The following is a 67,558-nucleotide window of genomic DNA, read 5'->3' as shown; positions in this document are numbered from 1 at the left end:
GTTCGGACTCGTTAAGTTACACCAAAGTGGACATAAGGAGATTTTTAAAACGTCGAGCTCCAAATGACACTAATAGTCAGTCGTTGGGATCTAAGAATACAACACAAACAACAGTAACCGATGATGACGATATGCAAACGGACACTGCTGAAAAATTGGAGGGAACACCGAGCAGCTCTGGAGCAGTAACCGTTAGCAGTCCTGACGTTCACTCCACGGCCACAGATGCGCTAGCTGCAGGTAACACCAACAACGACGATGATCTTGGAGAAAAACACAGCTGTCCCAAGCAACCTGCTCTGCCCCAATTCCCCTCAAAATATTTTGGAAGTACAAAACGATCATTTTCCACTTACTTCTACAAGAATTACCCTTGGCTTGAGTATTCTGTTAGAAATGATTCTGTCTACTGTTTTGCTTGTCGCCATTTTCAGACTGAAAGCTGCATTGAGGACACATTTAGAAAGGGCATGAGTGACTGGGAAAAACTGAGCAGTAAACTAGAGAAACATGGGAAAAGCCAGGCCCATCTTTGTATGATTAAGTGGAATAACTTCCAAGTAGCCAGCTCATCCTCAAATGGATCTATTGCAGCTAAACTTTCTGAAAGCCATAAAACTACAGTTGAAAAGAACAGAGGTTATTTATGCAAAGTAGTTGATATTGTGAGGCTACTGTCAAAACTTGGATTGCCCTTTCGTGGACACAAGGAGGGAGAAGAGTCAGAATCGTGTGGCAATTTCCTCGAGGTTTGCAGTTTTTTCTCGAAATATGACGCTGATTTTGAAAAAATGCAATCCAATTATTTTAATGCCACAAGCCCAGATTTTCAAAACGAAATAATTGACATCTGTGCACACATGCTTTACAACAACATTGCTGAAAAGGTGCAGGAAACTGGATTTTTCTCCATAATTGCGGACGAGGCTAGGTCCTCCAAAACTGAGCAGCTGTCAGTGTGCATTCGTTATACCGAGGAATTGGAAATCAAGGAGCGTTTTTTGTGTTTCATGGACTGTTCTGCATCTCGCAATGCGGCTGGGATTGTGGAGGCCATCTACAAAGGGCTTGATATGTGTGGTGTTAAAAACATCCCAATTGTGGCACAGAGTTATGACGGTGCGTCCGTCATGTCAGGTCATGTGTCTGGTGTGCAGCAGCGCATCAAAGAGACTCACCCATACGCTGCCTACATACACTGCTTAGCGCACAAATTAAATCTAGTGCTTGTGGAGTGCTGTTCCGTGAACCGATGTGTGAAATCATTCCTGAACATTATTGACAATGTGTATTCTCTGGTTTCGGAACCGTCAAACCACCAGAGATTTATTGAACTCCAAAAATCCTTGAACGTGAAAGTAACTGAAGTAGTTCAGCCCGGTGACACGAGATGGGCATGCAAGTGGAGATGTGTGAAATCAGTGAAAAGTCACTACTCTGCGATTATGGAGTGTTTGAGAGAAATTAGTGAAGAGGGAGATAAGTGGTCAGCGCAAGCCAGTGGTATCCATGACTTTATGTCAAAAATGTCATTCATTACAAGCCTTGTTGTGTTTGAGGAGCTACTGCGTGTGATCCACGTTACGCACAAGGCACTACAGTCATCCAACTGCACACTGTCCGAAGCTGCAGCCCTTACTGACGGCCTGAAAGCACACTTCGTGTCTAAAAGGCAGGCAGACTGGAGCGATGTGTGGAAGTCAGTCAAACAGTTCTGCCTGGACAACAACATTGCCGTGCCCGAAGAAAACACTGATCGCCAGATTCACGTCTCCGAAGGCCCCGCCGCACCCAAAATTAAACGCGTTTCAAATCCGCCCACCTCCCTTGATGGTTTCTTGATTAACAGTACTTTAGGGCAAAGGGAAACAACCCACGAAGAAACAGCAGAGAGTCCTGGCTATCAGCAGAAACTATATTTCCCTGTGCTGGACACTCTCATCAATGAGCTGGAAAGGAGGTTCTCCGGAGAGTCCATGGAGCTTGCACGCGCGTGTGCCGCAGTTTTGACATGCGACGAAAATGGAATTGATCCACTAATAAAAAAATACACTCCTCTGGCACTAAAAGTTAACCCCCTTCTTGTTGCAGCCGAGATGAAGCTTGTCAAAGCCTCTGCTAACGGACCAATTTCAATTGAGCATCTTAAAAAAACGGTAAAAAAAAACGACCTACCCAAATCTCTATAAACTTGTACAGTTGTCGCTCACTCTGCCGATTGGATCATCTACCTCTGAGAGAAGCTTCTCTGCGATGAGGAGGATAAGGAACTGGCTGCGGTTGACGATGGGAGCATCCAGGTTTTCGTCACCTGCGATCCTTCATATTGAAAGCGACATTACGGCAAAGCTCTCACCTGAGACCATTATCGAAGCATATGCATTACGCAAAAAACGAAAATTACTTTTGCACTAGTCTGGACAATGTGTAGGTTAGTAAGTTTTATTTCTCTCCAAATAACTGCTTAAGCTGGAGAAACTCAACACACTGCTTTCAATATGTTTCAAAGTAGAGAGTATTGCGTGACTGTTCATTTTTTCCGTTTCTCAAAGTATTTTAAATGTTTCATGAAAAACAATAAAATGCAAAATAGAACTCGTTTTTAATCGCTCTCATTGCCACAATGTGTTTTAAATGTGGAGAGGCTATATTGTGTGACTGTTCATTCTTCCCGTGTCTTAATGTTTCATGAAGTGTAAATACGAAATATAACTTGTTTTTTAATCACTCTCATTGCCACAATGTGTTTTGAAAAAAAAAGTGTGAAGATAATATTAACAGTGCAAAAGTGGTCCACATTCCGAACGAAGATGCGATGCTAAGTCAAGTGTTTAGGCCTACAAGCAGTTTACAATAAAATAAAGGCAATCAAATATGATTGTATTTTTGTACTGTTTTTTTATTGGGATAAAAATAAATATGTGTTTATATAGCATGTTTGTTTGTCCATATGTGCTAGTGCTGAGTCCCCCAATTGATAGGGCCTAGTTGCTACAATAATTTTTTTTTTTTGCCCCCCCCCCCCCCCTGGCTCGAATGTCAAACTCCGCCTATGAATCTAGACCACTTCAAGTTCTGAAAATGACTCGGCTTAGGTTAAATCAAGGATGGTTTAATAGCCTAAGCAATAGCCTAACATTAAAAACATATTTTAAAATTGACGTAAATTCCTGACCGTATCAGATAATGTTAGATGCGGTAGTTATATGCGGTAAATAATTAAATAGTGTTGTTTTGCACAGAGGATTCTTTAATATACCAAAACGAAAATATTTAGTTGTCATGAAAATCATTCTTTACATATATGTATTTTAAACATGCAACCGCTGACATAGAAGCGCAATATAGCTATGCAGTGGCGGTTCTACTTTGAATTACACCCAGGGCGATCCCCTTCGAGCCCAACCCAACAATAAAATCACATTCCGTTCATTTGAAAAACACTGTTAATAGAATCCAGTTATTTTGCTAGATTAATCTAACTTTAAAGGGAGGAAGTAACCATTAGCGCATTGGTTATTGCCTTGAATTATATGCATGGCACACTTTTAGTTATGACTTTTTAAACTATAATTTTGTCACGAAATGGAGTTTTTAAAAGTCATAGAGATACTTGCCTATTTAGTAAAACATAGTTTATCTCTTAAATAATTTTGAACAGCTCTCATATTAACTATCCAAACTGTCATAGACCTAAAATGGCTTTTGTAGCCCTATGTCACTCTTAAAATGTCTTAAAAAGAGAAAAGGACAGAATCAGAGATTATTTAGAAAATAGAAAATTGTACTTTGCATATTATAGGTTATACTGTAAAAACACGTATAAAGTTGATCATTATATAAATTATTTTCATTTCATGAATATAGTGACCAACATGATCACATACACAGAATCTTGTTCAAAAAGCCTAATACACAATGAAATCAATTCATTAAGTTAATAACATTAAAGATTTGTTTTAAGGAGTGTCTTTTATCTAAACTTAAAAAATAACACAAAAAAGAGTTTTAAAAAAATTTAAACCTCATATTTCAGCATTCAATCATCTCTATAAAAAGAATGAGTCAATAAAGATACATTCCTGACATTTATAATGCACAGTAGCTTATATTTTATTATTAATAGTAAAATTCGGTCCGATTTTCCCATGGCTGCGTCGGACTGGACAAAAGCGAAGCAAAATGAGACGGAGCATTTCAGTGCGCGCGAGAGAGACCGAGCTACATAGTAATATATAATAACTATATAAGAGGCATGGAAGTTCAATTTATGGACAACAATTATCAGTACAAACATCTTGTTTTTAATTAATTTAAATAACTCGAGCAGATAAACTTTCATAAGGAGGATTACATAAGATTGAATTTATGTACTGTAGTAAGATTTCATAACTAATCATTGTAATTTGTACCATAACCAGATTTTTCGTTTCTTGGGCGCCAAATAAAACAACAATGACTCTGAATTTTATTCACCAAAATCGGGATGCTGTCTGTGCAAGTTGTTACCACGAGAGCATCTGGATAGGATAATGGCATCTGTGAGAAAGATGGTTAAATCTGCAAAGACTGCCTTTGAAGAGAATGCAGCAAAATATCTAACTGGCCTGACTGGTATACAGTAGCTACAGGAAATGTTAAAGTGTTTTTTTTTTCAGTTAGATATTTTGCTGCATGAAAAAGTTTATGAAAGTTTATCTGCTTGAATTATTTATCTTAATTAAACACTAGTTAAAAACAATACGTTTGTACTGATTATTGTTGTCCAAAAATATAACTTCCATGCCTCTTATATAGTAATTTACTATGTAGCAATTAATTAGGCTACTAATGCCCGCACACACTTGGGGCCTGTATAAACGTTGCGTACGCACAAAATGGGCATAGAAATATGCGTACGCATTTTTCCACGCACATATCGGAATTTATAAAAAATAAACTTGGCGTAAATAAGTGCGCACCGTAAGGATGCTCTTGCCCGTGCGTACGCGCTCTTTTAGAAGAGGCTTGCTGCGTCCCAATTCGCATACTATCCGTCCTAAATAGTATTCGAAAATAGAATTAGTACGTCCCAAATCAGATAGTATGTTGAAATGAGTGTTTCAAAGATACCCGGATGGTCTACTTTTTCCGGTCAGAATCCGAAGTGTAGATCGATGCACACCATAGACATATACACTAGACCTCACCTGGGGGTTCTAAGCATGCGTCAAAACCGCCGCCATCTTGGAACAGGGTCTGTCATAGGAACGCTGCTATCTCTGCCTTTTCTTCGAATTCATTGATGGTGGCGGACTTTTGTGCAGCGTATGATGTTCACGGATGAAATCTGAACTAGAAAGAATGTTTAAAAAAAAAAAAAAAACTTTCTGGAATCAATGATAAATACATGTATGACCGTTGGAACAAACCAAAAAAACAAGAAAAATCGCATTCATGATGATTTATGGTGATTTTATTTGCGTTAGACCTGTCTACTACATTGACGCTGATGCATTAAAGTGGAGGGGCTCCCCTGTTTCAAGATGGCGGCTCTATTGACGCATTCGTTCCAATGAACTGCCGTATCCAAGGTGAGGTCTAGTGTATGGATGCACACTCTAACGGCTGATATTGCCCACAAACCATTGCGCGTTGGACGAGGATTCGGTTAGAACTACAAACACATGTAAAAAGTGTTAAAAACTACAGACACGTAGTCGATACGGAGGACGCGCGAGTCCCCGCGGTTGTGTAGAGAGGTTTAGATTAAGAGCTTTGAGTGATTAATTATCAGTATCTAACCTGACAAAAATGAATTTATTCAATGTTGTCCACATTATATTGCATTTGCAGCAGCATTGTGAACTTTTGTAAAGACACGTTTAGCCATTAGCTACATTTTAAATGCATCATTATTCAAATTGCAAACACGAGGAGAGCATGAAAGACCCACAACTGGCAGATGAACGTGCTCTCCGAAACGGTAGGAAATAAAATTAGATAGAATGGAGGATTTTAACTGTGACAAGATGATTGACAGGGCAGTTTATGGTGACAGGATCATAGGGACAGGATCAGGATGCACGCAGCACACGACAGAGCTGTCCGTTAAAGATGACGTGATAGTCCCAAAGCTTGCCTACTCTTTTGCTACACACTCAAAATTATGTACTTTTTCCTCACAAAAAGAGTACATACTTTTAGGGCGTAGTATAAGTAAGCGAATTGGGATGCAGCATATGAGTTTTGGCGACACCGATGATGAGCTGGAGTTCAATGTCTTTTTGCTCACTATTAGACAGAGAATCTAAAGAAAATTATACATCTACAGAAATATAATTCAAATCTAATTTCACAAACCTATCATTGAAGCAAACATCCATCCCTTCTTAAAGAGCCCCTATTAAAATGACTGTTCATAGGTGTGGAATATAGCTCGAAGGGAATGAAAACATCCTGCAAAGATTTATATCTGAAAGTGCACCGTATATAAAGTTATTGTCTTTCAAAAGTGAGAGTCGACTCTGAGTCTATGAAATGAACTGTTTTTGAATTATATGGCTATATAGCCATATAATTCTCTCACATCTTTGATCGCCATTGATCAGACCGTTTGTTTGTTTGTATGTGTGTGTGTATATATATATATATACATACATATATATATATATATATATAATTAATATTACCTTGATTTAATAGCACTTTATATATCAATATAACTATATATATGATATTGTGCACAATCTGTCACACCCACTGGAGCCTCATCAATAGAGTTGCATGCGTTGAACACCTCTCTGAAATAAACTAACCCTGGAACAGATCCTGCTCCGGAGCAGTTATGTTCAGAGAGTAAGTTGCTATGGCTCCTCACATACCCTCAAAGTTACCTCTGTTTTTGGAACCAAAAGTTTAGGTTATTCTCTTACTTACCCTTACACATACCCGGGCATTTCACATAACCTGCTTTCTGGAATGCCCTAGCTCACAACATTTAACACAATATACACACTATTATAATAGTTATAAAAGTTACCTCAGTTTTTGGAACCAAAAGTTGCGGTTAAAAATAAATAATCAATTTAATTTAGTTAATTTTGAGATCATACAGGTTTACAAGCAGGTAGTTATAAAAAATGTATACCAAAAGTTTCTTACAGATGCTAATTTTTTTTAGGTACATGCATTCCTTGGTATATTATAACAAAGTAAGGTAAATACTATTCTCCTGTGTCAGGCAGGACAGATATATGAGAGCAACATGTCGATTTCATTAGCAATGATAACAGGACCTGGATGAATATTTTCAGGTAAATAGTGACAGGACGTCATCTGCCAGACATCGAAGTAGATTACTCCATTGATATCTCGGAACATCTCATGCATCACTGCATTCAGCTGCATTGTATACCAATCACTTTGAAAAATATCCTGTAACAACAAAGATCAGTGACAGAAATAAGTATTCATATTAACTTGGTTAGACAAACTGCATTGTTTGAATTCTTCAGAAACAGTGCTGAGTAGGTTACTTAAATTGTCCATTATAAGCCTATACTAGGCGGAAAATACGGAGCACCCCTAGTCCCACTTTGTCAAAATAAATAATAATAATAATATTAATAATTATTATTATAGGGGCCACAAGTTACTATCTTAAGGCCACAAGATGGATATAATTCTTTCTTTCTTTCTTTTTTTCTTTCTTTTTTTTGACAAAGTCAGATTAGGCTCCATAGGGAAACAAATTCCTGATATTATTGATGTTAATAATAATAATAATAATAAAAGATGAATTAATCTACGTTTCCTCATGTTTTATGCTGAGCTCTATACTGGTCTCTATTATTGAACAATAAAAGCTATTTATAGGAGAATGTCCTGCAAACGGTGACCATTTTTTCATGGGAAAAAAAGAGTTACATTTCATTCTGTTTCTCTCACAGAACTATCAAATGCCTTCTGAAACATGGAATAGTGCTTGAGTCATATGAACTACTTTGCTTGTACTCAGATACCCATCCACTTTCATAGTAAAAAAGAAACAAAACAAACATAGACATTCTGCAAAACCACGGAGGACAATCATACAGGTTTGAAATGACAGGATATGACTGAATTGCACTTTTAAGGGATGGAATTTTGCACGAATTGAAAAATGAAAATGTCATCTAAGCACATGCATATTTGCGTTTCTAGACTTTAAATATAAAGACAAAGGGACAAATGTTCCATATTACAAATACAAGACATACATATTATTTAAAATGGAGTAGGATTTGAAAATGAACAGTTGTACCTTTAATCCTGCAGTGTTTCCAGACTTGATGATGACGGTAGTCTCTGGTGCACGACTCAGCAGTGCAACAACAGATTGACGGATTTTGGCCACTTCATGCACGTAAAATGTTAATGGATGACAAACCAAGTGGGCAAATATTGTAAAGACAACGACTGCATGAGGACCACCAGCTATTTCATCAATATCATTGCTGATATAATGCAAGTCAGTAATGAGCATTTTAATAAATCGCAAAGGAACACCGTGTGGCCCCCAGTGAACAATGATATTATTTTTTAACTCTACAGCCATCAGGGGTCCACCAGTACGAGGAGTGTGGAGGTCCATTCTTTTGAGGTCTAAATAAAAAAAGTAAAACTGAAATTAGACTCATTGCTTTATCTGTTTCTTAAACAACTTTCCAAAGCCATCAATGTCATTTATGCACAACTTGCCTGGCACTTTTTGTTCTAAATACTCAAACCACTGCCTTGTGGTGGAGTCTCCCATCAAGTAGACAATCTTGTTTTTAAGACAATTTCCCATTTGTATGGAATTGAACTGTTGGGTGTTGCACACAAAAGACTTCCAGACATCTTTCAGATAAAACCCTGCAGGAACTGGTGTCGTCATGCCAGATCTGCATCTCTCCATTGTGCCTAAAGCAAAGAAACCTTTACCTGAAGAGATTGTGCCATAATTATGCAAATTCTTAAATCTCTGTCAACTAACTACAATTTATTTTAGATTATATAAGTCCTGATATATGAACATACCGTTGCCTGTAGTGTTGGGAAGGACATTTATGATTTGTGTGTCTCCAGTAATAGCAACATTTGTTAATTTCCTGAGAAGAAAAAAACAAAACATCATCTCTAGTTTTTCTAGTTTTACAATTCCTCTGTAATTAATTTTGAATGCTTTCCCACTTACTTTGTGAAAATTTGCTTCTCAAAAGGATTTAATGGGCTTTCCAAACCACCTCTTGCGTGATGAACCAGTTTGTCACAAGAAAGTTTCTTCGGTATCTCACACTGCCACACCGTCCCTGTTTTTATATCCTTATACTCACAGCAGCAGTCGCCTTTACTCCAACTTCCAGCTGCACCCCACTTAAGATTACATTGTACTACTTCACTGATCCTGGTTTTATTGGGTCCTGACCCTTCAAAGATGCCATTATAGTGGCTGCGTGGAAATGAAGACTCCCTGTATTTTTTAAGAATCTTCACAACCTCACTGGAGTGCTCTAGACGCACATAAACTTGTGCCTGACCTTCCCAAGGCAGAAGAAGAGCAACAGAGTAAGTCCCATTACAGTGATCCACAACCTCCCCGTACACACTCGCCTTCAAGAAGAATAGAGAAGGTTAAGTGTAATGCAGAAAACTAATGTCTGTTGGTATATCCAATTTTAAAGTATATAAAACTTTAATTGAAGGGTTCAGATGCAAAAGCCTCTAAATGCCATTTGAAATTTTCTTCTAGAATGAGAGGCAGGGCCGGATTGGGACTCATTTTCAGCCCTGGAGTTTCATGCCTTAGACCGGCCCACTTTAGTTCCCGACTGACTATATTAAAATAATGTAAATAAAACCTCAGTATATAAGCAATAGTGTTCTGTACAGCCTTGTATTTCATTGTATTTTTCAAAAATATTATTTTCTATTCAGTGCAATAGCCGGGTATGCTCCCCCGGGATTTTTTTTTTTTCCCGAAAGTTTTGAAGTTTTGTGCAAAGAAATATAAAATAAAAGTAGGTCTAGCAAAGTCTTATATTTCTGCAAGTCACACAGAATAAACACAAATATTCTGGTTGAATAGATTGCTAGCTGAGAAACACTGCTTTAATAATTGTATTTATAATGACTTTGTGAAATGTTAACTAAACAGCATGAGCCTCTTCAGCTGGCCAGTAAGGTTATTTGGCAAATTTCATTTTGTAGGCTAACATACAGATCTGTATAATGCTATTGTTTTTGATAGTGTTATAGCCTACATTTCTTACAGAAAATCACGATGATCATTGCGATCATTTTTTAACGCTGACAGTAAAGTGTTGCCAGATATTGCTGCGAAAAACAAGCAAAACAAAACAAAATAATAATAATAATAATCCGAAATTAGTTAATAGCTTGTGTTTTGGAAATAAGATGAATATCACTAACCCCAACATGCAAGTTTCCACTTTGTTTTCGCAAGTTTCACGCTGTTCACTCCGCTAGCTTCTCACAGCAACATGAATGGAAACACTCATGTGAGGTGGTTTAAACATGCCTAATTAATCATTCAAAGAGCATGAAATTTTATTTTTGAATCTAAAAAAATGACCGAGGTCCGAACCCCGGTGACCTCACATCTGTGTTAAATAGGAATCCATTGTAATAAAGTTATTCAAAACTAAAGTTATTTAAAACTTCTTTCGTAAAACAGCTGTATAGTTTAGCCACTTGCATCTTATTATCTTGGGAAGCGTCGCGTTGGGATTCGTGGTGCGTGGCTCGCGCTTCTGTGGAAATAAATCCTGCTTTGATCGGTCATCTCAAATATTTTGCCATTGCCGACGACCGGCGTTTGAGTGCTGATCTGGTGCTGATGATGAGGTCTGTTCTCATTGCGATATGGTGGTGGGTACGGCCCTGACTCGTAAGCGCTACTATTGTCCATGTTTCGTATCTCTTATTTTTTTGTTCGCACATCTCTAGCAACTGACTTTTTTTTTGTGGGGCTGCGAGAAAATAATAATAAAAATAGTGGGGCTGCGCTGTGACTGGAGCCTATTAGGGAAAACATTCACCCAGTGCCGTGACAACGCCGGCCCTCATAGCCAATAAAACAGACCGGCCCACCGGGAATTCTCCCGGTGCTCCCGATTAGCCAATCCGGGCCTGATGAGAGGCTTTTGCATCTGAACTCTTCAATTTATAAAATGTTGTAAATCAACCATTAACAGGCAAATGAAACTCAGCTAATCAAAGTAAATGTCTTAATTCACCTTTGGCTAAGCCACGCCCTAAAATGTAGATTGACCAATCAGCTAAGAACGAGCTCCCACAGAGGTCGGACACTTTTTCACAGCGCTCTATGGGCTATATGCATGCATAAGTTCCGCATTTGACGCAAGGATGCTTGCTCGTCCATTTCCGGTTGTGGAGATTTAAGCGGAGGAGAACCGAGGAAAATGGGATTATGGCAGAGTCTTCAAAATTTACTGTCCTCCCGTCTTTGAAACGAAACGTACATACGTTTAGATGTAATTTTATATATAGTTATGTTTATTTAATATAATTTTAAAAAGAAGCATAAACACAACGAGGGGTGTCTGTTTTATCTGTTTTTGTGACTAACGTTTCTTTATTATAACCATGGAGCATAAAATCCAATATAAATTCTCGGTATTGCATTGGACTCTACGATCGGCGGAAGTTATCGAGCATCCTTAATCCTTCACCGGAAATACCGCCGTGCATAGAGCCCATTGACTTTCAACACAGGCGTCTCATATTTTTGGTCTCGGCAGGCTATTACCGTCGTAGTTTTATCAAAAATATGGTTAAACGTTGTGCCTCGGACATTTGTATGGATTAAACTGTATGGACGTCCTCAGTCAGCTAAACCCTGCAAAGATCAGCAACAAGCACATCTTTTTTTTACTTCTAACCTTACTGTGAGTGTGAAGTTATACTAGTTAGACCATTTTATAATGTTTTAGGTTATGATTTCGGTTCTCATACCGGTTGTTGACACGCTAGCACACGCTGCTAATAAATACAAGGTTATACCATAGGGGTTATACTCGTGTAGTCCGTTTGCTTTGTAATAACGATTATAGAAGTGAATAGAGACCTACCCAGTGTCACAATCTGTCGTCTGCACCAGTCTGTCTTGTCATCAGCACTACACTACCCAGGATCCTCTTGTCTCCTCTCCTGAACTCACTCCCTCATTAGCCACCTGTCCGTCGTCTCGTTCATCAGAATCACCTGTTTTCACCCCATTATGTTTGATTCCTCTGTGTATTTAGTTCCCTTTGTTCCAGTCATTCATTGTTGGTTGTTGTTCCTGTTAAGATGTGTGTTTTTGTTACAAGTGTTTGAGAGATTTCCTGTCTGTTCCGGTTCCATTGGATGTTTAATGTTTAAGTAAAGTTTTGCATTGGAGCTTTGCCTCTTCATCCTCCTTATTCTTCTACCTACACTCCACCAGCACCGTGACAGAATGACCGACACAAAGTAAAGTATAATGGACCTTCCAGCGGTAGCCCTCCTCTGCCTGGAACAGGAAGACCGCTCCCTGGAGTCCCACACCAGGGATTTTCTGGAGTTGGCGTGCCTCACCCACTATTCTGACCGCTCGCTGTGTGTATTCCACATCGCCAGCCTCAGCGAGCGGTCCCGGGCACGCCTCCCAGGGAGCGGTCCCGAAGAAAATTTGGCCGCCTGTGTGGAGTGGGTGCTGGTGTGCTGTGAATCTCCATTCACCGTGGAGGAAGTCACCAGCACCACTCCAAAGCCAGAACCCTCCTCATCGCTGGTCCCGTCCAGCCCTGCCGAGCCTTGCTCACCTCCAGCCCTCCCGAGTCTGAACCCCCCTCATCGCTGGCCCCATCCAGCCCTTCTGAGCCTGAACTCCCCTCATCGCTGGTCCCGTCCAGCCCTTCCGAGCCTGAACTCCCCTCATCGCTGGTCCCGTCCAGCCCTTCCGAGCCTGAACTCCCCTCATCGCTGGTCCCGTCCAGCCCTTCCGAGCCTGAACTCCCTTCACCGCTGGTTCCGTCCAGCCCTCCCGAGCCTGAACTCCCCTCACCGCTGGTTCCGTCCAGCCCTTCCGAGCCTGACCTCTCCTCACCGCTGGTTCCGTCCAGCTCGCCCGAGTCTGAACTCTCCTCCCCGCTGGTGCCGTCCGGCCCTTCCGAGCCTGAACTCCCCGCACTGCTGGTTCCGCCCAGCCCCATCCAGCCAGCGCCAGAGACCGTCCAGCCAGCGCCAGAGTCCGTCCAGCCAGCGCCAGAGTCCGTCCAGCCAGCGCCAGAGACCGTCCAGCCAGCGCCAGAGACCGTCCAGCCAGCGCCAGAGACCGCCCGAGACCGTCCACTCCCCATCCGGCCCTGATCCGGGGACTCTGCCCAAATATTTTTTTGGGGGGGGCCCAGTGTCCCAGCCACGGCCGCCTGAAGGGTCCTCACCGCCGTGGCCGCCCGAAGGGTACTCACCGCCGCGGCCGCCCGAGGGGTCCTCACCGCCGCGGCCGCCCGAGGGGTCCTCACCGCCGCGGCCGCCCGAGGGGTCCTCACCACCGCGGCCGCCCGAGGGGTCCTCACCGCCACGGTCGCCGGAGGGGTCCTCACAGCCTGCTCCGCCAGAGACCGTCCGAGACCGTCCACTCCCCATCCGGCCCTGATCCGGGGACTCTGGGGGCTCCCTCTTCCTGACCCCGCCCTCCACAGCCTCCAGGGCGCCCACCCCCCCTCCCCATTAATGTTACGGCGTGAGGTCATGCCTACCGGGAGGGGGGGGGGTGATGTCAAAATCTGTCGTCTGCACCAGTCTGTCTTGTCATCAGCACTACACTACCCAGGATCCTCTTGTCTCCTCTCCTGAACTCACTCCCTCATTAGCCACCTGTCCGTCGTCTCGTTCATCAGAATCACCTGTTTTCACCCCATTATGTTTGATTCCTCTGTGTATTTAGTTCCCTTTGTTCCAGTCATTCATTGTCAGTCGTTGTTCCTGTTAAGATGTGTGTTTGAGTGTTTGAGAGATTTCCTGTCTGTTCCGGTTCCATTGGATGTTTAATGTTTAAGTAAAGTTTTGCATTGGAGCTTTGCCTCTTTATCCTCCTTATTCTTCTACCTACACTCCACCAGCACCGTGACACCCAGCTAGAGAGAATGAAGGGCGGCAAGTGTCACTTTGAGTGATTTATTGCCCCCCATAAAAATAAGCCCCGCCCCTTTTTTACCCCTCCCGCTCACTTCCGGTCTGACCGTGTGACCGTGGGAAATTCCCACGGTCTCCCCTCCTCTTACCACCCACCAACACCCCTCACCACCACCACCTCTTCTGGACTGGTCACGTGATCGTGGGAAAATTTTCCCACGATACGGAACCCCATCTGATCCGGTACCAGACTGTACACCTGTTACACCTGTCTTGTTCAATGTAAAAATGTTCAAAATGATGGAAAAACAATACATTTTCAAACTTTAATGATGACAGAAAACAGATATAGGTTATGTTTTTTATTATTTATTAAACAATGGTCCTTTTACACTCATTGTTTAAAACCATTTAGTCAATTTATATCATTAAAACATAGTACAGGTCTTTTCCTTTACACGTTATTTAGTAAATTACTCCATTTTTAAATAAAACATCTGTTTTAAAAAGTTTTCATTCACAAAAATAACATTTTGGAGCAAAAGTTGTACTTTTACACAATTACACATCGTTTAAAAGTATTAAATAATATTGATTATAACAATAATTATCGATGTTCAAACACTAAAATGTTAAATTGTATAGACGTAAAAATAAATAATTAATAAATGTTATCAAAATGTGTATTAAAACAGCGTGTATTTAAATTACATCAAACAATTATTAAAGGATATCAAAACTTAAAAACATAAAAACTGACTTACGTTCTGTTTTGTTGGTGAAAGAAGAACAAAATTATCCCGTTTAAAGATTAATCACCTCCAAAGATATATCCAACAGCAGCGGTTATCCAAAAGGTATATCCGGCTGCAACGCTTTATCCAAAAGGTATATATCCAAAACTTTAGATAATTCCAAAAGTTATCCGGTTCAAAGTTGTGTAAATGTAATCCCGGGGAGCCCAACGAAACACGTCCGAACACTCCTGAAGCAACCCAAGAATGACATCTCGAACCTCTGTACTGTGACCAGACTCAAGCTCCGCCTCTTAGATCCCTCCCACAACACGTGATGAAGATGGGCGTGGAAATAGAAAGTTCCCACGCCTCTTCACGCAGGATTAGAGGAGGAGCGTCCTTGTAGCTCCTCCCAATTCTACAACCATTAATACCAAAAAATGTACAAAATGGTGGAAAAACAATACATTTTCAATCTTTAAGGACGACATAAAACAAATAGGTTTAGTGATTTTTTATTAAAAGAAAAATCTTTTACACAGACTTGGAGTTGTACAAACAATATTTAAAACTATAACAAATATTACAAGTTTCAAATACAATAACGTTGTAATATCTTTTAGTGTTCTATTAAAAAAGTTTTCTAAAATACATTTGTTATATTAGTAATATCTTTTAGTGTTTCATTAAAAATACGCGGCTTCATATATATTTTATGTTAAAAACCTTTAAAACAGTTTAAAAATGCATTAAAAAGTCAAAGATCGGCCATTTTACAGAAAAAAGTCAAACAAGTGGGTTTTTCATTAAAGAAAACTGTTTTCCTAAACCATTATTTTTTAAAAGACTTACGTTTTACAATACAGTGTTTAAAACTATAACAAATATTACAAGTTTCAAATACAATAACGTTGTAATATCTTTTAGTGTTCTATTAAAAAAGTTTTCTAAAATACATTTGTTATATTAGTAATATCTTTTAGTGTTTCATTAAAAATACGCGGCTTCATATATATTTTATGTTAAAAACCTTTAAAACAGTTTAAAAATGCATTAAAAAGTCAAAGATCGGCCATTTTACAGAAAAAAGTCAAACAAGTGGGTTTTTCATTAAAGAAAACTGTTTTCCTAAACCATTATTTTTTAAAAGACTTACGTTTTACAATACAGTGTTTAAACAAATATTACAAGTTTCAAATACAATAACGTTGTAATATCTTTTAGTGTTCTATTAAAAAAGTTTTCTAAAATACATTTGTTATATTAGTAATATCTTTTAGTGTTTCATTAAAAATACACGGCTTCATATATATTTTATGTTAAAAACCTTTAAAACAGTTTAAAAATGCATTAAAAAGTCAAAGATCGGCCATTTTACAGAAAAAAGTCAAACAAGTGGGTTTTTTCATTAAAGAAAACTGTTTTCCTAAACCATTATTTTTTAAAAAGACTTACGTTTTACAAAACAGTGTTTAAAACTATAACAAATATTACAAGTTTCAAATACAATAACGTTGTAATATCTTTTAGTGTTCTATTAAAAAAGTTTTCTAAAATACATTTGTTATAATATCTTTTAGTGTTTCATTAAAAATACACGGGTTCATATATATTTTATGTTAAAAACCTTTAAAACAGTTTTTAAAAATGCATTCATATGTGAAAAAAGTCAAAGACCGGTCATTTTACAGAAAAAGTCAAACAAATGGGGTTTTCATTACAGACTTAGGCCTACGTTTACAAAAATTATCCTGTTTTAAAGATCCATGCAGCAACGCTTTATCCAAAACTTTAGAGATATTCCAAAAGACCTCATGAGGAGCCCCAACGAAACACCTCCGTTCGGGTCAGCGGAAGAAAACGATAGTGGTTTTTTGAATGTGTGAGCGGGGCCACACGCAGACTCCTCCCACGACACTCCCACATCACGTGACCCTCTGTGCATGCGGTATCCATACGTACAACACGTCCACCCCCAACGTCATACGGCGGACTGTTTTAAAAAACGTCCGTTCAGGACAGAGTATGAACTTAAATGAGTGAATTAATGCCTTGCAATGAGGCGCGCTAACCACGCCTCCTCACACGCCCCGTAGAAGACGCATGCACGACGCATTGGTCCGCGGTCTATTCACGCCCCTGAACGTTCGACAGATTGGACCACACATACACACACACACGTAAACTCCTCCCATACCTCGGCAGCGGCCGTTCAAACCAGAGCCGTTCAAACTAGCCACAAACGCGACGTGCCCTCATTTGGATTTTACGTTACTGCAGACCCCCAAAGACTCTCGAGAGATGTATTGATGAAGCTGATGGATTTAACTTTTTAGCTCCGCAAAAATGACGAGCGTGATTAGTGTGTTTTCTTCACGAACCGGAACATATATGGATTATATTTTTCATTTGATTGATCATTGTGGATATAAGATTTAACTGTAGTTACATGGAATACGACGGAGCACCCACGATTTGGTTTTCACAGAGCTTCTCTTTTCTTAAAGGAGACTTGGATTAACAAGTGGATTAACAAACGGGAAATATATTTTTCATTTGACTGATCGCAGTGGATATAAGATTTAACGTTACATGGAATATACGGCGGAGCACCCACGATTTACACACCAACCTATTTATTTAGTCACTCTAGTGATTTCAATGTTCTATCTACACTCTTGTAAAGCCATTGGATTAACTTTAAAACATAATCTTTATACAGAAATCACTAAGAAAAGCGTTGTTTATAAGAAATACACGAAAGTTTGCAAATAGTCATCTTGCTCAGATAGCAGATGGCGCCGTTCACATCCTGTTTTCTCGGATTGTACGTGTTTTAGGTGAAGACTTACAACAACAATACAAATTGTTTAAGTTGACATAAACAAAACACCCCTCTGATCATCCCATAAGTTATAGTAAACATTTACAATGTGTATTTCTGTTTGAGAATCTTCTATGATGCTGAATCACACAAACTATTAACACAAAAAGTAAGTGTTTTTACATTACCACAGAATCACTCCTGACTATTGCACTGTGAGATGTACCCATTTAAAGCTTGAGTTAAAACTAACGCATCTTCATACCTGTTGTGCAAACATAATCTCTGATTTTTATCCATATCCTTTACAAGGACAGATAAAATGCTTAAACTCATTTTAAACGAATTTCGGCACGGATTACGCATAATTCTAATCATCCCCACAGGTCTCCTATTTATAATGGGGGATATCCCCACAATCGTAATGCACACAGATTACAAAATCAAATCATTAATTTAATAACTATCTGCCATACGCGATTTCACCACAGCATGAGTGTTCACCAACTCTTCCCCCTAATTGCGTTGTGGAAGGCAAGCATAAAGTACCGCTGCGATAATACACACGCGTTCGGGACATGACGGAATATTCACTTGCACAATCGGGCCAGCATTGCATTGAATGAAGTTTACCATTTGTTGTACGTATTTTTAGTATTACCAGTTTAACATTCAAGCGATTTTAAACTAACCAGTGCTCGCGCGCGCTCTCTGGGATGCGCACATTCAAAATCGCACCATAAACAGCTGGCCAGTAACAAAAGTTATTTTTCACGGATTATATTGCTTTAACACACGAAACTATGTCGATTTCGGTCTTCGTGAGTATAATAATCTAAACATAGTCGGTTTTGTCTTTAATAACCATAAAATGCATGACAGTAGCCTATATAATGAACAGAGTATCCGTGCACTGACTCTTAAAGTGACAGCAACCATAATGTGTTTTATGTAATTTTAATTTTGTGATTTTATACCTTAAGGTTGCCTTTTTTATTATAACCGGTTGAGGACTAGCGATGAAAATTAGTACTTTTAAGCTAACTTACACTTATGTTACTTACACTTGTGGTACATTTACACTTATGTTGATTAATGTAACACTACCCCTTTCAAATAAAGAGAAAATGAAAAAAGTACGTTTCAGATATGCAATGTTCGAGCAAAGCTCACGTTGGTGTAAGCTAATCTCACCCACAAACGTTAAACTCTGTTTAGGGATGACCCCAGGCATAGATTTACTAAAATAAACTTTATGGAAGTAATTTTCTAGCTGAGTATATGCTTTGACACGTAACTATACAATTATATATTCATATTGATCCATGTAGCTTTAAAGTTTCTGTTTGTTTGTTTGTTTTTAACTAATACATTTTATTTTTAACTAACACTTCAACATCCTACACCAATTAAAGAAACATGAGCTAAGAATCTTCTCTAACCCCTCAAATAAACAGATAATGGAATATTTGCAATCTACAATATTTATAAATATGTTAAGCATGGTTAACATGACAGTAAAAGTTATAGCGAACCATGCCGAATAAATCATTATTCCATTCTAATTAATAATTTCTTGTGCAGTTTTTTAAATTTTAAATATTAAAATGGTGGAGATTTTAGCTGTAAACCATGTGCAAATCCCATAGGTGTAGGGAAAATAAAATAGAGAGATAAGTTTACGATATGTTAATTAATTAAAGTAAAATTAATTAAAGCCTTACAAATCTGATATATAGAGCTATAGGCTAAACTATTCATTTGACTTAACACGATCTTACAGAAAAGATGTTTTTATGTAAATGTAACAGTTCTGTAAATGACTGAACGTTGTTCTTTTAACGTTTTAACATTTCACAAATGTTTAAAACACTAAGGAAAATTAAAAGAGCGATAAATGAATTGATTCACTTAAAAGAAAAACAGACTCGGATAGTTTTGACTCACCCTCTATGAGAACATAAAACCCTGAAACACTAGTATCAGAACACATCATCATCACTCCTTGCTATCATTCTTTTAATTTTGTGATTTTATACCTTAAGGTTGCCTTTTTTATTATACCCGGTTGAGGGACTATATCACTGTAAAAAATTTTCCTGTAAATTTTACAGTAAAATACTGGCAGCAGGGTTGCCAGCCAGTTACTGTATTTTTTACAGCATAGTTCTGTAATTTAATTTACAGATTTTTACTGTATTCTGTTTTACTGTATTACTGTATTACAGTAAATAACTGTATTTTTTACAGTAGTTCCATGAATCTTTGTATTCGCTATATCTGGGAAATATGTAAAATGCCAGCTGAATTTTAAATGTTAATTATTTATCAACTGCATAAGCTTTAAACAATTGTTTTTAAATTCAGTAAGTGTTGTATAACACGCAACTTAATTCCCCTATTACTTCACAAAACAAACAAACTATTCAACATCCTATAAAAACAGGTCAACATTTATTTAATTTATAACTTTAAAATATGCATGGAAAAAAGCATAAAACAGTGTATTTTGTATATTTTTTTTATTTTTTAATTATTATTTACAAATGGACATGAAATTTTTTTTTTTTTTAATTACTTAAAACAAATAAGCCATCAGGGCCCTTCACACAAAGAAGAAATACGCAAATGACATTTAAAACAACAAGTTGACCAACATGATCATAATAAAATGGTTCTGAAAAAAAACAAAAAAAAAACAGACATGAATGAATTGTCACCTCTTCGTTCCCAGACAAACATGTCCAAACAACAAGGCCCCAAGTGAGTCCAAAACACGTATGATCAAAAATGGAGGATAATTCAGCTCCGGATGCTGTTCCATCACAGGATGCAAAGAGTGGCTAGAAATATTGAAAAGGACACTACATTAGATATATTACAAAACATAATGATACAGTCAGAGACAGACAGGGGGATGACAGATAGAGTTAGAGTCAGATAAAGAATATTAAAAGGTTACAATTAAAGGAAAAAATAGATATTTGTGTGTGTGTTTGTGTGTGTACTTACATTTCAGAAATTCCACTGAACACACCACTTTGCAGGGAAGAGTGGCAACACGTGGGTTCACTGCAACCTGTTTCTTCTGTACCATTTGCCCTGTCCTTTTAGATGGCAATTTTCTTCTTTGTTCCTCTCTTACAAAGCACATAAAGGGTCAAGAAACAGACAATATGTAATTAGGATTGGTTTTAAGTTTTTCATGCTTGTAATCATGATTTTTAAATCTGTTAGAGCAGTGTTTCTCAACTCCAGTCATGAGGACCTCCCAGGAAGACCTCCCAACCCTAACCCTATGTCCACAAATTAAAACACCTGATTTAACTAATTAAAGGGATAGTTCACTTTGAAATTAATTTTTGATATGTTTTAGCTTACCTCAAGGGCATCCAAGATGTAGGTGTCTTTGTTTCCAGTATTTTCAATTTTGATATTTTTAAGTCGAACCATTCTTGTCTTCAGTCATATAATGGAGGTCTATGGTCACCACCTCAAAGAGCATGCACAGAGAAGTCCAAATTAAACATGATTTAATGACTCGTAAATGTAAGTACACATTGATGGCCTAAGACACGAAACGAGCGGTTTGTGTGAGAAAACGAATGATGTACGAGACGAGTGCCGTATACGCGCGAGAGATCACTTCCGTTTGTCTTAGGCCATCAATGTGTACTTACATTTACGAGTCATTAAATCATGTTTAATTTGGACTTCTCTGTGCATGCTCTTTGAGGTGGTGACCATAGACCTCCATTATATGACTGAAGACAAGAATGGTTCGACTTAAAAATATCAAAATTGAAAATACTGGAAACAAAGACACCTACATCTTGGATGCCCTTGAGGTAAGCTAAAACATATCAAAAATTAATTTCAAAGTGAACTATCCCTTTAATTAGTTAAATCAGGTGTTTTAATTTGTGGACATAGGGTTAGGGTTGGGAGGTCTTCCTGGGAGGTCCTCATGACTGGAGTTGAGAAACACTGCTCTAACAGATTTAAAAATCATGATTACAAGCATGAAAAACTTAAAACCAATCCTAATTACATATTGTCTGTTTCTTGACCCTTTATGTGCTTTGTAAGAGAGGAACAAAGAAGAAAATTGCCATCTAAAAGGACAGGGCAAATGGTACAGAAGAAACAGGTTGCAGTGAACCCACGTGTTGCCACTCTTCCCTGCAAAGTGGTGTGTTCAGTGGAATTTCTGAAATGTAAGTACACACACAAACACACACACAAATATCTATTTTTTCCTTTAATTGTAACCTTTTAATATTCTTTATCTGACTCTAACTCTATCTGTCATCCCCCTGTCTGTCTCTGACTGTATCATTATGTTTTGTAATATATCTAATGTAGTGTCCTTTTCAATATTTCTAGCCACTCTTTGCATCCTGTGATGGAACAGCATCCGGAGCTGAATTATCCTCCATTTTTGATCATACGTGTTTTGGACTCACTTGGGGCCTTGTTGTTTGGACATGTTTGTCTGGGAACGAAGAGGTGACAATTCATTCATGTCTGTTTTTTTTTTGTTTTTTTTCAGAACCATTTTATTATGATCATGTTGGTCAACTTGTTGTTTTAAATGTCATTTGCGTATTTCTTCTTTGTGTGAAGGGCCCTGATGGCTTATTTGTTTTAAGTAATTAAAAAAAAAAAAATTTCATGTCCATTTGTAAATAATAATTAAAAAATAAAAAAAATATACAAAATACACTGTTTTATGCTTTTTTCCATGCATATTTTAAAGTTATAAATTAAATAAATGTTGACCTGTTTTTATAGGATGTTGAATAGTTTGTTTGTTTTGTGAAGTAATAGGGGAATTAAGTTGCGTGTTATACAACACTTACTGAATTTAAAAACAATTGTTTAAAGCTTATGCAGTTGATAAATAATTAACATTTAAAATTCAGCTGGCATTTTACATATTTCCCAGATATAGCGAATACAAAGATTCATGGAACTACTGTAAAAAATACAGTTATTTACTGTAATACAGTAATACAGTAAAACAGAATACAGTAAAAATCTGTAAATTAAATTACAGAACTATGCTGTAAAAAATACAGTAACTGGCTGGCAACCCTGCTGCCAGTATTTTACTGTAAAATTTACAGGAAAATTTTTTACAGTGATATAGTCCCTCAACCGGGTATAATAAAAAAGGCAACCTTAAGGTATAAAATCACAAAATTAAAAGAATGATAGCAAGGAGTGATGATGATGTGTTCTGATACTAGTGTTTCAGGGTTTTATGTTCTCATAGAGGGTGAGTCAAAACTATCCGAGTCTGTTTTTCTTTTAAGTGAATCAATTCATTTATCGCTCTTTTAATTTTCCTTAGTGTTTTAAACATTTGTGAAATGTTAAAACGTTAAAAGAACAACGTTCAGTCATTTACAGAACTGTTACATTTACATAAAAACATCTTTTCTGTAAGATCGTGTTAAGTCAAATGAATAGTTTAGCCTATAGCTCTATATATCAGATTTGTAAGGCTTTAATTAATTTTACTTTAATTAATTAACATATCGTAAACTTATCTCTCTATTTTATTTTCCCTACACCTATGGGATTTGCACATGGTTTACAGCTAAAATCTCCACCATTTTAATATTTAAAATTTAAAAAACTGCACAAGAAATTATTAATTAGAATGGAATAATGATTTATTCGGCATGGTTCGCTATAACTTTTACTGTCATGTTAACCATGCTTAACATATTTATAAATATTGTAGATTGCAAATATTCCATTATCTGTTTATTTGAGGGGTTAGAGAAGATTCTTAGCTCATGTTTCTTTAATTGGTGTAGGATGTTGAAGTGTTAGTTAAAAATAAAATGTATTAGTTAAAAACAAACAAACAAACAGAAACTTTAAAGCTACATGGATCAATATGAATATATAATTGTATAGTTACGTGTCAAAGCATATACTCAGCTAGAAAATTACTTCCATAAAGTTTATTTTAGTAAATCTATGCCTGGGGTCATCCCTAAACAGAGTTTAACGTTTGTGGGTGAGATTAGCTTACACCAACGTGAGCTTTGCTCGAACATTGCATATCTGAAACGTACTTTTTTCATTTTCTCTTTATTTGAAAGGGGTAGTGTTACATTAATCAACATAAGTGTAAATGTACCACAAGTGTAAGTAACATAAGTGTAAGTTAGCTTAAAAGTACTAATTTTCATCGCTAGTCCTCAACCGGTTATAATAAAAAAGGCAACCTTAAGGTATAAAATCACAAAATTAAAATTACATAAAACACATTATGGTTGCTGTCACTTTAAGAGTCAGTGCACGGATACTCTGTTCATTATATAGGCTACTGTCATGCATTTTATGGTTATTAAAGACAAAACCGACTATGTTTAGATTATTATACTCACGAAGACCGAAATCGACATAGTTTCGTGTGTTAAAGCAATATAATCCGTGAAAAATAACTTTTGTTACTGGCCAGCTGTTTATGGTGCGATTTTGAATGTGCGCATCCCAGAGAGCGCGCGCGAGCACTGGTTAGTTTAAAATCGCTTGAATGTTAAACTGGTAATACTAAAAATACGTACAACAAATGGTAAACTTCATTCAATGCAATGCTGGCCCGATTGTGCAAGTGAATATTCCGTCATGTCCCGAACGCGTGTGTATTATCGCAGCGGTACTTTATGCTTGCCTTCCACAACGCAATTAGGGGGAAGAGTTGGTGAACACTCATGCTGTGGTGAAATCGCGTATGGCAGATAGTTATTAAATTAATGATTTGATTTTGTAATCTGTGTGCATTACGATTGTGGGGATATCCCCCATTATAAATAGGAGACCTGTGGGGATGATTAGAATTATGCGTAATCCGTGCCGAAATTCGTTTAAAATGAGTTTAAGCATTTTATCTGTCCTTGTAAAGGATATGGATAAAAATCAGAGATTATGTTTGCACAACAGGTATGAAGATGCGTTAGTTTTAACTCAAGCTTTAAATGGGTACATCTCACAGTGCAATAGTCAGGAGTGATTCTGTGGTAATGTAAAAACACTTACTTTTTGTGTTAATAGTTTGTGTGATTCAGCATCATAGAAGATTCTCAAACAGAAATACACATTGTAAATGTTTACTATAACTTATGGGATGATCAGAGGGGTGTTTTGTTTATGTCAACTTAAACAATTTGTATTGTTGTTGTAAGTCTTCACCTAAAACACGTACAATCCGAGAAAACAGGATGTGAACGGCGCCATCTGCTATCTGAGCAAGATGACTATTTGCAAACTTTCGTGTATTTCTTATAAACAACGCTTTTCTTAGTGATTTCTGTATAAAGATTATGTTTTAAAGTTAATCCAATGGCTTTACAAGAGTGTAGATAGAACATTGAAATCACTAGAGTGACTAAATAAATAGGTTGGTGTGTAAATCGTGGGTGCTCCGCCGTATATTCCATGTAACGTTAAATCTTATATCCACTGCGATCAGTCAAATGAAAAATATATTTCCCGTTTGTTAATCCACTTGTTAATCCAAGTCTCCTTTAAGAAAAGAGAAGCTCTGTGAAAACCAAATCGTGGGTGCTCCGTCGTATTCCATGTAACTACAGTTAAATCTTATATCCACAATGATCAATCAAATGAAAAATATAATCCATATATGTTCCGGTTCGTGAAGAAAACACACTAATCACGCTCGTCATTTTTGCGGAGCTAAAAAGTTAAATCCATCAGCTTCATCAATACATCTCTCGAGAGTCTTTGGGGGTCTGCAGTAACGTAAAATCCAAATGAGGGCACGTCGCGTTTGTGGCTAGTTTGAACGGCTCTGGTTTGAACGGCCGCTGCCGAGGTATGGGAGGAGTTTACGTGTGTGTGTGTATGTGTGGTCCAATCTGTCGAACGTTCAGGGGCGTGAATAGACCGCGGACCAATGCGTCGTGCATGCGTCTTCTACGGGGCGTGTGAGGAGGCGTGGTTAGCGCGCCTCATTGCAAGGCATTAATTCACTCATTTAAGTTCATACTCTGTCCTGAACGGACGTTTTTTAAAACAGTCCGCCGTATGACGTTGGGGGTGGACGTGTTGTACGTATGGATACCGCATGCACAGAGGGTCACGTGATGTGGGAGTGTCGTGGGAGGAGTCTGCGTGTGGCCCCGCTCACACATTCAAAAAACCACTATCGTTTTCTTCCGCTGACCCGAACGGAGGTGTTTCGTTGGGGCTCCTCATGAGGTCTTTTGGAATATCTCTAAAGTTTTGGATAAAGCGTTGCTGCATGGATCTTTAAAACAGGATAATTTTTGTAAACGTAGGCCTAAGTCTGTAATGAAAACCCCATTTGTTTGACTTTTTCTGTAAAATGACCGGTCTTTGACTTTTTTCACATATGAATGCATTTTTAAAAACTGTTTTAAAGGTTTTTAACATAAAATATATATGAACCCGTGTATTTTTAATGAAACACTAAAAGATATTATAACAAATGTATTTTAGAAAACTTTTTTAATAGAACACTAAAAGATATTACAACGTTATTGTATTTGAAACTTGTAATATTTGTTATAGTTTTAAACACTGTTTTGTAAAACGTAAGTCTTTTTAAAAAATAATGGTTTAGGAAAACAGTTTTCTTTAATGAAAAAACCCACTTGTTTGACTTTTTTCTGTAAAATGGCCGATCTTTGACTTTTTAATGCATTTTTAAACTGTTTTAAAGGTTTTTAACATAAAATATATATGAAGCCGTGTATTTTTAATGAAACACTAAAAGATATTACTAATATAACAAATGTATTTTAGAAAACTTTTTTAATAGAACACTAAAAGATATTACAACGTTATTGTATTTGAAACTTGTAATATTTGTTTAAACACTGTATTGTAAAACGTAAGTCTTTTAAAAAATAATGGTTTAGGAAAACAGTTTTCTTTAATGAAAAACCCACTTGTTTGACTTTTTTCTGTAAAATGGCCGATCTTTGACTTTTTAATGCATTTTTAAACTGTTTTAAAGGTTTTTAACATAAAATATATATGAAGCCGCGTATTTTTAATGAAACACTAAAAGATATTACTAATATAACAAATGTATTTTAGAAAACTTTTTTAATAGAACACTAAAAGATATTACAACGTTATTGTATTTGAAACTTGTAATATTTGTTATAGTTTTAAACACTGTATTGTAAAACGTAAGTCTTTTAAAAAATAATGGTTTAGGAAAACAGTTTTCTTTAATGAAAAACCCACTTGTTTGACTTTTTTCTGTAAAATGGCCGATCTTTGACTTTTTAATGCATTTTTAAACTGTTTTAAAGGTTTTTAACATAAAATATATATGAAGCCGCGTATTTTTAATGAAACACTAAAAGATATTACTAATATAACAAATGTATTTTAGAAAACTTTTTTAATAGAACACTAAAAGATATTACAACGTTATTGTATTTGAAACTTGTAATATTTGTTATAGTTTTAAATATTGTTTGTACAACTCCAAGTCTGTGTAAAAGATTTTTCTTTTAATAAAAAATCACTAAACCTATTTGTTTTATGTCGTCCTTAAAGATTGAAAATGTATTGTTTTTCCACCATTTTGTACATTTTTTGGTATTAATGGTTGTAGAATTGGGAGGAGCTACAAGGACGCTCCTCCTCTAATCCTGCGTGAAGAGGCGTGGGAACTTTCTATTTCCACGCCCATCTTCATCACGTGTTGTGGGAGGGATCTAAGAGGCGGAGCTTGAGTCTGGTCACAGTACAGAGGTTCGAGATGTCATTCTTGGGTTGCTTCAGGAGTGTTCGGACGTGTTTCGTTGGGCTCCCCGGGATTACATTTACACAACTTTGAACCGGATAACTTTTGGAATTATCTAAAGTTTTGGATATATACCTTTTGGATAAAGCGTTGCAGCCGGATATACCTTTTGGATAACCGCTGCTGTTGGATATATCTTTGGAGGTGATTAATCTTTAAACGGGATAATTTTGTTCTTCTTTCACCAACAAAACAGAACGTAAGTCAGTTTTTATGTTTTTAAGTTTTGATATCCTTTAATAATTGTTTGATGTAATTTAAATACACGCTGTTTTAATACACATTTTGATAACATTTATTAATTATTTATTTTTACGTCTATACAATTTAACATTTTAGTGTTTGAACATCGATAATTATTGTTATAATCAATATTATTTAATACTTTTAAACGATGTGTAATTGTGTAAAAGTACAACTTTTGCTCCAAAATGTTATTTTTGTGAATGAAAACTTTTTAAAACAGATGTTTTATTTAAAAATGGAGTAATTTACTAAATAACGTGTAAAGGAAAAGACCTGTACTATGTTTTAATGATATAAATTGACTAAATGGTTTTAAACAATGAGTGTAAAAGGACCATTGTTTAATAAATAATAAAAAACATAACCTATATCTGTTTTCTGTCATCATTAAAGTTTGAAAATGTATTGTTTTTCCATCATTTTGAACATTTTTACATTGAACAAGACAGGTGTAACAGGTGTACAGTCTGGTACCGGATCAGATGGGGTTCCGTATCGTGGGAAAATTTTCCCACGATCACGTGACCAGTCCAGAAGAGGTGGTGGTGGTGAGGGGTGTTGGTGGGTGGTAAGAGGAGGGGAGACCGTGGGAATTTCCCACGGTCACACGGTCAGACCGGAAGTGAGCGGGAGGGGTAAAAAAGGGGCGGGGCTTATTTTTATGGGGGGCAATAAATCACTCAAAGTGACACTTGCCGCCCTTCATTCTCTCTCCAGCTTGCATGAACAGTGCTGCTGCCTGATATTGTTAGTCCAAGCCTCCTTCTCGATTAGTAGGAAATGCGGTGGTTAATTTTTTTTGACTGTGACCAGTAACGTTATGCTTTTGCCTCTATTTTGGATGCCTTGTTGTTTCTTGCGTTTCACCTGTATGTCTTGAATATAGCCTTCGAACGCATATTGCAGCCCCTTTTGCCTACTTCTATCGGACACTTTATTTGCTGCTTTATAAAGTTTGATAACATTTTAGCAGGAGGCTGTTACATCGTAAGCCATGCAGAGCACAGATGAAGTTTGACAGATGTAGCAACAGTAACTAAGGGGGGGGCGGGGCTTAGCCAAAGGTGTATTTCTATGTAAAAATGTATTATAAAATAATGTAAAACAAACACACCTTCAGCTTTGAATTGAACAGCTTTGCTTGGAAAAAATCTCCTCCATTTCTTTTCAGGTTCTTGTTGTGGTCTCTGGCTGTGATGGTAACAGAGATCTTTTCTCCCACTTTGTAACTCTCCTTGAGTCCCACAATAGAGAATGTTGAGTGGACTGGGCTTGTGCTCTGATCCAGCCGAGTGATTTCCTGATCTGGACTGGGCCAGTCCAGAGTCCTCTGTAGCCGTTCCCACTCCTCTTCACTGATTCCCATGTCATGAAAGGAAATTACAGATGAGGAATTTCTTTTAATCTGTTTTCCTTTCACAGGTTTAGGAATGGGGGGCTGGATTTGGGCTGGATTTCCTGGACCACTCTCCAGGTATGTCCATAAAGTCTGAAAGATGACCAGGAAGAAAATTACATTTAAATGTTAGTGTTGTATCACAAACCAACAGTGGGGTAAAGTTACTTCTAAGCAATACATTATAATATTAATTGTTACTTAGTTAGTTTTATGGAAAGAAATGTGTTAAGTTACTTTTTCTCACCTGGCTGATTCAACACATTTTTGCTCTCAAGAACAGCCAATATGACAATATTATATTTTGAGTCCTAAAGCTATGCCATCAAAATCTCTTGTTGTTACAGGTTATATCTACTGTACAACTCTTTAATGGATATTGATTTTTTTTTATTAAAAACTTTCAAAATTCAGTAGTTTAAAAAAAATCTTTAAGCAAATTAAACTTAAACATGATATGCATTAATTACAAAAAAAACTCAAAATTGGTATGTAAATATTTATGTCTTAAAAGTAATGCATTACTTTAGTTGTTATATCAAAAAGAAAACAATCTGATTATAATACATGTCACTTGTAATGCGTTACCCCCAACACTGCAAAGCAGTTTCCTCAGTGGCGGCCAGTAAAGAAGGTATTGAGGTTAGTCTTTTCTGTTGCGCTGAGAATATCCCGGTGTCAGTGCCTCTGAGTTACAAATTTCTGTGTAGCTTTCCATGTATTTTGTCTTAGGTCTCCTCAAGTTCATTTTTAGAGATAGCAAAGTGCCCCTGTGAAATCTGGATCTAAGCTTATGATTTGCTTTGTGGTTGATTGGTTTGGTTGTCAAACCATTGAGCTTTGATCAAGAATCAAGAAATCTTTGAAAACATTTCCCTGTTCCAGTGTTGGTGTAGTTACAGTGTTTGGCCTTTGTAGAGCAGTGTTGTGCTGCTAATATATATATTTTTTTTATAATTTTATTGTAGAGTATGGTTGTTGGGATGTAGTATTTGCATAATGGGCCCAAAGTTGGCAAGATTAGGGGCATCAAATATCTGAAAGATATTGCTTCAATTATTTAAATGTTTTCCAAGCCAGAATAAAATATGTTTTGATATCCCCTTCCTTAAACGGCACGTTTGTGTCATAACTTTCCCGAGTTCACTTGGACATGGCTGTGGTTACAAGAGGTAAAATGATATAAATACTGTTTGTTTTCTCACACAAACCGCTCGTTTCGTGTCTTAGGCCATCAATGTGTACTTACATTTACGAGTCATTAAATCATGTTTAATTTGGACTTCTCTGTGCATGCTCTTTGAGGTTAACCCCATAGACCTCCATTATATGACAGACAAGAATGGTTTGACCTAAAAATGTCAAAATTGAAAATACTGTGGAAACAAAGGCACCTACATCTTAGATGCCCTTGAGGTAAGCTGAAACATATCAAAAATTAAAGGAGCTGTATGTAAGATTGTGGCCAAAACTGGAACTGCAATCAGTTTCAAAGTACTGTAGAGCGGTGTATCCCCTCCCCCTCCCCCCTGACTCGAGGTTGCCAGGCTGCAGGGATCCAACATTTTTTTTTATCCCACATGTTTGTAGCTGCAGCTGTGGTAACTAGAGCAGAGCTAGCAACCCGGATACTGCAACACTACTGACTCCGTGATTGGTAGATCGGTGGAGGGTTGAGCATCAGACCAAAACACAACATGACAGTTGAGGGCTGCAACTTCTCTTTTTAAATGACAATATCCTGGCCGGACTACTGTTGTCAGTGATAAGTATTTGAAATTAACATGATTTCTTAATGTCTATTGGCCATTTTATCATTATTTTAAATACATTTCTTACATACAGCTCCTTTAATTTCAAAGTGAACCATCCCTTTAATACGTTAAAATTTACTGATGTTTAAAACGTTTAAAAAAAAAAAACAAACGAAAAAAAAAATCTGAAATAAAGTTTAAATAACATTTTCAAAATGTTTGATGGGATTTTCCTTTTAACGTTTACATTAACCAAGAATGCTCAATTTTACATTCATTAAAGTTCAATTTGGTTTTAGTAGTTCAATTTCAGGTTTTAGTTCAATGTCAGGTTTTGGTTCAAAATATGTTTATATTTTTATTCAAAGATCAACAGTCTGTCATTAGTCTGTAGTCTGCCACAATAAAATAAAATAAAAATAAAACATTAAAATAATGGACTCAAATGTCAAAAAAGTGTACTGTTGTAACAGTGAACAGGCTAAATCAGACCTTTCAGGCTAAAGCCTTATACCAAAATTATTATGAGATAATATACATATATATACACACACACACACATATATATATATATGCATAATCTCCACCAGAGGACACTCCCCCATCTCTTTTGTTATCCATGAACAACATTTTCCATTACACATTAGCAGTTTCTCAATATGCGTTCTTGTCTGTACTTGTGTTCTCGTGGACTTGTGAAAAGTCAGTCACTGCTCAAGTACTGTTCCAATTCAAAGTTTACATCTAGCCATGTCCACTTCAAATCCCCAGATGTGGTTTTGATCTGCCCCGTTTACAGAGGATGCAGAGAGGTGACTTGTGTGGACTTGAGATAGCCAGGTATCCCAGAATGCACCTTGCACCAACCAGCAAGTGTCAAAAGGAGAGGAGAAACTGAAGCACACTAACTCCCCCTCCGTTTCCCCAAAGCCTGTCGGTTTCCCCTCATACGCTGATATTAGAGTAAAACATTCTCTATGGTATTTTTTTGAAAGACACATTGTCTCTTTCTCTCTTATATGTAGGCTAGTTATAAACTCTTTAAACTTTTAATGATTAGTGCTATATTTTTAAAGTTTGTGGGAAAGAATTGTGTAAAAAAAAAAAAAAAATCCCTCATTTTGGGGATGGAATCCGGGAAATCTCCCTTATTTTCAATGTTCAACTATTTTTCCAGTCATGAATTTTGTCATTGAGGATTTTTGAAAAATTGTGCAAAAATCTCGTCTCGTCTCGTTTTCGTGAACCCAATCTCGTGTTCGGTCTCGTCTCGTGGGATAAACGTCTCGTTACACCCATTATCTTCACTATATGAACAATAAAATAAAATGACAACCCTGTCTCTGTTTGATAAATGTCAATAAAAATCAATGTTCATATTTTTAAAGTGAAAACAAAAAGATCATGTTCACTTTGTTAATATATGCAGTGAAGAGAATCGTGTTGCCTGAACCACATGGCCATTAGGCTAATATGTAGATGTTTTTTAAATGAAAAGAGGGAGTGGTGTTTTATAACACATCTTGTTTTATTTTTGACGAAAAGAGGCAGAGTTGTAGCATATTTCGTTTTATTGTTGCCTAAAATATATATAAAGAGATAACTGGAGTAGCCAGAGCGTGCTGAGTGACGCGATCAAGAACACTGTGTTCCATTTGCAGAAGAACCGGACTTGCGTCCTCGGGAGTTCTCTAAGCAGTGGACTTCGTGAAGTGAACGAGGGAAGTTTATATGGACAGACACTCATTCCCTCGATTTAGACTGAGGGAGCGAGTCTACTTCATATGTACACTTCAGGCATCTATATCCCCTCAATGCATTATGATTGTGACGTAACCACAGATCGTCTAATCACCACCACAACAAACACTCTATGATATTAATTAATTATAATTTATTTATTTATTTTAAAATAACCCAAACACACCTATATACTGCATTAAACAAATTTGTAAAGGGGAAAAAAGTAAATAATAAATCAACTCATAGCTGATTCAAGGGCTTAGGACATTCCAGTTCAGCTCTTTGCGGTTTCCGCCAGTAGTGGGCACTCGTGCAACGTAAGCAATGACGTACATTTTTTACCAGATTACATTTTTTGAATCCATTCAGCCGATCTCCGGTTCTGGTGGTACCACTTTTAGCATAGCTTAGCATACATCATTGAAGTGCACAAGACAATTTCTCCCCCCCCAAAAAAAAAAAAAAATTACCAAAGTGTTTTGATATTTTTGCTATTTAAAACTTGACTCTTTTTTTTTTCCTTTATTTATTTATCAGGGACAATGCACAAAATACATTAGTCTTGCGAAGAGATGCTTTGTGCCAGAGTTAGCCGAAGCTAATTTTCATCCGCAGTCCCCGGGTGTCACGGGGCTGGTCAAGGAAGACAAGGAGGAAGATAGAATTAACACTAATTTTAATAAATGAAACTCAGGAACAGGCAGACAGGTAGACAGCGTGTAAAACACAAACAATACCGGACAAGGGAGTGAAGACAGGCAGGAACTTAAATACACAGTGACGGTGATTACAAAATGACTATCAGCTGTGCGGGAGGTGATGAGTGTCCATGGCAACAGATGAGGGCGGAGAACTCAGACAAGGGGAACACGTGGTGAATCAAAACACACGGAAAGTCCAAGGGTGGTGACAGATCGCCCCCCTCCGGCAAGGCGCGACCTCGCACCGTAGCAAAATGACGGAGGGGGAGCCGGGGGAGGTTCAGGTGGAGGACGAGATGATGGTGAAACACAGACGAGAGGCTGGAGTGACGGGACGGTGAGGGGACGATGACGATTCCCTGGCGGCCTTGATGGGGGTGGCGCGGTGGCGCAGACCCAGAGCCTCCCAGTACCGACAGCCGATGGCAGAGAAGACGGAGGGAAGAAACCAGATGGCGAGGGGACTGACGGTAGCTGGGGGATGACCGACGGAGACTCGGTGGCAGTATCTCTCGGCGCAGACGGAGAGCCGGTGGACTCAAGCGACGTCACCGGTATAGGAGACTCCGGCGACGTCGCGGCAACGAGCGCTGGAGCCGTAGTCAGAGTGCCCGAGAGCTGAAGTGGAGGTGGAGTGAGGGAGGACAGAGGAGACGCCACAGGGAAGGAGGAGACTGCTGAAGCCAAAGGGGTGGAGGGATCACGTGTAACATACTGACCGCAAGTCCGTGGCGCAGGCAGAATGACGACTGACCAAGGGGGAGCCGGCAGGACGAGGGAACCCGCTGTAGCCGATGTTTCGAGGGTCTCAGGCGGAGGCGCAGGTGGGAGGAGCCAAGACGGAGCCGGCAGGTCGACTGGCCGAGATGGAGTGCAGAGGACCGAGGCTGGAGGCGAAGCCGTGGGATCCTCGAACACAGGCGCTGCGGATGGTGGGCTGACCTGCCGCTCGACGTCGGGGACTCCCCACGGAGATGGTGCAGGGCTGCGCACATCCAGCAGCGGCGAGGCTGAAGGACTGACTGGGAGCGGTGATGGGATGGAGTGAATCAGACAGACGGCAGGACAGAAGTCATCACAGACGGTTAAAAATATGAAATAGATGCAGATGACAGGTGGGATAGGGCGGGAACGATATCCAGTGTCCTGGGTTTCATCAGCCAGTCCTCCAGTTCCAGGAAATTAGTCCCCTCGTCCGCAGATGTTGTGGGCTCACACCCCTGGTCAGACTCCTGTTGGAGCTCCTCCTCCGGGGCGAGGGTCAACTCTGTCCTCTTAGTCTCGGGCACTGGTTGACGCGTCGCGGCGGGTGGTAGCTCTCCGTCTGCGGGGGGCACGCACGAGATCTCCGCGGTCGAGGGTGATAATTCCGGCTCTGGGTCTGGCAGTGTTCTGGATCGGGCTTCGACGCTCTCCAGACACCAGGAAACGGCCTCCTTCCAGTCCAGGTTAGAGATGTCTGGGAGGTCGAAGTGCTGGTGGAAGGTGGCCCCGATCCAGAACAGGGTCTTCAGGGTTTCGTCATCGAGGGGGCTGGAGAGTGCAAGTGAAAAAAAGTCAATAAAGTCAATAAACAAATCAATATTCATCTTGAATTTCGGTCCGGTATTCTGTCACGGGGCTGGTCAAGGAAGACGAGGAGGAAGATAGAAGCTAATAGAACACTAATTTTAATAAATGAAACTCAGGAACAGGTAGACTGCGTGTAAAACACAAACAATACCGGACAAGGGAGTGAAGACAGGCAGGAACTTAAATACACAGTGACGGTGATTACAAAATGACAATCAGCTGTGCGGGAGGTGATGAGTGTCCATGGCAACAGATGAGGGCGGAGAACTCAGACGAGGGGAACACGTGGTGAATCAAAACACACGGATAGTCCAAGGGTGGTGACACCTGGCAGGTGCACACAATTTAAGACATTAGAACATTGCAAAACAACTACCAATAGTAATATCAGCTACACATATTAGTCTATGAAAATCATATAAAAACAATCAGATACAAAATGAGAGAACATATTCAAAAGACCATCTCTACTCATAATGTATACATTAAACGCACTGATGCTGACACAGCTGGTTCTCAAGAATGTATTTCTTTAAGTTTTTAGAAAAATGGTTCACATCTACAGACAGCTTTAGACTGTTGGGGAGTTGATTCCATTGTTTTATAGTTTTAAATGAATAAGCTGTCTGTGCAAAGGCGGAGGATCTTTTCGGGATAGCCACGTTTTTATGAACCGTTGATCGAGAAGTTCGATTTGTTTGTTCCGAATAAAGTTTTATGAAATGTTTCATTAAGGGTGGAGCGAGGTTATTAACAATTTTAAAAACAGTTCTTAAATTTGTAAATAAAATTAGGGAATCAAAACTTAATACTTTATATTTACGTAAAATGTTGCAATGATGATAGTGCTGGGTTTTTTCTGTCAAGCACCTTTAATGCCTGATTATAGACTGATCTAAGTGGTTTAATTGTGGTTTCGTTGGCCTGAGACCAACAGGACAAACAATATGTGATGTGTGAGGAAATCATAGCATTAAAATATATGAAAGCTGCCTCAATTGTCAAACGATTCCTAATGTGTTTAAAAATAGAAATATTATATTTAATAGAGTTAGTCATTCTTTTAATATGTCTTTTAAAACTTAACGTTTGATCTAGATGGACACCTAAATATTTAATCTCTGTCACAATGGTAATTTGTTGCCCATTAAAGGATTAGTTCACTTTTGAAAAAACTTTTGCTGATAATTTACTCACTCCCATGTCATCCAAGATGTCCATGTCTTTCTTTCCTCAGTCGAAAAGAAATTTAGGTTTTTGATGAAAACATTCCAGGATTTTTCTCCATATAATGGACTTCAATGTGAACCGGATGGTTCAAGGTCCAAAAGACAGTTAATAACTATTTCAGATGCAGCTTCAAATGTCTTTAAACGATATCAGACGATGAATAAGGGTCTTATCATGCGAAACGATCGGTATTTCAAAGCTTATTCCAAAAATGTAACTTTTCTAAGGACAAATGCTAGCCTAGCTCTATTCTGTGAGGCGCGTTTGTAACGTCACGTAATACGTAATTACGTTCAAAAGGTCACGGGCGACGTAGCCGGAAGTACAGAATCAAAATCGTCCGACATCGTTGTTTTACCTTTTAATTCCTTTTTTGTAAACGGCGTTTGAGTTAGTTTTCACGTTCAACCTATGCGTTCAACTTGTAAACACTCTGACTTTGTACTTCTGGCTACGTCGCCCGTGACCTTTTGAACGTAATTACGTAATTAAATACACTGGGAAAGATGCTCTCTTCAATTGATTTATTCACGATATACGTAATAACTGGTGTAAAAATCTCCCTATGTTTTTTAATTAAAGAGCTATCAATTCCCCAAAAGTCTTTAGCTTTTGAATTTGATAGGGATTGTATTATTTTATCTGTTTTAAAACCATCGAATGCTTTTAAAATATAAAGCTTCATGATCACTGACAGGTGGCTGAGGTAAACAAGGATGATGCAGTCCAGAGGCATGCTGAATAATTTCATTCACTGAGTCAATAAAATAATCATTAAAATGGTTTGAAACTGTTTGTCCATCCTTGTGGAATTCATCATTTATTTTCTATAGTTCTATATTTATATATAACTTCTATATAGTTACATCGTGCACTAAGACAGACGGAAAATGTAAAGTTGCGATTTTCTAGGCTGATATGACTAGGTACTATACTCTCATTCCTGTGTAATAATCAAGAAACTTTACTGCCGTGCCATGAGTGCAGCAAGCGCGATGACTACACAAACTTACGCCCGTTAAGTCCTGGTCACGTTGGAAGCGGGGCACTATTTTCAGGCGCTGCGTCAACCTTACGCCTGCTGCACTCATAGTACGATAGTGAAGTTTCCTGATTATTACGCAGGAATGAGAGTATAGTTCATATCAGCCTAGAAATCGCAACTTTACATTTTCCGTTTGTCTTAGTGCACGATGTAATTATAGAAGAGTCAAGTTTTAAATAGTAAAAACCACCAAAAAACTGCGACCGCGTTCTAGCACGTCATTATTTTTGCGACTGTCTGGTGCTCTGGCTGAGGTAAGTGTGACGGCTGTTTTTTTTTTTTAGGCTCGAGCCTAACGAACATTAGATTGAGTGTTACTCTTGTCAGGTTCTGGGCTGTTTGCAGAAAAGCACTCGTTGTGCTGAGGGTTGCATGCCTGGCAACACGCGCTGGTTGCCGACCGTTTCGGGTATGAATTACATTCAGCATCGGGGGTGTATTGCTGCTTGACTTCCTGGTAGGTCTCTCTCTCTGGCCCTTTCGGCTGTATTTAATTAATGAGCGTATAGTTATTATTATGGGGTTTGTGTATTCCAGCTTATCATGACTGTTCATCTCTTGCCGACTGGACGAGTGGCGCGATCTCCGCATGTTTGGTATGTGCCAGCAATTGTACAATAGTAAATTAATGCTATGCATATTTTAGCTCATAGTCAGGCTTTTGCAGATGACTTGATCTGCTGTTTTAAGGGCACTTGAAGACTACACTTACCGGCTCTAGGATTTGTCGTCGCTGCTGTTTTGTTCCCATTACAATTTTATTTTTTTTTTTGTGTTCTTTTCCTTATCAACATGCTTCAGTGCAGTTGCTCACATCTGAGCACGCTGCCGCACTGCTGATGTTTTATTTTGTTTTTGTTTGAGTTATTTGGCTGTATTAGTTGGGTGTGTGTAATTAATTGTTTAGTTTACCCAAAAAAAACACAGAATGTAAATTATACTGAAACTGTTTCAGTATAATTTACATTCTGTGTTTTTTTGGGGTTGTTTTATTATTTGTGATTTTGTTGATGTATCGTTTTGTAATTGATGTTTTGTTTCTTTATTTTTGGGTGCTAGTTTTTGTGCTTTGCTTGTATTGTGAATAATGTTTATTTTTCTTTGCTCACTGTGAGTTATCCCTGACTGGTTCCAAGGAAAAGAGGGATTGTGAGTGGTAACCGGCCTAGGGAGACTGTTCCTGTGGGCCCGTAGCGATCCATTCACAATCACTGACACTGATGAGTGCAGGTTTGAGTGGATTGTGGAGTGTTTTGTCTAGTTGCGCATAGTATTGTATGTCTCGTATGTGGTGTCCTGTACATTGGGTACCCATGAGTATGATTGTTTGATTTATTTTGTTGATTTATTTTTGTAATTCTTTATTTCTTGTGTTTCAGGCACGGTGAGCCCGGTGCAGGAGGGCTAGTTGTCCAATTTTGGTGACGGGTCCTGATGAGACACAGTGTGTGGTCTGCAATCCACAGTGATTGGTCTTAGTTGACGTGATTAAGTGTGAAGTGTGGTGCACGTGTGGGTGCTCCTTTACTATCGCTAAGACTAGCGACGTCTGGCACTAGCTCATCCTGCTTCTGGTGATCACGAGCCATGTGAGCTGTTATTGTGTGATGTTCTAAGTTAAGCTAACTGACTGGCACACCAGCATTTTTATCTTTGTCTAAATAAAGAATCTTTTTGTATTTTTCTATATCCACGTCTCAGAGTCTTTATATAAGGGAGACACCGAACCTGTGTGTCTTTAATAGGACCCTTTCCCTGGCTTAGCGACCAGGGTGGCATAGTCGATTTTTCTTTCTGTTTCTCTCTCTCTCTTGTACTGCCCGCCACATAAGCTATGCTAAAAGTGGTACCGCAAGAACCGGAGATCAGCTGAATGGATTCAAAAAAGGTTAAACTCAACAGTTTAACTCTGGGGGAGTTGTAAAATGATCATATTTCGAAAAAAAAAAAAAAGTCGAGTATCCCTTTAAAGCAAGTACTTTTAAGTTGTAAAAAATGTCTGCAAAGCAAGCTATGTTTGCAAAAAAGAACACGGTTTAAAATTAAATAACACGGTTGGTTTAAATCTCTTATTTTTTCTTAAATAATAACAGAGTTGAAAAGTAATAACATTAGAATACAAATACACTTGCTGAGAATCCCTAGTCTATTATTTATTGATTATTTACTTTGATATATTTTTATGTCATTTCTTTATGTTCTTTATCTTGTGTTATGATGCCTGACTGTTTTCCGATTAAGACATTTCATATTTTGTACAGGATCATTTATGGTTGTTCATACAGTATTGTTTAAAATAAATGAATAAATCAAATTGTGCTTTCATGTTTAGTGATGTCTTTGTATTTTCCCCCGAAAACCTATGCACCTTGTGTGGTCAGTGTCGGTCACAGCACCTTTTAATTGCGGTTTTCATGCAGCAATTATTTATTTACAAATTTAACACTGCATAAGAGGGTATAAACATTACATAGATTTTACATACACACACACATATATACACATAAACTTAACTTACCATACAGGTGGATGTCCAAAGACCAGCCAGGTCTCATTGTTAATACGTAGGTATTTTACGTTTTTGCAAAGGTAGAAAACGTACTTTTTAGTACGTTTGGATAGATGCTGAAACGTATAATATAGACGTATCTGCAACATTTAAACGTAACATTTTTACGTTTTTACAGCTACAAAACGTAAACTATTTACGTATATTCTATATCATAAAGATATCTGTATAATTTCCCTTTTTACCATTTTCAAATGAACTAAACTAACCAACCAATCTTTTACGGCAGTGATATCAAACGTTCATTGGTCACAGTTTACGACATGAGTGTCACAGTCATTCATGTCGCAAACTGTGACGAAGCAGGGAAGAGCCAATGAACGTTTGATATCACTGCCGTAAAAGATGACGTATCGCTTCTCGAGGGTGCAATTTTTGAATTTGAATTCATCACCAGCGCGGGATTTGACATGTACGGTCGCTGCTGAGAATGGAGAGATCACGACTGGATAAGAGGCTGAATTAGGAGACAAACTTGCATTTCTTGCAAACAACTATGGATTCTAAAGATTTGGATTACATCAAACTAATAAAATTGATGTCTTTTGTGAATTTTTGTCGTTTTATAGGAGAAAACGCTTTATGTGTCTCAAGGTAAATAAACTATTACAAAATGGTTGAACGAGTAACGTTAAATAATGTATTTTTAAGGTTTTATAGTGTATTGTTTAACACCATGCAGGCGAAACGAGCAAAATGTTAATATTTATGAGTATTATATCAATAAATGTGACTGAAAACTTCATTAATAAGACAGTGGAATGCAATAGAGTCAAAACATAATGCTACGATATTGTGATATGTACAATGTGTACGTCGGTGGATTTGTTCATACGTAAATAAATGACGTTTTTGTGCTGTCAATATGTAAATATTTTACGTTTTAGTACTGTAAATACGTCAGTATTATACGTTTCTGCGCATATAAAACGTAATTATATATACGTATGATAGAACGACACTTTACGTACAAATACATACGTATTCTCATGAGATCACGTTGGCCATGTTCATATAACCAGAGGGTGACGCTGCCAATAACGCAAAAGCTGTCACAAGGAACCGGCAAAATTAATGAGTTTGAATGTTTCAAATATAGTAAGGCCAAGACAGTTTAATTGTTTATTGGTGTCTGGTCGGCTGCAATAGTGACCGCAGTAGTTAATACGCCTATAGAGAGAAATGCACATTTCATATGGATTATATAAGCAGAGAGTTGTCGGTTTCTTTTCGTTTTGAATTGTTTCGTTTAAAATGAGAAATTTTTAAGCTGAGAAGAGCTCCAGTTTACGAGCAATGCAATCTTGCCGGCGCCTCCATATCCTGATTATATTGTCTGCTATATTTGCTTCTTATGTATTAAATCCAGGCAATTAATTGATAAAACGTTGATTAAAAATAAGATACAAATGATACATAACGAAATTCAATTTTTATAAAAGCTTTCTACAAAACAAAACTTAACGAAGGGGTCAAAAATCATGCCTGTCCCACATGTCTACCGATATTGCTTTGCCAAAACACATGTGGGAGATGGATGAAAATAACAAAAAAATAAATAAAAAGGACTTAAATAAGCCTATTAATGGCATTTTTGTGTCATGCTCTTAACGAACTATGTTTTTCCTCTTTCCATATTGTGAATAATAAATGTGTATTATTTTAATTTGCTTGTTACACAACTGATTATAATAACTATTTACTTCAGCACCCTCGTATACTAAACTGCATGTTTGTGTGCTGGAGGCAGTGTTGTGCACTCGAGACTCGGTCTCGGACTCAGTCTCGAGACCTTATTTTAATGGACTCGGTCTTGTCATGGACTCGTGTGCATTTTGACTCGGAATTGACTCGTACTGGAACATATTGGGACTCGGACTTATTCCAGAGTCCACTCGAGTCCCATTGAAAATATGTCATGATTTTTACTGTATGTTAATATTTCTTTAAATTGTTTCTTGATTGAAACGTCCAATGATTTCTGACTTTCTTGTGCGCAACTGCGCATGACTTGAGACTATAACGTTCACGGCACGCAAATGCAGCAGGCTCAACTATGTATTGAAAATGTCTGCCTTTAGTTATCATCCATAATTTAGTTTGCATATAAGAGCCACAGAGAATTTGTGTGCAGTAATGTTATGTTAAAGAGCACTTACTGATTGTAATATTTTTAAGTCATAATTGTAATAAAATTACCTTTACGCCACTATGTGACCTTTTTACCATTACAGTGTAGATGATTCCATGGTATATTTGATTTACTGTTTGAGTATGGTGCCAATTTTATTGTTTCCAACAAATATTTCACATATTCTTGAAGATGTCTTTATGTCTGGTTTGAGACCCAACCTTAGGTTATCCAACCTCTCTGGTCTCGGTCTCGACTCGGACTCGACTCTCTTTGGTCTCGGTCACGACTCGGACTCGACTCTCTCTGGTTTCGGTCTCGACTCGGACTTGACTCTCTTTGGTCTCTGTCTCGACTCGGACTCGACTCTCTTTGGTCTCGGTCACGACTCGGACTCGACTCTCTCTGGTTTCGGTCTCGACTCGGACTCGACTCTCTCTGGTTTCGGTCTCGACTCAGACTCGACTCTCTTTGGTCTCGGTCTCGATTCGGACTCGACCCTCTATGGTCTGGGTCTCGACTCGGACTCGAGTGAGCTGGTCTCGACTACAACACTGGCTGGAGGTATGCTATAATGTCGTGGGTACAGTGATGTTAACATTTAAGCTAGCTGGTGAGAGAAAATGGCACTATCAAAGAGTCTAAAGAGGAAAGTTGACAACAAAAATAGCCATACAAAGAATAATGAAAATACACCTATGCATTCCTAGTTTTGTAAATGCAAACCCGGTGTGTCTTTTCTGCAACAACAACCTGATCACCCTAAATGCATCTCTAAAGCACGCATTGTGTTTACCGTGCAATTTATATGCAAAAATTAGTTTTTACATGCATATGATACGCACGAGGTAGGTTTAGTTATGATGTTGGGTTGGTGTGTATTATCAATGCATTTTCATCCCAAGACGTCATATACGACACTTTTGCCAAAGCGTCGACATCCAACGCACATGGCACCCTTAACCTACCGGTTATGGTAGGTTTAGGTCTGGGTTAGGGTTAGAGTTAGACCACTAGGAGGCGCCTTCTGCCCGATATATATCTGCGTCTCATTTGATGCTAAAGGGTGCCGTGTGCGTTGGATGTCTATGCTTTGGCTAAAGCGTTGTATATGATGCCTTGGGATGAGAACGGGCTTCTATTATACATTTGGTAGGATTAGTGGTGTGGGGTGCGTGTGTATTAAACGCAATAAAGTGCGTAGGAAATGCATGTGAAAAAACTGCTTATCATATGCACGTAAAAACTTATTTTCACGGTTACAGGAGAACTCCGGCGCAAAATGAACCTTTGGTCTAATTACACATTTTTTACCAACCGTTATCTCAGATTTGTTTTCATGATTAAAATAAATAAAAATCGCTTGTTATTACCACTAACAAGGCTCAAAATAGCCCCACACTAACACGATAGCATAATAAGGCTCCCTACATTCAAAGCGAAGCATTGAGAAAGTTGTCAGTGTCCATACAGTTTAATAAGAAGATATTTTATACACACAGTCAACTTCGCAAATACAGGAAGAAGCCTTCTTTGAAAAATAGTCTCTACCAGTCGATCTACGAAAGCCAATCCAAGTGCGCTGAACTGTGCAGAATCTCATATGGTCCATTGTTTCCGGAAGAAACACAAACACCATTTTCTACTCTTCAATATATACATGGAGCCAACTGTTCGCGCTCACCTTATCACCTTATTCACATCTCACCAGCGCACTTGGATCGGCGTTCGTAGATCGACTGGTAGACTGGTAAGTTGACTGTGTGTATAAAATATCTTCTTATTAAACTGTATGGACACTGACTATGGATGCATATGCTCCATATGCTATGGATGCTTCGGTTTGAATGTAGGGACCCTTATTATGCTACCATGTTAGTGTGGGGCTATTTTGAGCCTTGTTAGTGGTAATAACAAGTGATTTTTATTTGTCATTACTCTATGCCCCATATACTAGCTTTATAGGCTAAACTGTTTTTAGAGATAAAACTATTTACATTCAGCAATCATGAAAACAAATCTCAGATGGACTAGGTAACAATTTGTAATTAGACCAAAGGTTCATTTTGCGCCGGAGTTCTCCTTTAAATTGCACAATAAACACAATGCGTGCTATAGAGACGCATTTAATATAATATTAGACACTTCATGACGGTTATTTTAGAGGTGAGTCTAGCGATCCACAGACTCTTATGAATGTCTTTCCGAACTTTTCAAGTGGCAGCGCAGGCCAGATATTGTTGCTGGCAGGTCAGTTTTGGTTCGCCTGTTGCCGACCCCAACTGTTGCAAATATACCACAAATGTATACACAGAGGGATATTAGATGCGTACCGTGTATTTAATGCGTACCATTAAATCCGTATATTAAATGCGTACCATGTGTAAGCATGAGGTATATGATGGGGTGAGAGGATGGAGAAATGAGAAACAGAGAAATCTGGAATGAAGACCTCCTCACCTGTAGCCTTATTTGCATATGTCTGTTTCTCTCCATCTGACACAATAACATAATAAATAAGAAATCTCTTGGCAAAACTGGTGTAGCGTTCGTGATCCAACAATAATGGGGAAAGCATGATTTCAAAATCTACATGTTACAAAGACAGCCTTTTTCCACCTCAGAAACATTGCTAAGGTTGGAATATGCTACAGTACCTGTTTTGGATGCTGAAAAGTTAATTCATGTATTCATGACCTCTAGAATAGATTACTGTAATTTTTTATTATCTGGTTGTCCTGCATCCTCAATAAACAAGCTATTAGTCCAAAATGCAGCTGCTAGAGTTCTTATTAGGTCAAGAAAATATGGAGAGAATGATCCGCAACCTCATTCTGGACTACTACAGAAGTTTCATTTTGAGTTTCATCAGGAACAGTAACATCTGCCTGACAACTAACTCATCAGCACTCATCTCATTCACCTGTTTCTCATTATCTTGTTTAGTTCACATCATAAATACCTGGTGTTCACACTCACTTATTGCGAAGTCTTGCTGTACTGTGTGTCTGCATTTCTGAGCGGTTTCCCATGTTTTTTTTTTTTTCTGTTTTTAACTTTGGATTGTTCTTAGACTCTGATTATTGCTGCCTGCCCTGACCTCTGCCTGTTTTTTGGATTCCCTCTGTGTATTCTCCATTGTCCTGTCTGCTGATTCTTGACCCTGCCTATACGACTATTCTTGAATAAAGCTGCATTTGGATATTCTTTCTTTCTTTATTCATCTTCATGTCTCGGAGCAGTTCGTAAAATCAACGTCTAGAGAAGTGTATTATTACCAGCTGTAGAAGCTTGGTACCACTCTTCACTCTAGCCATGAACATGATCACCAAATCAGCAGAAGTGGAATGTAGAGGCCCCATGTCTAGATCTGGTAATCGACAGCCACCCATAAGAGCCTTTATGGATGACCTTACCGTGACAGCAGCTTCAGTTTTGGGGTGCAGATGGCTTCTTCAATGCCTTGAGCAAGGATGAGTTTTAAGCCAGCCAAGTCCAGGTCCCTGTTTTTAAAGAAAGGCAAAGGTTCCTCTTTACCTCGGAGGGGTCACAGATTCCTTCAGAAACAGAAAGACCAGTCAAGAGCTTGGGGAAGATCTTTGACTGCTCCCTGAAGGACACAACCGCTCTGCAACAAACCAGAAACGACATGACCAACTGGCTCATGGCCATTCTACCAAGCTGCAGCTTCCCATCAGCAAGCTACAGCTTCCCATTAGCATCTTCCCTTGTCTGAGGAATTCAAGGTCACATGTGCCTGGGAGGTCTTGTACCTAGATTTCTCCCATGCCAAAGTCTCCTCAGACACTATCTGCGTTAAGACGATAAGAAGTAAAATGGTAAATGGACTGCATTTATATAACGCTTTCATAGACCTAATGGCCAAAGCGCTTTACATATTGCCTCACATTCACCCATTCACACACCCATTCGTACACTGACAGCGGTGTCAGCCATACAAGGCGCCATCCAGCTCGTCAGGAGCAGCTGGGGGTTAGGTGTCTGGCTCATGGACACCTCGACACTTGGTCAGTTGGAACCGGGGATTGAACCACCAACCTTCCGGTTTGTAGAAAATCTACATGAACCACTGAGCCACTGCCGCCCCCTGTAAGGCACGGGAAGTGGTGGACAGAGCAGAGGCTCGGCTGAGGCATGGTATCTTGGTAGGCAATGTGGCGGTGGAACGTGCAGGCTTGCTATCCCGTGGGAAGGAGGCAAATGAGCACAAGCGAGCCAATTGCGGAGCTGGTGGAGAACTGCAGGACCGGATGCTGGAAAGCACACGGTGAGACAGTGGAGGTCGGTTGCCGGGGCTTTGCAGGACATTTGTTGCTCTGAACACTCAAACTCCTTGGAGTTAAAGGACAACTGTGCATACGAGCCTTAAAGAACATCTCAGAGGCTACTGAAAAAGTCTCACGATGGCTGTGGATCCAGAGGAGGGTTCCGTGGAGTAGCACGCCACTTGGACACATGCCGGGGACTGATCACCCCTGGCAGGGTCGCTCGGGTGAGAGTGTCTGTGGTTTAAAGACCCAAAACACCTTTTGACTCCGGGTTCATCACTGATGACGTGTCCAAGTAGCACCGGAAGGTGTATGTTAGAACAACTGGAACTGTCTGTTAAGAACAACTTTTTCTTCTGAGGCTCGTGGCTGGTTGCACCTGCTGCTCTTTGATCTATGCTGGTCTCCAGAGTGCACAAAGGACATCAAGGAGATGTGAGAACCAAACAACCCCTTCGTGATATCTACTGGTGTCCAAGGATGGATATTCAGGTTCATGATGCTGTCGTTCTTGCCACGTGTGTCAGCTCAATGACAACATTGTCAATTGTCACATTCTGCTCCTCCCCAGCTGGTGCTGCTGCCAGATGGACCATCGTAGAAAGTGACTTTGGATATTGTCAGATCATTTGACACTGCTGCATGGGGGATTTGAGAGAATGGTGCGAGGCCAGTGGTGTGATTACTGATTACTTCTCTCAAAAAAAAAGTGCATCTGGGTCATAACTTGCATGGAATTCAAAATTAGAGAAAATAAAAATGCAGCTGTGTCAAAATGTTAAAAAAAGAAAAGGCAAGGCAGGTATATATAACAAAATGAAAATACGTAGATACATAGGCTACTGTGTTTGATATGGGATTAAAATGATGGGCAGTGTATGAGATATAAACTAATGATTAATTATTTCAATATTACTTTGTTCCGATCCAATCAGAGCATCTGAGCGGAGAGCACATTTCTGAATATTGCTCACCTCGCTCATCCCTCGCGCGCTCAACCCTGCAGGTTCGAAAATATGTGGAATAAGAGCTGCCTGCAACTAAAGTTCTTTTCTAGTCGACTAGTAGTTGTTTATTTAAGCCATTAGTGGACAAATCACCCCTTTATATTGATTTAATAACTAAAAGGTTCTTTATGGAACTTTTTTTTTATAAAATGAATCCTCTTTTTATTGCCTGTGTTTGAAGGGGTTGTAATCACACATTGCAATGAAACCCTTTTCGGGTTTTGCTATTACCTCTGAAGGCCAATATTCATATTTATATGTGAGGTCTCCGGGTCGGATTCCCTGCGAAATCCTTCGGATGTGACGTGCATGCGCGCAAGCCTATCCTACAGCCTATGCGACCCATAGACAGTAAAAGAAATGGACACAGTAACCCTGTTGATTTCAACATGCGACCAACGGCAATTCAGCGAAGTCTGATAACTCCCCAAAACGTCTCACAACACAGACTCCAACACAAACTCCACAAAAATATAAAAAACAAAAGTTTTATCTGCTGAAGCTCGTCAGGCAAAACGTGAATCTGATCGACTCCGGACGCAAACGCGGATCAACATCGGCAACAAATTAGTAGCTACACCATATTAGTAAACTCTAGTGAAATAGCAAGGTAAAGAACATGAAATATGACATGAATACAAAAGAATGTTCCAAGATAACAAAAAGTCTGTGCTTTAGGATGTAACTTATTTTATTTACTAGATCTACTGACTAACATCACTCATCCATTACTACCATATTGTTTATAACTTACAAATTTCCAGACACGTTCACTACAGTAATGTCACTTCCTACATTCTTACTGATACACTGAAACTGTTCAGTTTATTTCACTAACTGTTTCCGTTATCATATTATACATTCACCTATGTTGACATTGCTGATTGTGAAAGATACACGAATAGTCAGTGAAATGGCTTATGCTACATGTCGGCTAAATGCAGTTTATTGTAACATTATGATCATGGTACAAGCACAGAGCATTAGTTCAACGTCAAGCTGATAAAAGTAGGCTATTATTGTAACTGCAGTGGGAGTTTACATAGTTTCCAGCATGTTGTGTGATGATTTCGCCATTGCGTTGAAAGTCTCTGTGTGGCCGATAATGAATGTTCGCTCTTGAGATCTAGCATGCACACGAGCACGAGCTCTCTTGTTGCATTCTGAAACATCACCGCTAGAGGCCGCTAAAAACTCCATAGAGTACCTTTAAACTATACAAGATAATGAGTGTTATAAAGTGTTATAAAGCCACACTCAAGCAACACGCACCGGCAAAATAAGTGTATGTGTAAAAAATAGCAAGGAATTGTATACTTGCATTTAATTGTTTATTAATAAACTGCTGTTTTCTGCGTCGATGCAAAGATGAAGTTGATGATACGGACTCACCATAAACGAATAAAGATAAAGGCATCAAAAGGAAAGTTTCCTCCCGTTGGTGTGCCCCACCTGTCACGTCTCAATTTCCCACCAGTGGGGTGCGCCCCACACTTTGAGCGGCGATGCCCGCGACTACTATCTGTAGTTAGTGGCCCCCTAGTGGCACCGGGGCCCTAAGCAGCCGCTTACACTCAAAAAAATAATCCGTTGAACGAACTTAATTAAATTAAAGGTAGTGTAGGTCTGAATTTGATAAAAACTTTTTTCCAAATTTGTTTAAACTTTCTATATATATATCAATGCATAATTAAAATCTAAGTACTCTGAAAAAAAGAGTAAAAAAATCGAGTGACTCTAGACCGTTTAATCTGCACTAAACACAGCTCATTATTTCGAACCGGGACGAAACAACGGATTGGCTTAGGCGACTGTCACTCTCTCGCAACCATGGCAACTGCCCTTTTGCCACACAGGATTTGCCACACTTGCGCATATCCAGTACCTTGTTTGAGCAGCTTGAAGATGCAAATTCGACGCAGGTCCTCTTGTCTAAAAAGTGATCCTTGCCCTGCACTTTGACTACCCCGTCCTCGGCCTCTACTTCCTCGGACCCTAATAGCATGGCCTCTTGCACGACCTCCTCTGCTTTGCCCTCGACCATGGATCTGTCCTCGAGCTGACGATGCGCCGGTACTTGCTTTCTTATACTGTCTATGGGTAACTTGTTTCGGGAGTGTAGTCCTCATCAGAATCAACAATGCTTTCATCAAGTAAACTCTTACATGCAGTCAGAACACCATATGAATCTTACACGAAATTCATCTTCATCACAGTGTAAATGATGGCAATGGAAAAACTTGTATCATGCAACCTGTTTTTAGCTTTGCCTTATAGATAACTAGCTCGTTAGCAATAAATAAATATATCAATAAATAAATAAATATATCAATAAATTTATATTGTAAACTTTACCAATATCAATATGCTAGCTTGATAGTGAGTAATAAACTACAACTTATTATTTGTTTATCTTCATAATGATAGTTAGATTTTCACTACATGCACTCCTTCTTCTCCTCTCCGCTCGTCTCAGGTAAATAATGCGTCTTCAGCTCAGCTGTCGGAGTTGCGTGTTCATATGTTTTGGGGGCGTGGCTTTGGAAGGAGCCCAGAAGGGAGGGGGTGAAGTGAATGGAAATAATGAGCTGTCTTTAAAACAGTCGTGAGAGGTCTACAGACACTCGATTTTTATACTTTCTTTTTCAGAGTACTTAGATTGTAATTATGCATTGATATATACATAAAGTTGTACATAAAGAATATATACATAAAGAAATTTGGAAAAAAAAAAATCAATTCTGACCTACACTACTTTAAGGAAAGGTTTTCCACGAAATTGAATTACATTTTTCCAACAAATTCAAATTAGTTTATATAATAATAATTTGTTGTAATCTTGTTGTATGAATTTAAATTAATTTAGTCATTCCTACTAGACAAAGTTTTGTCAGGTTAACTACATTTATTTTTGTCCTGCCTTAATTCACCAACATTATAATTTTAGTTATTTAGACTCTACGGTCACTTCTAATAATAGACATTTTTAAACTATTTTTTACATAGTAATATTATATTACTTGTGTAGGACTGTCTTTACACATAGTGCATACTGAGAACCCATAGCCTGAACAGGATGTTTTAAGCACATATAGTTTAATATTGAGTCTGAACACAATACTGACCTAAATACAGTCACCACTCTTCTGCATAATGGTTACAACAAAATTCAAAAACATTACAGAAAGTACTCTAAGTTTCTAACATAACTTAACATAAAACACCAACATTAACTAACAACATCTTTCCATTTACTGAAAAACACATAAAATAACACTTTTTTTGTCCATAAATTGACCCTCTTAACGCAGTCCCTTGCAAAGCATGCTGGGAACTACAGATCCACTGCCCAGTTAGATGTCAACAACAATGATTCATGTAGATTTCACACAAATGAATTAGGTTGATTGAACACAATGATGAAATAAATTAAATTAAAATTGACATATCTTTTTTTCGTTTTTTAATGAAATATTGCAGTATTTATTATTAATGATGTATCTGTTTCAATCCTATTTTATTATTATTATTATTCATGTGCCCTCTTGAATCAAATTACTTAATGACAACATGTCACTCACAGTCAGTTGTGAACACAGCAAGAGCAAACCCTTGTGCACATGGTGTAGATTTTCTGAATGTACGCATGAGTTGCATTCAGGCCACTTTATGAAATAAACATCCAACCTATCACAACAATGTTTTTTTTTAAGCATTGAGTCATTTTAAATCTAAGGACTGTGAGCAACATATAATATCATATTCTGATTAATATTTTAAAAATAAATTAGCAAAAGTTAGTATAGCCTCAGCCTTAAGTGACTTGTTGGATTGATTAATTAGAAAAGCTTAAAATCAAAAGAGTTCATTTGTAAATCTGATATTTCCAGTTCTGATCTTAAACTGCTAAAAAATACTTGACTATATTATTTGATCAGGTTATATAACCATCCACAAAAATAGGTAGGCAATAATAGCTTTAAATTTAATTTATATTAAATTATATTAATGACAGGGCCTAATATTAAATGACAACGTGTGTCATTACTTCACATTTGGTGGCTATTAAGAATGAATAAACTGACATGCATGATGCATTATGCTTGATTAAACTATCTTACTATTTTTGCGTTAGCAGGCAAATACTTTCTGCATAGGCATATAATCTTACTCTTTTTCTTACTAAAATCTTAATATTTGTGTGTTTATAGGCTACGTCTGAAAATCATTTTCTAAATCAAAAAAATCATCATCTGAATGAATGAAAGAATGAAACTCTAGTCAAAAATCCTATTTAATTAATTGTTTTTTTGCTCCTATTGAAATTGTTTTAAATGACTAAAGAAAAATGAGGTGAATGCCTGTGTTTTAAATTATTGTATGATTCCCGAGATTCATTTTAAGTGATATTAGTGAGCAGTTTTCGCGTAAATTACTCACAGTCGCACTTTCTGTGTTTAGCCATGATTCTCAACCACTGACATTGTGGTGGGGGGCGTTTGAAGTGGCGAAGCACCAGTCTATTTCCACTGACTGTGGAGAAGGGGAGGGTCTGTGTTTTTTTTTTTTTTTTTTTTTTTTACCTCGGACCGAGACTGAATCAGTTCAGTACAGTTGGAGCCGGAGACAGACGCCGCATCGACGAAAAAGACGACGACGCGCGACCTGAAAACAAGACGCCGGCGGATGTTCGCAGAGTGTTGAATGCATCCTGACTGCATTCATAACGGTGACTCGGTTATAATGTACTAATGTCTATTTCGCTATTGTAGTGGTTCTCCGCAGAACAACATGCAAACGTTTCAAACGAGATTTCTCTTGCGGTTGATACTGATGGATGTACAAACGGATATGATATTGTGAACGTTTGCCATCATTTTTTTCTGAGGACTGAGGGGAGAATCTGCGCACTGCAGTGACCCTACATTCAACAATGCACACGACTGTACTGTGGATGTGATGGATATTGGATATGTTGGCAAACGACGAGATTACATCTTGGTTTTCATTAAGAACAAAGTTTGCTTGCATGGAAACATAATTTAAATTGATAGTGTGTGTGCAGTTGCTCATTCACTGTAATTGAGTGGTTCAAGCCACTCTATCCTTCAACAGATGAGAAGCAACCAGTTCCTACAACTTCAATTGTCTGTACTAGAGGACAAGAATGGTGTTTATGACAGAAATCTCAAAACATATCGGAACCATCCCACGAAAATAGTATCCCAGCCTGGAATCGCAATGAAAGTGTTGCGGAGAAAAAGAATAGTACTATTTATAGCGTATTTTCTGCTGTTAGTTCTCACAATGCTGAACTTGGCTAACTACAGATGGACTAAAGAACCTCAACAGTGTAATCTCCAGATGAGAAGCACTCCGTATCAGGGAAGGTCAGACATCCGATTCCTCTACAGACCATCTCTTGCTAAGAAGAGGCAGCTTGTCTACGTTTTGACCACATGGAGGTCCGGCTCATCATTTTTTGGAGAGCTATTTAATCAACATCCAGAGGTTTTCTTCTTGTATGAACCTATGTGGCACATCTGGCAAAAGCTGTACCCGGGTGATGCTTTGTCCTTACAGGGAGCAGCGAGGGACATGCTGAGCTCATTGTATCGCTGCGACCTTTCAGTTTTTCAGCTGTACAACAGCCCTGGGAGCAAAAACTTCACCTCCCTTGGACTTTTTGGGGCCACACTTAATAAAGTCATCTGCTCGTATCCTCTTTGCTCAGCTTATAGAAAAGAAGTAGTTGGGATGGTGGATGACAAAGTGTGCAAAAAATGTCCCCCACAAAGCCTCAGTCTTTTGGAGGAAGAATGCCTTAAGTACAACACTATAGTCATAAAAGGGGTCCGGGTTCTGGACATCAATGTTTTGGCGCCCCTTATGGAGGATCCGTCTCTGGATCTGAAGGTGATTCACCTCGTGCGAGATCCCAGAGCCGTGGCCAACTCCAGGATCAAATCGAGGCACGGGCTGATTCGTGAGAACTTGCAGGTGGTCCGAAGCAGGGATCCCAAACTCCGTCGGATACCCTTTGTGGATCCCGGCCACAAAATTAGTAAAAAAGATGGTGCTGATTACCATTCGGTTGGGGCTATGGAGGTGATATGCGATCAGACGTACAGGAGCCTGAGGACTGCCTTAAATCCACCCGACTGGCTGAAAGGGAAATACCTGGCAGTGCGCTATGAAGATCTGGTCGATAATCCTGTCAAAACGCTACGGAATGTTTATCAATTTGCCAATCTCAGTGCCAACCTAGACATTGAGTCTTTTGCTCTTAACATGACTAATGGCACAAGCTCTTCCTCAAAGCCATTTATTGTGTCGGCCAGGAACGCGACACAGGCGGCCAGTGCATGGAGAACAGTGTTGAGTATTCAACAGATAAAACAAGTAGAGGAGTACTGCCATAATGCAATGGCCGTCCTGGGTTATGAACGTGTAAGAACAGCTGGAGAAGCAAAAGACCTGAGTAAATCTTTATTGACTGCCTCCAAACTGTGAAACTGAAACTGAAACTGTGGATTTGTTTGTTCCAATCAAAGTGCTTTTGAAAGATTCCACTATCGCTTTCTGGAATGTCATGGCTCTTTGTGGTCATTCAATAGCATTGTTAGTTTTCCAAATGAACCGGTAGATGTTTGATACAGCAGCATCTGTGAACCACAGCTGGAAAATTTATATTGTTCAAAACAAATGTTGCATTGCCCTTTTCCCCTTAAATGGATGCTTACGTTTGTTTGGAATGTTCTAGGTCTGTTTTTGAGTTTAAGTTCATTTGCTGTGTGTAAAATCAAGAAATGAAAATGGAGAATGAGCAACAAAAATACTGATCAAAACTGTTATGCAGAGTTTAGGTAATGCTATTTCTTTAGAATCAATTCTAAGACAATCATTAAAGTTCACAATGAATGCCAGTGTCATGTGTTGTGTAAGGCATATTTCTCATTACCAAATAAAATGTATTCTTAGCAATTCTTTACAAAATCTTAAAAGCTATATTTAATTTGGCTGCTTATAGTTCCAGGCTTATTTGATCAAGAAAACCTTTGAGTCACCTTTACGTCTGCCTTCATCATTTTAGGCGAAAATGATTGCATTTTAACAAAGTAAAAAAACAAAAACAAATTAAAAACACTGCAAAACGTGTCTAGTTTTAGTTAGTTATGCGAAATGATCTAGCAGCATTTGTTGGCTGATTTGTTTAGTTTGGTGTTTTTGTCATGTACAGTGTACAGTACTGCAGTGATATTCAGACATTTTGTCCTATATTTCATCAAATCTCGGAAGTTATGACTCAAGTACATTCTGTGCTGTCAAATCGATTAATCACAGTTTATCACATCTAACATTAAAGTGTTTGTTTACATTATATATATATATATATATATATATATATATTAAAAAAAATATTATTTATATATAAATATTCATATTTATATATAATATAAATTATATATAAATCTATATACAAATCGATTAATCACAGTTTATCACATCTAACATTAAAGTGTTTGTTTACATTATATATATATATATATATATATATATATATATATATATATATATTTATAGAAAAAAATATTATTTATATATAAATATTCATATTTATATATAATATAAATTATATATAGATCTATATACAGTATATACATGAAAATATTTATTAAATATATACAAGCATGTGTCTGTATTTATATATATAAAATAATCATACGCAGTGCACCCACATATATCATGTAAACAAAAACTTTTATTTTGGATGTGATTAATCATGATTAATCATTTGACAGCTCGAGCTGTATTTAATAAATATTTTCATGTATATACTGTATATAGATTTACATATAATTTATATTATATATAAATATAAAAAATGATATATAAATAAATTTTTTTTCTTAAATATACATGCATGTGTGTGTATTTATATACATACAAAATAATTATACACAGTGCACCCACATGTCATGTAAATAAAAACTTTTATTTTGGATGTGATTGATCATGATTAATCATTTGACAGCCCTAATATATATATATATATATATATATATATATATATATATATATATATATATATATATATATGAAGAGTTCAGATACAAAAGCCTCTAAGTGCCATTTGAAATTTTCTTCTAGAATGATCATTTTTATCAAGCTTGTATATTTAAGTTCAGTAATTTCACTTAAATGGCAATTCATAGGTAATCTTGATTGCCATTTAAGTGAAATTACTGGACTTAAATATATAGGCCTAAGCTTGATAAAAATGATCATTTTAGAAGAAAATTTCAAATGGCACTTAGAGGCTTTTGCATCTGAACTCTTCATATATATATATATAAGAATATAGAAGTATATATTAAAAATATATGTATGTGTGTATACAGTATACACATACTCTCACTCACATTTGTGAACAATGTTATGTAAACAAAAGCTTTTATATTAGATGTGATTAATCATGATTAATACATTTGACAGCACTATTCAGTGTACACAGTGGGACTTCAGAGTCCTATATTGGTCAAAAATATAATATTTATTTATCTGCATTGATTATACAGGGTTGTGGATGGGGGTGAGAGAACACTGATGCTATCAAACATGGATTCAAACAGGGTGTCACTTGATTACCATTGATTGGTAAATTGGTAAACCATGAGACTGGTTTAACTGAGTAAAGGGACTGGTAATATCACTGCACAAAGTGTTGATCCATGAACTGTAGTAACAGAGAGAAACTGCTTTTAATGCTAAGACTCCAAAGCAAAAAGTAAACAATTAAGGATAAAATAAAGGACGATATTTATAACGATAAAAATGTAGTTATAATAATAGTTATAAAAAAATAGATAGTCCATACCACAATTATAGTGATAATGGCACCAAGAAAATCTATTGTTGGAATCACTTTCAGAACATTTTTTTTGTCTTCTGATGACCTATAAAAGCATTGATAGTCAATTAGTATTCATCTGATAATATTGTTTACAGCTCGAACATTTAAAGCGGCAGATGACAACTGCAGTGCGCTTATAATAAACAAAATTATATTTACCACTGGTGTGGATGCTTATATAGTTATTGTTATAGTTATCTATTGCTATTGTCTATTGTCTTTCCACTTTGACTGTGGAACTATGTGAAGTGTCGTATTTTAGGCAGCTTTTAATCATTTTATGCAAATTGTTTCTTTGATACACTATAGTGCATGCTGGTAAGAAAGCAAATAGGACTAAACCACCAATTTTTCAGCCTAAAGAAAGAAGAAAAAAGTGCTTTTTTAGTCAAACTAAAAAAAATAAAAAATAATAATAATAAAAAAAAAAACAAAAAAAAAACCCTCTAATAAGTAAATCTATGGTTATATTTGACCCAAATTTAATCACAGTTATTTTCAGCACACATTTTTTATTGACATAATAATATATATATTTTTAAATGTTCACGTGGTTATGATAGCACTCTGGATACTAAGATGACACAAGGGTCATCTTACTTGTATCACAGTTCATTGCAATGAGTATTTAGGACTTCTTTACAGCTTTCATATTTCTCAAAATGAATGGATGTTATATAACCATATTGGCCTTACAGGATGTAAGAAACAGAATGTCTTCAGCTAATCTTGCTTGAAAGTAAAAGTACCATGAAATGAAGGCCATACTGTAACTCATACCCGGAATTTGTCTTCTGCCATCCAAGTTAGTGCACACACATTATGAGCAGCGTGCACACAAACACACACCTGGAGTAGTCAGTGGGCAGTTAGTTTGATGTGGCACCCGGAGGTCAGTTTGCCTTGCTCACACTCAGTCATTTTCTGCAGGTATTGAGAATCAAACCCCAAACCTTCGGGTTACCAGTCAGACTCTAACTATTAGGCCATGACTGCTCTAGCTACCAACAACACAGTCTGGCTACAAGCAGACAGGAACACGCTTGCGTAGAGTTTGTTCCCCATGTACAGCATCTCTCTGCTTGCCTCTGATGATGTCTCTTGTGCAGTTGCCATGACAACAACTCAAGAAGGTGCAGCTATTACTGTGTATGAACTGAAGCAGGTGGTGAAGACTCAACCTTATCAGAAAGAGAGACAAAGAGAGAGAAGCTGTATACACACCCTTGTTGAATTAGTATATTGTACACTTTTGGTGGCATCATCACATGTTGGAATTGTCCATGTTATGTGATGACTGTAGTTTTTACATTGTGCTTCTTTCACTGCACTTAACAGCATGGAGGATGCTCTCTGATACAGGATTCACAATTGACTCAGCGTGGATACAAGTTATTTTGGCATTATGCACAGGATACTGAATTTTGATTTAGCCTACTGCAGAATGAACTACTGCAAAATGTTGATACTTTGATACCCTGGTTTCTTTTCCCCACTCAGCCGGGTAGGCATATTACTCTCATCTTACTGTCAAATCATTCAAAACTGCCATCAGATTTTAATTTTGTCATTCTGCACCACAAACATATTGTTTTAGGATAGCTTTATAACATTGTACAGAATCATCATAATTATGGAGTATGTTTTAGAGCATTCTGGGAAATTATTCTTATTCTAGTATCTGACTTTTTAGTTTCAAAATAACTTTTATATTTTTATATAACTTAAAAAATATATAGAATAATTTGAGAACCTAAATTTACTTTGATTTACAAAGGCTATATTTGAAGAGTTCAGATGCAAAAGCCTCTAAATGCCATTTGAAATTTTCTTCTTTAATGATGATTTTTATCAAACTTGTATATTTAAGTTCAGTAATTTCACTTAAATAACAATTAATAGGTAATTATCATTGCCATTTAAGTGAAATCACTGAACTTAAATATACAAGTTTGATAAAAATCGTCATTAAAGAAGAAAATTTCAAATGGCATTTAGAGGCTTTTGCATCTGAACTCTTCATTTATAGATATTTCAAGTGAGTTTTGTGACATCATCAGGAAAAATATTTTAAGAACAAGTAATTTGTGGAAATACAAATGGGTAAATACTGCAAACTAACAAACAAATAATCAAACAAGAAATAATGCAAATTTATTAATTAATACTTCAATATAATGATTTTTTTTGTGCATGTAACACTGGTATTTAATTTTCAGCATTTTTGCAATATTTAAGTTTGTTTTCCCTGTTTTAACAAAGGCATATTTGCAAAGTTCTTCTGCATCCACAGTGTTACAACCCTCCCTCCTACCTCCTCATCCCCCCTCCTCCACCATCCACAATGTAAATGAGCCTGAACTTGAATCTACTGGGGTCAAATGGACCATATCCAATGACCCATGCACTCAAAGAAACTCCTTTCCGTCAATGGAAATAACCCAATGTTGTAAATGAGACACCAAATCTGGGGGTGGGGGGTTTCCTTAAAAACTGTCTCATGTAAGGTTTGATTATTCTCCCAGGTGAGAAGAAGGTAAGGTTGTCAGTTACACTGCCTATTTACATAAGAATAATGTTCAGAGTGCTTTTAAAACCTCAAGCCCTGCTGCTCAGTTTGTATGCTGGTACATAGCACAGCAGTTACCTCCAAGACAAAGAAAAACTACATCCTAAATCTAGTCATGCTATCAGCCCTTCAACAATAATAAAAAGCATTGATGGAAGCACTTTTACTCGATCGCTTTATATATGATAAATATTTCGATTGGATTTAGGCTTTTATTCAGATGCAAACATTGATCAGCGAACATAACCCGAAGCTCAATTGAACCTGCTTGACAAATGACAACAAACCTCTTGCTCAAACGTGCATGAGCATGAGCCGACAACCAGTTATTTCCTACTCGGTAAATTGTTTTGTTTTTTTGTCCGGAAACAAAAAACAGGCCTCCTCGCTGTCCACAACTCCCTCCAGGAAGAAAAAGATGATGCTATTGAGCACTGAGGCTAATTTGACAGACGCCATTGCTGAGGCACTTTCAAAACAAAAACTCTCGCTTGATACTATGATTCAAAATGCAATTTGGTTGGCTATGGAGGATGTTAAATCCTCTCTGATCGAGCTCCGCCAAGAAATTGCTTAAATCACCTTTCTTTCCCATTCTGACATTCAGTTTGGAGTTCAGGAGATTGTCTTGACCAGGACCACACCCCTAAATGCAGTGAAGCAACTGCCATGTGATTGGTTGATTAGATAATTGCATTAATGAGAAATTGAACAGGTGTCCCTAATAATCCTTTAGGTGAGTACAATGTAGGGGTGTAACGGTACACAAAAATCACGGTTCAGTACGTACCTCGGTTTTAAAGTCACGGTTCGGTTATTTTTCGGTACAGTAAGGGAAAGAAATGCAAACATTAAACTGCTGGTTGTTTAGTTTAATATAAACTTTATTTTAACATTTTTTTTTCAAACTTTTCGAACAATTTGTTTAAACCTTTTTAAACACACTTTTTAATTAAATATAATAAATATAATATATATAAAACAAAAAAAAAGAATAAGAAATAAAATATTGCTGCAAAATTCTCCACTAAATAAAATCCTCTGAAACCAATATCACAAAATAAAATATAATGAAAAATATAAATAACTATGGATAACAGTGGAGCATTACCAATCCCAGCTTTAAGGCCTGCTCGTATGAAAAAAAATATATATATATATAACTTTTAAAAAGTGTAAAGTCCAGCATCAACAGTTTCAGTTTTTAGACCTGCTCAGATTCATTCAACTTTTATGTTTTTTGTCAAAAAAATTAACTTGTCCACATTGTCTGCAGAAAGGGAAGATCTGCTGGCAGTTACAATGTCTCCAGCTGTAGAAAATAGTCTCTCGCTAGGGACTGAGGTAGCAGGTACAGCAAGGTACTGCTTTGCTAACTTGGCAATATGCAGCCCATTCTCACCCCCAATTGTCACCTAACTGACATTTGACCATGCTTCAATATCTGACGCTTTGGGCGCCCTTTAGCGTCAGTTAGATGACGCCATAGGATCGCGTCATGTAAGTGACGCTAAAGGGCGCCTAAAACGTCAAATATTGAAGCATGGTCAAAGGTGACGCCTTGGGGTGAGAATGCATTGCAATATGTGGATACAACGCATTCTCACCCCAAGGCGTCACCTTTGACCATGCTTCAATATTTGACGCTTTAGGCGCCCTTTAGCGTCACTTACATGACGCGATCCTACAGCGTCATCTAACTAACGCTAAAGGAAAGCGTCAGTTAGAGGACGCGGTTAGGTTTAGGTCTGGGGTGGGGGTAGGGTACACGCGATCCTAGGGCGTCATCTAACTGACGCTAAAGGGCGCCTAAAGCGTCAGATATTGAAGCATGGTCAAATGATTCCCAAGGCGTCAGTTATGTGACGCCTTGGGGGTGAGAATGGGCTGGAGGATATGTGGGTTCATTGGTCCTCCACCATTCAAGTGGGTTGGAATCCAGTGAGATGCAGTCCACAGACTTGTATAAGGTAACCTCTTCCTTCACTAGCTGCAAAGTAGGCTTGTTTCCCACCCGAGTCTTGAAGAGTTCACCGAACAGTTCAGCCATGGCAGACTTCTTGACAGGAGGAGATGATGCCTCTGAGTGTCCTGTCACTGGAGATGAACTAACTGCTGTGGCCTCCGCACTCTGCAAAATAAAATGACAAAACTAATTTTAATAAATTACTACTACTGGCACTGTAGCAGCAAAGTATTTTGGATTATACAATGTCAATGAAGATATTTTACACACTAGCAAATTAACACAATACCTGTTCTTCCATGCTTACAATTTCTGTGATGAGGTCGTTGTAGATTCTGTCACGACAGGCATCATCCACATGATGAAGGGCCTTGAACCTCGGATCAAGAGCTGTGCATTTGTGGAGGAAGTCATGACAAGCAGAGTATCTGTTCTTCAGGTTTTCTGTGATGACAGCCTTGATTTCTCTTACAGTTGGACTGTCTTCCTCATTGGGTGCCATAGAGTTGAGTACTGTGGTTTTTAGGGGGAGGATCATTGATACTGAAGGTGTGGATTCAGTGCTCATCAGTGTTGTGATGGTTTTAAGAACCTCAAGTACCTCCTCTGTCATTTTCACATCCTGGTCAGACAACGTGCTTATTTCTTTGTTCTTCTTGAGGGCCTTTTCTGTCAGGGCAGAATACACCGCTGCTTGCTGTTCAAGGTACCTCTCTAGCATATCATAACTGGAGTTCCAGTGGGTGGTGACATCATGAATGACAGCATTTGCTGTTTGCTCTCCAATATATGTGCTGCTGTTGGGCTACGGTGAAAAAAAGACACAACCCTTCTGACTCTACCTAGCACTCTGGACACCTGTTGAGACCTGTTGCTTTCTGTGAAGCTAAATTAATTGTGTGTGTAAAACATCCAATTTGAGGGCCCAGTCCAGCTTCACTGACTGCATTGACAATATTCCTTGCATTGTCAGTTGTGACAGGAATTGTAGTCCCTGGCCTCTCCAACTTCCACTCAAACACTGTCTCCTTAAGTCCCTCTGCCAGATTTGTGCTTGTGTGTCGTTCATAAATGGGGCAGGTTTGAAGAACATGGCTTACCATGTTCCACTCTGGAGTAATGTGATGGGCAGTCACTGTTAAGTAGCTCACAGTAGCTCTAGATGTCGATCCATCAGTGAGTGCAACAGCAGATGCTTTTGACAGCTCGTGGACTACAGCAGTTTTAACCTGTTCATAAAGGCCGGCTATAACCTTTTGGCTTAAATGTGGACGAGATGGAATTTCATACCTGGGCTCAGTCACCTTCATCATGTGCTTAAAACCAATGTTCTCCACAACCGAGTATGGTCGTACATCAGCTGCTATGAAAACACCAATTGCATTTGTTATTGCTTTGGTATTCGGTACGAATACACGTACCATTACACCCCTAGTACAATGTAAAGTTATATATTTCTTATATTTTTTAATTACATTACAAATAATTAATATTTTCAAGCTAGTTTTCAAAAGCATAAGAAGGCCTGCATGTATTTAAGGCCTGTAAGTATTTAGCCAAGAGACTATTATTAAGCTGGGAAGCACTAGCCTGTTTAAAACACAGACCATTCTCAATTGTAACTGAGTTATGGTCTGGCAATAGCCTGACTTCGCATTACTCCTATTCTGGTCAGAATATGAGTCTGATACCGCTCCGTAAGGCTTTGATTATGAGACGTGTCTTAACCGAACCAGGAAAAAACCCCCCCCCAAAAAACCTCTGCAGTCAATTGGATAGTCGGACAGACCTACAACCAATCAGAGCAACGCAGTAAGTCAAATAGTTTGCATAGCGCAGTTTTCAACTATAGAACTTACTTATTTTAGAAGTAAAATAACGAGTGTTGCTTCTTTCACTTGGTCCTTCATGAGTGCGACCAAAGGAGAAACCACAACGACCACATGCTTTTCATTACGTCCCATCTTCTTAACTTAGCGACCGTCAGAGCCAGCTGATAAGTTACACTTTTGCCGAATATCTTTCCGATCGACAAATGCCTTGATTGCAGTTTTCTGTTTGTCTATTAAAATGAATGCGCTGTCGATTAATTTTAAAAACAGACGCAACAGCGGAATCTATACATCTCAATTCTCCAGCTGCAGTCATCTCTGAGGGAAACATCATCATCAGATCATCTGTCCATCATGGTATAAAGCCCGCCCTGGCAATCTGATTGGCCAGATCATTTTTGCCTGATCATAATTACTCCTCAATGGATCGAGTCCAGACCGAACTTCCCGACCAAAAAATGTTGTGGGCGGAGTTCGGGCTGGCATCCAGGCTAGTCAGGCAAAGCTTCACAGACAAATCATTTCCAAAGGGGCGTCACCAATGGACATAGCTCAAATGTCTCTGGGTGCCAATTGGCTTTATGCCCAGCTGCACTACTTCCTGAACTTACGCCAGCTCCTTGTTTCTTGTCTGCAATAATTGGCCGAACTTGATTAATTCAGGTGTGTCTGATTATTGTTGCCGTGACTACTGAGGTTAGGCACACCTGGATTAATCAATTTGTCCAATAATGGCAGACAGGAAACAAGGAGCTGGCTGAAGTTCAGGAAGTAGTGCAGCTGTGCATAAAGCCAATTGGATAGACCTAAAACCAATCAGAGCGATGAAGGAGATAACAATGCAGAGAGACGTTTGTCTGTTATAGAACAACTTAGTTTGAATGAGCAGACACTGATTAGCTACTTGCTTTAAGTTTATTTAAAATTTACAGCAAGACAACTAGAAGTGAATGTGTTTTTCATTAAATAAATCACACACAGTAAACAAAAGAAACTTTGCAATAATGAACTTTGCAGTTTAGACATGCAAAGTGCGGTGAGACGTAGTATCCTACATGTTCAGGCAGATTCGCCTTGAAGTGTGTGACGCGCGCACTGTTAAAAAAAAAAAAAAAAAGACGTGCACATAGCTGAGCGAAATGGGGTCTTGCCTGTCTTGCGCACATTTGTAACATGCCTTCAAGACTGACCCCACAGACTGTCACTTGATAGCACACTGTGATGGAATGTTCAGATCATTTTACTGACTCGCTTGTTCAAATCATGTTCATTAAAATGAACAAATCTTTTTTCGAGTCATTTCGTTCTTTTAAAGGGCTTTAAATGTTATATTTTTAACAGCCAAATTCCCCGAACACATTCACCTATACAGTCTTTAACATTTTCTGAATTAAGAAATCATTATAATGCAGTCAAAAATAATTTACATGGGACATAAATAATTACTTTACCCTCCGAGTCTTTCGTTCATTTGTCACATGGCAGGCGCAATGAACGGATCAGGGCCTGAAGTTAATTTTTTCGGCCACCGGCCACTGTGGCAGGTGGATTTAAAAATTCACCCGCCACAGAGACTTTTTACCAGCCATTTTTTTTTTTTGCCTCATAAACGTAAAAAAAAAAAAAACCCGGGAATTTCACAATATTGTTCTTTAACTTGTAAGAACACACATTTTAGTGCTGTCAAGGAATAATAACTCTAATAACATACATTTAAAAAAAAAATCTTTTTATTCATTGATTTTGACAGACACACACACAACATAGTATATACTCAACAGATAGACCTACCGCAGCTCGTAAACAAATCACACGCGGCTGTGTGGATGGCGGATTTATTCACGTAGACAGGTCTTACTCTTAACAGCTTTTAGTTACAGTGTTCAGGAACGGTTAAATATGAACTAAATTAATAATGTTATTACTGATAAAATTACCGGGTACCGGACATTTTCTCACCGGTTCCCAACTCCCAACATGCACAGTTGCACACGCACACACATCTGTGCAACTGTCATTGTACTTTAACCTACAACAGCGACGCATTACATTATCTCATCCCATCTCATCAACAGTTTCATACTCGCACACGTAGTCAGAAAAAAAGCCTCATCTTCTTTCTGATCTCATGAACGTTACGAAACAACAGTCGCTGTCATAAATCAGCCGCTCACGAACCTTGCCATTGCCGCCGATTGTTCACTTTGTATTAAAATGTCTTCTTTACTTTTCTTTTTCTCATCCTCATCTTTTTGTTGGCTGTTTGTTTTGTTTCAGCTGGCCTCTTTACCCCAGTAATGTGCCGCCACATTTTAGCTAAAGTCCACCGCAATAGCGGACTTCGTTGAAATGTAAAAATCCTAATGAATCACTCAATTCTCATTGGCTACCCGCCAATGTGGCAGGTAGATTGACAGTGTTACCCGCCAATAGCAAAATTCACCCGCATTTGGCAGGTGGTCGGGTGTTAATTTCAGGCCCTGGAACGGATTGTTTATGAATGGATCGAACCCTGCTTCTGTTACAAACCTATAGCAGAGGCAGTGAAGCAGGCGAAACTGCCACTGTGACATATATAACAGGCCTAATTAGTAAAACTTGTGTTGTGGTTTTCTGGGGAGGTGGAGTAACTATTATGAGCTCCTTTTGTTTTGACATTTCTTATTGTTTAGTTGTTGTTGTTTTACATTTTTGTTATTTGTTATTTAATCACCTCTATCTTTATCTTTTCATAGTGCAATCAATAAATTAATTGTAAATTTTGAAAAAAAATTCCAAAAATGTTCCTTTCCATTCTATTTTTTGTTTTGTTTTTGTTTTTGGCATAAATCATGGTTTATACTAAGTAAACAAGGACTGACAGTTTTTAAAATTAGGGTTAGGGTTACCAAAAAAATGTCTCACACCAGCCAAAGTCCCAAAGTTGGCAACCCTGCCTTTGTATGTTTACCTAGATTGAATCTCTAATGGAAGAAATCCAGTGAATAGTCTGTAATATAATTTTTACTGTGGTAGTACTGCAGTACATTTACTAGAGAGCAACATGGAATAATATAAAAATACAGAGCAGGAAGTGCAAATCATGTGATCCTGCCGTGTGTCTTGTCATTGGTTAAAGGGTAACCAAACCCCTGGTCAGAGTCTGACTCCACCCACTGGCAATATTTAAAAAAAGCTGAAAAAGTGGGCAGACCCCAGAGATAAAGGGGACGAAATAGATGCTAAAACACTCTATCCTGATCATTTTTAATACTCGCAATTCCAACTCCTGACTCGCTACAGTGGTTTTGATGAAATAAGCTGGTTTTTATACTGCCAAGGGCGTAGCTTGTACCAAGAGCGTGGTGAGCTGAAATGTGCGTAAGTCACGAAGAACCGCTAGTAACATCCAATAGGAAAATTCAACTGCAGTAGCCACCGTTCAACCTGAAGAGGGCAGCACTAAGATTATTTTTAAACCATATATTGTAGAAATAAAACACTTTATGCCCAAATGTCAAAAAAAGTTACTCGAATCAATGGTCAGCATTAATAAAGCCCCATTCTTACAGATCATTTACTAAAAAAAGTTGGTTTAGGGTTTAGTTACCATTTAAGTATTTGGCAGACACTTTTATAAAAACAACTTACTTTCTCTAGTCGAGTCACAAGAACTGTACAGATGTTGAGGAGATCCAATGAAGAGTTGAACTTGGCTCAATGGATTCTAGTAAGTTCTGTAAACCATAAGATTATCTTTCGGTGAACGTCTCCTAATGTTGTCACTTGTATGGCGTGTGGCTCATGCATGCAGAGACTGTTACAGTTAGATAATGATTGCAGCATGAGAGCTGAACATGCTCCACCCCTCCAGCCCTGTGTGTCATTCCTTCCACTTCTGAAACCCCATTATAAAAGTATTTTTGGTGCAAAACTGAACACCTGTGACGCCCATACAGAAATGTAATATATGTAAATATATGTAAATTACATATATAATGTCAGTGTCCATGTATGTCTGCTACCTATAGACCATTTTGCAAGATGTAAACAACACTGGTCCAGAAACACTTCCTGTTTCAGTTTGTAACTGTTCTCTTTATTTCACATGTAAAGAAAACATCTTAAAGATGTTTGTTTAACTTTTTGATTCATATTTATATGTTCTGTTGGTTATATTTTCTCCCAGCTTTTATGTAGTGTTAAAAAACTGAAACAGGAAGTGCTTCTGGACCAGTGTATATATTTCGACACCAGATGATGAATAAGGGTCTTATCTAGAGAAACCATCAGTCATTTAATAAATAAATAACAAAGTTTAAATTTTACAAGCACAAATTCTAAAATTTTTCTAAAAAATTTCATCAAAAACCTTAATTTCTTTTCGACTGAAGAAAGAAAAGACATGGACATCTTGGATGACATGGGGGTGAGTGAATTATCAGCAAAAGTTTTTTTTTTTTTTTTTAAAGTGAACTACTCCTTTAAAGGGAATATTTTTTGTTCTTGTCAAAATCTCATGTAATCAGATGCCATGTAATCAATGTTAATAATAGAAATGTTGTAAGTACTTGTCTGAATAGTTTAAAAAGATGATACTTAATGTCTAAATACCTCTAACACCAATATTTTCATATCATATATCTGAATACTTTGTAATTAAATGCCTATAGTTGGAGATTTTGTACTGTATGAATACCAAATATAGTATGTTTAATACAATAATGCAGTGTTTTCTTTGTCATTTTTGACAAATAAATCCACAAAGTATAACCATATGCCACAGCTTTAAAAATGCATCAGTATCACAGGCATGTATGTTTACATTCATTAAATATGTGGGAAACAAATATATATGTCACATATGTATACTTAATGTTGTCCATATATGTGAGAAACCAATACTGTAATATATGCAGATGTATGGTATCATATATGGATGCACGCAAATATTTTCTTCACATGTTTGGACACATAAATGTTCATATATGTTGCAGGCATATATTGTGTTCTCAGATAAGTCAAATATATGTATACATATGAAGAGTTCAGATGCAAAAGCCTCTAAGTGCCATTTGAAATT

General features: G+C 37.9%; 3 protein-coding genes and 3 long non-coding RNA genes across 8 annotated transcripts; 3 read left to right on the top strand and 3 right to left on the bottom strand.

Annotated features, from left to right (window-relative positions):
* Window positions 1–7,042: 7,042 nt before the first annotated feature.
* Window positions 7,043–39,754, bottom strand: LOC120475793 (NXPE family member 3-like). The gene is made up of 7 exons (XM_089125724.1): window positions 39,738–39,754; window positions 28,893–29,267; window positions 9,200–9,615; window positions 9,043–9,113; window positions 8,722–8,946; window positions 8,285–8,625; window positions 7,043–7,416 (listed from the first exon to the last, which is right to left on the bottom strand). The coding sequence occupies exons 1-7, from the start codon at window positions 39,738–39,740 to the stop codon at window positions 7,219–7,221; spliced, it is 1,629 nt and encodes a 542-aa protein (XP_088981850.1). The 5' UTR covers window positions 39,741–39,754; the 3' UTR covers window positions 7,043–7,218.
* On the bottom strand, window positions 20,246–20,863 carry LOC148969516 (uncharacterized). The gene is made up of 2 exons (XR_016149261.1): window positions 20,719–20,863; window positions 20,246–20,549 (listed from the first exon to the last, which is right to left on the bottom strand). It is a non-coding gene; the product is annotated as an uncharacterized LOC148969516 (long non-coding RNA).
* Window positions 21,779–22,395, top strand: LOC148969515 (uncharacterized). The gene is made up of 2 exons (XR_016149262.1): window positions 21,779–21,923; window positions 22,093–22,395. It is a non-coding gene; the product is annotated as an uncharacterized LOC148969515 (long non-coding RNA).
* On the top strand, window positions 37,232–39,544 carry LOC120475794 (uncharacterized). Of its 2 annotated transcripts, XR_016149260.1 has the most exons (3): window positions 37,232–37,473; window positions 37,547–37,676; window positions 37,757–39,544. It is a non-coding gene; the product is annotated as an uncharacterized LOC120475794 (long non-coding RNA). The 2 variants fall into 2 exon arrangements; XR_005622020.2 differs by having other exon boundaries at window positions 37,232–37,676.
* Window positions 39,755–51,785: 12,031 nt separating the features above from the next.
* On the top strand, window positions 51,786–54,141 carry chst2b (carbohydrate sulfotransferase 2b). Its single transcript, XM_039666508.2, has one exon. The coding sequence runs from the start codon at window positions 52,331–52,333 to the stop codon at window positions 53,726–53,728; it is 1,398 nt and encodes a 465-aa protein (XP_039522442.2). The 5' UTR covers window positions 51,786–52,330; the 3' UTR covers window positions 53,729–54,141.
* Window positions 54,142–60,396: 6,255 nt separating this feature from the next.
* On the bottom strand, window positions 60,397–66,337 carry LOC148969514 (uncharacterized). Of its 2 annotated transcripts, none has more exons than XM_089125722.1 (3): window positions 66,127–66,337; window positions 60,954–62,027; window positions 60,397–60,829 (listed from the first exon to the last, which is right to left on the bottom strand). In XM_089125722.1, the coding sequence occupies exons 2-3, from the start codon at window positions 61,383–61,385 to the stop codon at window positions 60,557–60,559; spliced, it is 705 nt and encodes a 234-aa protein (XP_088981848.1). In that variant the 5' UTR covers window positions 61,386–62,027; window positions 66,127–66,337; the 3' UTR covers window positions 60,397–60,556. The 2 variants fall into 2 exon arrangements, with proteins under 2 accessions (XP_088981848.1, XP_088981849.1); XM_089125723.1 differs by having other exon boundaries at window positions 60,972–62,027.
* Between the last annotated feature and the right edge of the window lie 1,221 nt (window positions 66,338–67,558).

The sequence above is a fragment of the Pimephales promelas genome, chromosome 22, assembly GCF_988280905.1.
Source record: "Pimephales promelas chromosome 22, fPimPro1.hap1.1, whole genome shotgun sequence".
In the NCBI taxonomy this organism is placed as follows: domain Eukaryota; kingdom Metazoa; phylum Chordata; class Actinopteri; order Cypriniformes; family Leuciscidae; genus Pimephales; species Pimephales promelas.
The sequence above is the reverse complement of the archived record's forward strand: the minus strand, read 5'-3'. Positions and strand labels throughout refer to the sequence as shown.

Bases quoted from the DNA above. Each gene is read 5' to 3' on its own strand.
- LOC120475793 (XM_089125724.1), bottom strand. The intron at 8,947-9,042 runs GTATGTTCATAT...CAATCTCTTCAG, and splicing joins TCCCAACACTACAGGCAACG to GTAAAGGTTTCTTTGCTTTA. The intron at 8,626-8,721 runs GCAAGTTGTGCA...TTTTTTATTTAG, and splicing joins TTTAGAACAAAAAGTGCCAG to ACCTCAAAAGAATGGACCTC.
- chst2b (XM_039666508.2), top strand. From the start codon at position 52,331: ATGAGAAGCAACCAGTTCCTACAACTTCAATTGTCTGTACTAGAGGAC.
- LOC148969514 (XM_089125722.1), bottom strand. From the start codon at position 61,385: ATGCTAGAGAGGTACCTTGAACAGCAAGCAGCGGTGTATTCTGCCCTG. The intron at 60,830-60,953 runs GTATTGTGTTAA...TTTATTTTGCAG, and splicing joins TTGTAAGCATGGAAGAACAG to AGTGCGGAGGCCACAGCAGT.